Here is a 60,948-nt window from a genome sequence, read left to right as displayed (position 1 = left end):
TTACTCCAAAAAAGTGCTAAAAATCTGCAAATTTTGACATTGGTATTTTCTTTATGCTATAATTTTGATGAGACCTTGTCTGTCTTTTACAAGCATGTCCATACCTTATTCTTATTCCTACATTTTTGATGCGATTCTGTGAAATATGACAATTGTTATTGCAGAGAGCCTTCTATAGGCAAATCATGTTTTATGTGAAAATCAAGCAAAAATTCAAAAATTTAAACAATATTAGCAATAAACAACAGATTTTCGTTTGCAAAAACAGGTGGCGTCAAAGCACAAACATTACTTTTAGTAACAATCGAAGTAGCCTACATTTCGTAAATTGTTAAAGCACATTAATCAATCATAATTATAATGCAAAAAGATTAGTCGTTATTTACAAATTTTCTTTAGTAAGACTTTCTGGAATGTGATATGGCCAAGCAGTCACGTTGGAGACTCCAACAGTAGTCAGCCATCATGTGGGCATCCCACATGCCCTGGTACCGCTCTTCTATGACCTTAAAGTTCTGGTGGAACCTTTCTTTGTGCTCTTCTCTTAGGTCACCAAGGTTTGCAGAAAAACGGTCTAAGTGGCTGAGGAGATAGTGAACCTTGATAGGGTGCTCATTTTTACGCCTAAATCATTGAACTTGGAAAGCATATCTTCCACCAATTCTTGGTAATTTTCAGCTTTTTTGTTTCCAAGGAATTTCTGTGTGACTAAAACAAACGATTGCTGTGCAATAGACTACTTGTCTGTGATAGACTGCACAAAGCGTGCATCTTTTATGAGTTTGCGGATCTGAGGGCCATCAAAAATGCCTGCTTTCAGCTTTTCGATGGTCATAAGCAGGAAATGCTCTGCAAATATTACGTGCCCGGCTCAAGATCATGCGGCGCTGGTTCGACACTCGGGGTGTGCGCTTGAGCAACACATTGTAAGGACTGCTCTCCATTCAACGGCACCTAATGGATGGAATAATTCTCCGGCAACAAGACTTCAACAATCGGAAAACTTCACTCTGCCAATCACGGTAACCGACCCTGCGTCAAGAGCCTCTACAAGTATGCGAAACTACCAGAAATAACCTATTAATGCTTTGTCAGTCCGAAGATAAAGATTCAAAACCAACCAACCAAACCAAATATAATTGAAGCAGTCGCCAGTCGTAGGCAAGGCTTTCACAAACTGCTTCATCAAACCAAGTTTGATGTATTATAGTGGCGGAATGATGATTTTCTCTCTGGCAACTAAAGGTTCATTGATGCTGTTAGCTTCACCAACTCCCATGGAATCTGTAGGTGGCCACCCTTTTTTCCCCCAGTGATTATTACGAGCTCGGCTGTCCCACAAGCAGATGAAACATGGATATTTTGTATAGCCGCTTTGCTGGCCAAGCAAACAAATTACCATTTTCAAGTCTAGGCCTATACAAATTAAGCTTTGGTAAGAGTCGTAATCCAGTTTCTGTATAGCTAATACCATTTTAATGTTATTGTCCTCTTCTTTTAATTTTGTTGAATCGCCAATTGATAGAGATGCATATCTGATAGCCTACCGTTATGTAACAATGCACACTTTAAACGTGGTAGCCTACTCTCATTTACAGCAGAAGCCCTGCGATGTCTTTGCAGTAAACAAATTCATCTTGCTGGTAAAAATATGGAAGCAATATTCTTTTTCTCTCGTACAGTAAAATATTATGGAAGCTCCGGTTCCAAGATAGTTTTTGTCTTTGAGTCGGGATGCCAAAATTTCTGCTGCTTATTTGAATAGGTTGAGATCCCTGATGAGATCACTCAGCTCTTCCTGTTTGTATGTCTATGGAATAGCTGAACTACTTTCAAACACATTTCCACCGTTGTCACTTGCAAAGCTTTCTACCTTTTCATGAAGCTCATCATATTTCATAGCTATGTCAAGTAAATCACTAAATTCAGGCACAAGCACTTCCTCACAGTGAGGCACAGATCGCCGAGCAGATTCTAGATCTGGGTAATTCCAAGTGCTTTTCTTGTGGCGATTAAACCCCTGTATGTCTACCAAACAGAAGTAACAGTCATTGAAATGGCTAAGATTTTTAAGTGTAGCTACCTTTAGTTCACTTTCTCAGGCTTTCTACACATGCTTTGCAGACAGTATGAGGTGCCCATGGCTTATCTTGGTCATCTAGCCAAAATTTGAAAATATTGATATCTCAAATAGCCTACTGGAGCTAATTCAAAGAAACCGATGTTATTTTCGGATTTAGGGGTCCAAAATTCCCCAGAAACCCGTATCAAACTGTAAAATATCTTCGGCACCCAGAAAAAAGTTTTTTTTTTGGCCAGTGAATTATTATCTATCGATGAACGTGGGAACAAGGCGTAAGCTATAGTATAGCCTACATACGAAGAGGCAATCTGTAAAAATCCAAACAGAAAATATTCTTCAATTGCTGTAGGACAACTACAGTATTAGGGTCAATATTTAATTACGAGTGGATATTTTTCAGATAGGTATTTTTCGAGTGAATAAAGAAACAACAGTAAACCCTCAAGTAGGCCTACATGTAGCTTCACACAAAGTGAAATTTACATGACTTTTGACTTTTTTTTTATTTGTTTAAAAATAACGTCTAAAAAGACATTATTAAAAGTAACTACGGACAGTGGCCACTGGCCAGTGTTTAGATCTTCCGATCTCTTCAGCGTAGTAAAATGAAAGTGGAAGTTGTAAAGATCGGAAGATCGAAACACTGGTGGGATGGCGCTCGCTTTCCAATCATGCAACCCTGGTTCGACTCCCGGCTTAAGCTGGTTGTTGACAAACACCGCTCATCTCTACCTAGGGTGTAATAAATTGGGTGGGCGTAGTTGCTGAAGGAAAGACGGCCGAGAGAAAGAAACTGGCCACCCTACTCTCGTTAGTGCCGAAGGCTTAGGGGCCCTCATCTTCTCATAATGAGAACCTTATCTTCTCATTCCCCGATGTTTGGATTCAAGTATGGGACTTACCTTAACCAAATTGGTTCATGTCGACATCCAGTTATGCTTAGTTTTGCTGAATTTGGTTAAATTTTACATCAAATGCTTTTGTTGAATATTTTTATGGGGATTCGGATGCTTAATCCTGGCAGTTTCGCATAAAGGCTTTGAATCACTGACGCAGGCCCGGTCATATTCTAGGGGGTAAACGTTATTTGATTTTGAGTAAGATTTTTGGTGTTTATATATGTAATAATGTATCTTCATATTCTGAGGAGGTTAGAGCGAAACGTTTGGTCTAACCCCTCCCCTACTTTTAATGGGCTTAGGTTGTGCATTGTGCAAGCGATCTAACCATGCTGCCCTAATTCAAAGACCTATTGTGGGTAGTTTGATTCTGCAATCATATAAAAAAGCTTACAATGGCCTACTTTTTTTGAAAAGCTCTTGTGCACCGAAAAATTAATTTAAAGAAAAAAAATGACTTTGATGTTTAACCAACAGAAAATTTACCGCAGGCGGTAACCAAATGGCTACACTTACAGAAATAAGAAGGCTAAACGAGACAGAAAGTTTGTGAGAAAAAAAGTTCGCGCCCCGGTCACCGAGATCGACAGAGTTAAGTTTCCGATTGTTCAAGTGTTGTTGCCGAGGAATTATTCCATCCATTAGGTGCCACTGAATGGAGAGCAGTCCTTAACGTGCTTATAGCTTAAGCGCACACCCTAAGAGTCGAATCAGCGCCGCTTGATCTTGAAGCGCGCTAACCACTCGGCAGCAGTGGCCGAGTGGTTAGCGCGTTGGGCTCGCAGTCGAGAGCCTGCATGTTCGACTCCAGCCACCTGCAATTGCTGTTGTTTCTCTGGGCAAGAAACTTTACGATAATTGCCTCTACCCAGTGATCGATTTCGAGTAATGGGTAGTACCAAATTTAAGTCATAAGTAGAGTAGACAACCGGAAACAGACCTTGCAGTCGGCTGCAGCGTGGGTCAGGTGTACGTCGGAAGGCGTACACCGATGCATAGCGCTCAAGTCCGCTTTCCCGCAATGCAGGATAAAGATAATAAAACAAAAGCTTCTTCGTTCTAGAAGTCACGCGCCAACCAACTGAGCTATCGGGGCACTTAATTTTCCACTTAGGCTTATGCACAACATAAAATAATTATCGCAGCTCATTACACCCAAAGAATGTCTAGGCTTAAAGCCGAACGCTCTATTTTCATCATGGTACGAAAATGTTTTAGATCAACTTTGTTTGAAACAAAACTTATTCTCTCTTACGCGCACTTGCTATTTGGTGCCAACGTATTAATTATGCAGCCAAAAGTTAAATTACAGTAAAATTTTGCAAGAAAATAATTCCTGGTGTAAAGTCATAAAAGCTGAAACAAAGCACTTCTAAGCAGCTCAAGGCATGGTTCAACTATGACAGGAGGGACTGGCAGCCGGACTAATATTGGCCAATATAGAGCTCTCACCCGTAGAGGGCCTTCCTCTCGGAAAGCGTGAACCGTGGAAGTATTGGCGATGCCTCAACCGCTTAAGAACTGGCACTGGCAGGTGTAAAACTTTGATGAGACACTGGGGGTATTCCATGGGGAGCGCAAGTTGCAAATGCGGACAGGAGAAAACAATGCAACATCTACTCGAATGCCCTGACCTAAAAGCAAGATGCTCTGCACAGGATTTGGCCGAGTTCAACGATAGAGCAAGAGCTTGTGTGATGCTCTGGGCTACGGCCGTGTGACACACGATGAAGAAGTTCAAGGCAGAGAAAATATCGCCTTAAAGCAGTGTTACCAAAAACATAGTCATTTAAAACTACACACAAAAAGTTTATGATTTTTGTATTTTTTTCTGATTTATTGACCTGAAAATAAAACGACCTTCATCAATAAAATTTACGAGGATAGGCAGTGGCATAGCCCTTACGCCCCTGGTAGGAAATTAGTTCAAACACAGATCCACCGACTATTCATCAACAATAAAATATATAGGCCTACAAAGGGCAACGCTGTTTGAAAATTTACAGAAGCAATTTTAGACCATCTAACTCTGTGATGATGACAACTCACTTTCCTCAATACCGTAACCTCAAAGATCATCTTCACGTTAAAACCATAACAATTTTTAATACCGTCAAATACCAGGATAAATGGAAAGAGATATGCATAAACGTCTAAGCCTGGAACAGACATGGTACACAAAGAAGGTTGACAACAGAAAAACGAAATCGATGAATTGGTTTTGTAACACAGTATTTCTTAAATTTTACAAAAAAAAAAGTTAATAAAGTAGTGGGCCTGCGTTGAAAAAATCATGGTTCCGTCAAGTTGATAATGATTTCCACACTTAGTTCTCCTCATTTACTAACCGAAAAAGAATAAATTAAGACTTTTCAATACAATTGTGACACAACGCCTAAGCATGAACATTATAACAAGTTCAGTTTGCATCAAAGGAGAAGATTCTCCACATATCGTTGGGATGACGTAGTTAATCTTGCGTGGATTGTCAACGCTTCTTCCTCTTCTTGATCGCAGCAGTGAATGGATTATCATCCTCCTAATAGATGACATCAATTCCAATAATACTGCCAATGAAGCTAAAATCGACAGTTGAACTCATTTATGACACTCAGTAGCGGATCCAGGAGGGGCACTTGGTTACGTGTCCCCCAAACCGATAAAATACCGTAGATTATCTCATTTTTCGCTCGTTTCGTTTGGTCAATCACATTTCACAATTACAAAACGAGGTGAAAACTTTTAGGGCAAGCCAACAGACCCCCAATATCATTATTTTCTTCATTGATTTTTATATTTTGGTATTGTCCGTTTTTCTTAATTTTTTTTGCTTCGATAGAACTTTGGTGGTCCCTCCCCAATTAGATCCACTACTGATGACACTACAGCCTCGTTGAAGGTTCACTTAAATGCAAAAAACATCAGCCCAAACAACTTGCTTATCACTTCCTAATGTGCTACCTACCTCATCTGGTTCGTTATAAATCACACCCTGGCCACGACCTTTCCTGCGAACGTTTCGTGTCGAGCTCGGACGATTAAAACGTGGCGACGACTCGGCTTCCATGACTATGACGTCATCATCCGAAGCATTTCCGTAAGTGGCGACGTGGCGATTTGGTGACTTTGAACTGGAAAGTTGTGACTGCCTCAAAAAACCTGAAACAACAACGACATTGTAGCCAACCTTCACTCTTACTTTCATCAATTACCGATTATAGCATAACAATGCCTTTAAACAAATTACACTCTTGATACGCCCCTGTTTATGATCCAGTGTTACAAAAAATAAATACATATAAATTTGCCGCCGATTGAGCACTTTGCTGGAGACATCTTGCTGTTACATTGTGCATCGCTCACTGCTTTCAGTTTGAGCACTTTGGCAAGGTTGGCGAAAGTACCAATTTTGTGGCCTCTTTAGGGATCACAAACTGGAAAATCGCCACACCAGGTTTATAGCTCCGTGATCATACCCAGTGTACCTACTGCACTGATGAGGCTGGAAGGTCGAAACAGTGTGCTACTGTCTGCAGTTATGAATTTGGTATGTACGAGTACCGCTTGCAATTTTTCTGGTCAAATGCGAGTTTATTTTAAATCCGCTATTTCTTTCAGTACCCCTGACCACTCAGACCAGCAGCCTCGATACACAATGTGGAAACAATTAAAAGGACTGGAATTCTAAATTGAATTTTGAAAATAGCAAAAAATGCAAAACCCTTAATATCATCAGCTGTTCGTAGCAGAAAAGTTACAAAAAAACTTACTCTCCATAACTCCAGCTTCTCGTTCACTTGGAGCGCTCTTAATTCCCTTCCCGCGGCCTCTCCCACGACTTCGCGGTCTGGCGCTGCTTTTACAAAGGTTAACGTTACAATTCAGCGTTATAACAATAAAGCAAATAAATACCGATGAAAAATTTCACCATATGAAAATAACGTAATTATTGCCATGAACCCATAAGATAAATTATTATATTAATTTAGTATTCTTTTTAATCGGCGGTAATAGAAGCGTGGTCCAGTCAATATTTTTTCCTAAATTGTTTGGAGCAGAGTCACTTGAAGTGAACTGATCTGAATGGAACGGTTGTAGAATGTAGATACTCGGCTGGTACAGTGTTAATAAGAGGAATCGATAGTGCTAATTGTTGTGCCCCTGTATGATCTCTGCCAGTCAGATGGGTATATTTAGGGTCTCCCTAGCACCGAACGATCAGCGAGACTCGCCATATCAAGAAGATATTCGATAGGTATTGAATATTTTCTATAGTATGTCTGATACTGATGAGGTCGCCAAAAGACCAAATTACCGGTCTATCGCTGTAAAGTAACACACATTCGACTGCCAAAAAGATAACAATTTATCATTCACAATTCCATTACCTAGAATAGCTTCCAGAACTTCTTACCTCTTCCCACGTGTGTTTATAGGTTTCGTATTCGCGCTGTCGGTTACCCTTCCATCAGAATCAGAATCGAGCGATTCAACATCTCTGCTTTCCCGACCAATTCTGCGATGTATCATGGGCAAATAAAGCACCAAACTAATCCTGACAAAAATTTCATGCAAAATCATCGGTGATCGTCAAAGTCTGAAGAAAGCATATGGATTATGGATGGTCACGTCAACCAAGGGTCACATCAGAGAATATGCAGTGCATGTATAGTATGCTCAAACTAGTTCCCTTTCTCTCGGTATAGCGAGCCCACGATCGTGTACCAGAACTTTTAAAGGGGTGAACAGAGATGTTCAAGATTTATCAGATTATCTCCTGAATTTGCTAAAGACGTGTTTCAACTGAGGCTAAAATGAGGCCTATCTAATCTATGTATCAATATAAACAATGGACATATATAACTGAGTAACACAACCCAATTTACTATTATCTTATGTAGACAAAAAAAAAAATGATGCAATGAAACATTTTGTTAGTTTTCTTTGTTTGAAACAAAATTTCAAACAGGAAAGCATTAGCTAATCACATCGAGTTGTGTTACGCTTAACCATCGCCTTCTTGATAATGTGCCATGGTCGATCCACATATGGTCAACGTCTCTCATCAAGTACAAGTTTCATGATATCAAATTATTTTTCTTTTTTATAATTCGTTTCACAATTTTCAGTTCATTAATTTTTTCATCCTGATTGTGATTTTCTTGAAGCGTTGCAACCGAGCCACGTCTTACAGCATTTAAGTCTCAAGCATGTTTTAGCGTTTGCACTGTATTGCTTCATGTATTGCTGTCGCTGTGATAGTTAAACATAAAAACAAACTAAATTGATGGTTATTGCCTCGTTTTTTAAAACTAATAAAACGTCAGCAACAACTACGGTATGACATGATACAAGCTTTTATTTTCATATAAATCAGCGCGTGGAAAACATTGTCTCATCCAACCAGCTGAACAACTGAAGATCTATGACAATAATTTTGGTTATTGATTAATTGTTACTATCATTGTTGTTGGGTCATTCCATGGCTACTGGTACAGTCGTGGAACCATATGTCATAGATTTTTATGAAATTTCATATGTACAATCTCCCTGCAATTTTAAGAAGAGTGATACCAATTTTACCGAAATTGGCCCAGTACTTTTTGAGATACCGGCGATTGAAAATTGGCCCTTTTCATGCATTTTCGTGATCGCTCATGCGTAAAAATTAACTGCAAATTTTGATTGACCTATTATGAAGGTGTTTCAAATGGTAACTTGAAAATTCCAATGCATATGAGTTATCCAAAGTAAGGAGATTCTGAAAAGATATATTGTTTGTTTGTTTTATATCACTACAGGCCACCAAGTGGCTAGTTTCACACATGACTATTTGTGATCAGTCATGCATGACGAAACTTTGATCGCTTATAGCAAAAAACACTCTACTTCGATTTTTCTGCAACTTGGCTTAAATGAAAGGTAACTTTCTTGGCTTTCTAGCTTCCAAATATGAAGTGGGATATTTGAGTAGAAATGAGGTAGTTTGCTGTAGGTTCATTCCATGGCTACTGGTACAGTCGTGGAACCATATGTCGTAGATTTTTATGAAATTTCATATGTACAATCTCCCTGCAATTCTAAGAAAAGTGATACCAATTTTACCGAAATCAGCCCAGTACTTTTTGAGATAACGGCAATTGAAAATTGGCCCTTTTGTGATCGCTCATGCGTAAAAATTAACTGCAAATTTAGATTGACCTATTATGAAGCTGTTTCAAATGGTAACTTGAAAATTCCAATGCATATGAGTTATCCAAAGTAAGGAGATTCTGAAAAGATATATTGTTTGTTTGTTTTATATCACTACAGGCCACCAAGTGGCGAGTTTTACGGTACACTTTTTACAGCAAACTACCTCATTTCTACTCAAATATCCCACTTCATATTTGCAAGCTAGAAAGCCAAGAAAATTACCTTTCATTTAAGCCAAGTTGCAGAAAAATCGAAGTAGAGTGTTTTTTGCTATAAGCGATCAAAGTTTCGTCATGCATGACTGATCACAAATAGTCATGTGTGAAATTAGCCACTTGGTGGCCTGTAGTGATATAAAACAAACAAACAATATATCTTTTCAGAATCTCCTTACTTTGGATAACTCATATGCATTGGAATTTTCAAGTTACCATTTGAAACACCTTCATAATAGGTCAATCAAAATTTGCAGTTAATTTTTACGCATGAGCGATCACGAAAATGCATGAAAAGGGCCAATTTTCAATCGCCGATATCTCAAAAAGTACTGGGCCAATTTCGGTAAAATTGGTATCACTCTTCTTAAAATTGCAGGGAGATTGTACATATGAAATTTCATAAAAATCTATGACATATGGTTCCACGACTGTACCAGTAGCAATGGAATGACCCTGTTATTAGTTCAAATATACACCTTACTGCCGCAACCAGCAAACACTTTATAAAATGCACTTTACTCAGAGTAGCGCCGATTGGTATAGACGTGTGCGCGGCGATCAAAAGGACGTTGGTTCGACACCGCTCCAGAGCACGCAGCTGTGTCTCAGCACGACATTTAACGGCGTGCCAAATAATTGGAGCAACAGACTCGGTGACTATCATGTCCCTTCGCTGCTTCCAGTCGTCTGTTGTGTTGCATCTGTAATCGCAGGGCACTGCATATTGTTGCAATAGGCGCAAAATAAAACATGATTATCACAATCACCTGACATCACAGTGAGGGCATCTACCTAACATGCACCTAAAAGCCGTGCTGCATTTTATACGGACCGACTTAAAATGAGCACAGAAATATTCATGATTCTTCATGAGCATTGTTTTGTTTTTTACTCGCCTTCCGGCATCATCCCCGTGGTTTAGGTCGCCGCCGTCACTAAGTCGCTCTTGCGATTCTCTCTCAACGTGGAACCGGTTCACTTCGTTGACTATCTCACCACGCTCCATCACAATATCGTCCTGCATCGAAGCATTATTATATCATTAAGGTGGCACCCACCACTTTGGCATCATCAGTCGGTTGTCACCAGCCTCACAATTTGGCAATCAACCTGTTGCGATAGCAGAGCATGATCTCTTCAAATTTTTAAATGCAAGCAAATGTTAATTTGGTGAAACAGCATTGCCACGTGACGAAAAAGAAAGTGCCGGTTATTTATAGCAGGTTGCTTGGACCAGAAGCTTCCAGAGACTATGGTAATATTACATCACAAGAATTTAATCTTTTGGTCAACAAGTCAAAGAAGTTTCCAAAATCACACGTACACAAAATTTTCTAAAAGCAGATTTCAAAATAAGAGATTGCGTAACAATATATTGCTATCGGTAAGTAATCATCGAAACACCAAAACAGAATTATATAATAAAATAGTTCTCCCATTCTAGAACAAAAATGTAGCCTACGGCGGGACTACGCATAATGATTATGACATGGTAATTGAAGTATAGTTGTTTGGGTATAAAAGTATTCGTCTGCAGCTAGCGCAACCCCAAATCACATACCAGTATTATTAAGTCAATGCATGATTATTAGGGTGTTTCATATTTTCACAATTTTTGATTATCGAAATGCTTGGTGTTTGATGTGCTCGTTATCATGTGCGACATGGCCGTTGAAATCGAAAGTGCAAAAATTTTGACGCATTTTGGAAGCCAAAAGAGACGATTTCTTACCACCACAAGTAAAAAAAGTACTGCAAATTAAAAAGGAAAGATACATTTTGAAAACTATTTTTGGGTAACTTAATTTTGTTATTAAAGAAACCATTTTTGATGGATTTTTAAAACCTCTTTTTTTGCTGCAAATCTGCCTTCTATTAACTTGGAAGTGATCATAAGAAATCGTATTTTTTTGCGCATAAATTTAAAGGGCGAGAGCTGCCTTTCAATAACATTAATTCTTGAGAGAATGGAGTTGTAACAGGGTGAGCCAGAAAAACCTACCACATTTCAAATTGTTACTGTACCAAAGCTGTAGCAGTCTGACAGGAGGTTGAATTGAAATTTTGCAGCAAAGGACTTACCATTTGTGTTTCAGGTTTTAGTTTTTATAAGTAAATAATTTTTTGTGCAAATTTTTAAAATTTTGTATCGGTATGTCAAATGGCCTGGACTGACGAACACCGTGCATTTATTGTGGAAGATTTCATTAGAAATGGAAAAATTAAGAAATTTTATGACTCATTTCAAACTAAACCGTAACGATCCTGGTCCCAATCGAAAATCTGTAATGCTCTGGGTCAAAAATGTCAGAGCTAAGGGTTCAGCACTAAAGCGAAAGCCACCCGGAAGGCCTCGAAGTGTTCGAACTCCAACAAACATCTTTGCTGTAAAAGAGTCAATTTAGCAATCTCTTAGTCGTTCAGCTCGCAAGCACGCCTCGGCATTGAGGCTTTTGAGCGAAATACATCAAATGGTAACCTTTTCACTTTGAGATGAGACAATAATTGTTTTGATTGCTTATAAATTTTGTCTCTTTTTCCTAGTTTGAAATGTGGTAGGTTTTTCTGGCGCACCCTGTATAAATGTATAATTCTTGACCGATGACCACCTAGAGATAGAAGAAGCGGTTACTAATCATTGCTGCTAACATGAGGCATACCTTCTTTGTAAGTATATGTTCTTTAGTCTTATTGATCTGATGCTGACATAACTCGGATATGGCGTTATTCTCGTGCTTGTCAACGAACTCATTGACGGACTTGCTCAGACCTCGAGCTGTCAACAACGTCATTTGATCTTTCTGAAACAAAGCAGACCATGTCACACGTTGATTTAACAAATGTTTGATCAAGACCAAACTTGTAAGCTGTCCATGTGCGTGGTCTAGTGGTGGGAGCAGCAGCATGACGTTCAAAAGGACGTCGGTTCGACACTGCTCGAGAGCACCCGGCTCCTGGCAACACCAAAGGGCATGGCAAATTGAGAGCAACTGACTTAGTGACTGTCTAAATCAGTGGTTCTCCACCTTTTTGTCTTGGTGGACCGCTTTTGGCGCCTTCGAAGCGGTTGCGGAATAAGTTTTATCAGAAATTTTGGTATATCGTGTCTCCAAATGGTAACAAATGTTTCATAAGTTTTCAAGCGAAACATTTAGAAAAATTTGCTCAACTCGCGAGGCACTTATGACGATTGATGACATTGACAAAGTTATATTATTAGCAATATGTTGGCGTTCAGGATCAAAAATCAGTAATTTATATGCTGATTTAATGTTTTTCAACAAGTTTTAAGGAAACTTAATATCAATTTTGCAACCTTTACAAAGACTTTCTCTCTTTCTTCATTTGTAATCACAGTCATGGCAAAACTATGAGTACAAATAAACTGCTAAATGCTGACTAACGTTTATATTTCTAAGTTAAGCATTGATCAACAATCTGCTGTCTCAAAAAAATTTAGTTGAACATTCGTAGTCTTATAAATAGATTTAAAGGGCGGGGAAACCCAAATTAACTTTGCGAGTTTTTTGTTTCAGCGTGATGTCATTGTGTACAACATGAGTTTTAGCAAAAAAAATAATCCAAACTTTGTTGCCTTCGTCTCGCTAAGGCCGCTTTTGTTTTGATACCCGTTTGCGAGGTCTCGCGCGCATCCAGCCGTGACGCTGTACGCTGTGACGTCACAAGGTACATATAGTCGTGGCCAAAAGTTTAAGACCAGACTTGATTTATGACGATTTTTGCATTACTTCAAAATATTGCATCAGATATAAGATGATGCAACTGAAACAATATCTGATGCAGTATTTTGAAGTAATGCAAAATCGTTATAAATCAAATCTCGTCTTAAACTTTTGGCTACGGCTGTATGTACCTTGTGACGTCACAGCGTACAGCGTCACGGCTGGATGCGCGTGAGGCCTCGCAAACGGGTATCAAACAAAAGCGGCCTTAGCGAGACGAGGGCAACAAAATTTGGATTTTTTTTTTGGTAAAACGCATGTTGTACACAATGACATCACGCTGAAACAAAAAACTCGCAAAAAGTTACTTTGGGTTTCCCCGCCCTTCAACTTTTTTATATGCAAATGTTTCAGTCAGAAAACCAAATTTTTGTGCGACGTCCTTTGTAATTTCCAACGACGCACCAGGGCGTTGCAACGCACAGTTTGAGAATTACTGTAGTACACATACTGCATAAAGCACAACCAATTTTTAAATGCCGTAATTTATCAATCATCCTGCAAACTCAGAAACTTTTACGACCCCCTGCAAACGCTTCGCAGACCCCCGGTTGAGAACCGCTGATCTAGATTTTCGCTACATTCAGTTTTCTTTTGTGGTGCTTCTGTACTTCGAAATGCAATTATCTATGTTATTATTACAAATAGTGGAAAATTTATAATTGTTGTAAACATAACAAAAATTTCTCACCTTATCCATCTTGTCGAGGAATTCCTGGACTAGATCAGCAATTTTTACCTTTTCACCAACTTCAACGATCATATCATCAATGCCACCCACATCAATTCCTGTGCACATGACAAATTATGCTACGCTGTAAGTAAGCGCTAGGGATAAGTTTTCAACTTTTTTTTGTTATAGGATGAGCACAGGAACTCTAATAGGTTCATTCAAAATATGCTGGTAATAAACATTAACTATGAGGAGTAATCATTAATTCATTCACATTTGTAAATTTTAATACCTCAAGTTTCCTCAGTTTCCCCCAGGGTTTTACCCGGGTAAAACTAAAGTGGGGGAAACCTCCTTGGCCAACCCTGACCAGGAGTAAGTTTTCTTTGAACTGCGCGACCTGTTTAATCCATACAAATATCTTAAATAGCGAACCACGTTGCATATCGTGCTGCTACAAAGTTCAGCAGTCGGTCTGTTGTAACTGGGTCGAACTCTGGTTGGACATCAAACAAAATTAGGATAACTAGTTTCATACTATACAATGAAGCTTGATTGTTCATCTCTAAGAAAGAGTACTGTTGGCTACATGTAGTAATGTTTCAGAATAGCGTTTGAATAATTTTCTTCATTCCATGCCAGAAAATAAAATCGGGGACGTTACAAACAAAGTACAAAGTGACGACACTTTCAAACCTTGCCACCATGGTTAATCTAAAAATTCACATTTAGTATTTCTTGTCTACCCTCGCAATATTTGGGTTCTTGATGTTCACAAAGCCAAACTTTAATCTTCCTACTATCATGGCTACCTAAAGATACGGCCTGATTTGTCACATTTTGCAGAAATTTCCAGATTTTGCCAACTTTGGGCGAATGTTTAAATAAATTTTTATAAAAATTAGATTTTTACGCTTTCTTTACTGTTTTCCCCAGATGACACAATAGGTTTTAACATCCTCAGATGTTGAAAAACAAAGAAAATTTGATTTCGAAGATTTTAGTCAGACTGTTAATTTTTCAATAACAGTCTGATTGAGCGTTTTTCAACTTACTTTTTCTCATTTGCTACTGCTTCCCCAAGGCAACAAAAAGCTTTTATATCATTAGGAGACAGCATAAAGTAAAAGAATCTCAAAAAATGTCAGTTAAACACTAGCAATAGCTGTAATCAAAATCTGCAAAATGTGACAAATCAGGCCGCATCTCCATGTGGCCATGCTACTATTAATTAAAACAACAAAAACAAATTGTGTGTGAAAAACAAACCACTAAGAACGAACCAGAGGCTTGTCGTTTGACAGATTTCTTTAGAAAGTGAACGATATTTTCTTGATTGGCAACCTGGTCCGCAAACTCAGCACCAAATCTATATGCATTGAAAGTGTCGTAACCCCCACTGTAGTCTACCTGTAAATATGGATAGAATAAGGGTACTAGTGGTTATCAATGAAGGCCGTAACATTCCTTGCCGCACGCTCACACAAAATGGCGAGCAAAAGCTCATTAAAAAGGTAAAAGTGGTCCCATACTTGATTCAAGTGTTGGGTATGAGAAGATAAGGTCTCATTATACCAAGCAATCGGCACTAAGGAGAGTAGGATGGCCAGTTCCTTTCTCTCGGTCGCATTTTCCGCAGCAATTATGCCCATCCAAATTATTACATCCTAGGTAGAGGTGAGCGTGTTTTCAACAACCAGCTGAAGCCGGGAGTCGAACCAGGATGGCATAATTGGAAATCCAACGCCTTATCCGTTGGGCCATCCCAAAAACTTGAATTCCCTATATCGCAATCGGCAAAGAAACGGCCTAAATTTGAGGCTATACTTTGCATAATAAGCTAATAATGCAAGAAATACAACGAAAATAAATTGATTGGTTATCTTGAACTTGAAGGAAAAATAATCGTGACCCCAACATAATAAGGATTTACCATTTTCTTATAAAAAAAAGCAACAAACATGAGTGTTCACCCGCAGTCTGATCAATGGCTTGGTTGGTTGTTTGGGATGGCCGCTGCGTTCATCTTCGGCACGCACAATGAGATTCTGGACCCGTTCTTTGCAGTAGGCTCGTACCGCACGCTCGATATCCTCAGGGGACTTATTGCTTTTCAGGGAAACGTGATCAGCCAAAATAATATCTTCCACAAACATTTGTCGACTCGTTTGGAGAGGAATTTTTTCAGTTTTCATTTCGCAGCCACGTATTTTCAAGACTGCTACATGTCTGAAATCACAAAGATTCAAAATTAATTAAGTTGGAAAAACACAACTGACCGGTTATTAAACGCATTTCGTGTGCAAGCAAAAAAACAAGTATACGAAACCACTATACTTTGGCTTTGCTTCTCCAGCACAGAGTGACGTTGCAACCGGACTCCCAGGCTGCATCACAAAAAATTTCTTGATTGCATTCAATTCCAGGTCGATGCGGCATTCGTGCTCATGACCCCACACGACTAAGTTCATGAACTCGTCTATGAACTCTTCGGGAATATAATTTGTAGTTCCATGCTTGGCCCTGCACCAATACAAAGATACATTAATAAAATTCACCTGTTGTACTTTACAGAAATATAAAAAGTTTAGGCAGTGCTGACAGACGGACTGTCGATATGTTAAACACAGTATGACTAACAAAGTTTAACGTTCTGACCTTTATTTTACTTACTCACTTACTCAATTCAAAATATCAAAGCAACCTAATATACACAAAAACACATACAAAGAAACGCAGAGATACAGAACGTTGGTTGATTGCAACGCGCAAGTACGCATTGCAATCAATTGCAACGTCTGTACCAGAAAGGCAGAAGGTCTCGTTGCAGTGACGCTGGCAATGTGGCACATAAAATAAACGTAATGTCACCACAACAACTACAATAAAAATATTTCTTGGCAATAATACGAAAGCACCACAAATCATTTTGTTTACACTAACACAGCGCAAACAAGTGGATAATGCCAAGTGCCAACACAAAAAGGGTAAAATATCCATAAAGCTTATGGATAACACTAGATTGCATAACTTTTTTAAAGGAGCGTATTTTATTTTCTGGAATATCTTCATAACCCAACCCGTTTTACTGCTTCAATGAAAAGAATGCATCTTCACTAATGCTTCCCTTTCAATATTGTTTTATTATTATATATATCATATATTACTCAGGTACCACGAATCCAAGAATAAACACTCATCTCATGCAGTGGTCATATCATCGATGTGCAATGACTTACCTGTTTTGATGCAAAACGAAAATATTGAACCACTCCCCGAACTTTTCCTGAGGTCGGAAGAACGTGACATTCTTCTTTAAAAACAAATGATGAAGTCTTTCGTCTCGAATGGAACCTACGCCAACAAGTGGATAAATCAAAATGGTGTTACTATATAGAATTATAGATCATAGATTTCCAAACGTTTTCTTGGCACAACATCATTTCGCTATTCGTAAGTCTTCGCGAGCCGCATTGTACTTTCAATACTTTTGTCCTTCAATTTAGGCTTATATAAGCTTTAAAATTGTAATGTAGAAAAGAGTGTTCTTTCTGGCAGTCAGCGCATGGCTGAGTACTCACTAAAACAACGAGCAATTGCGATTCGGTAACTATAACGGCGTAGCCTCCCCGCTTGCCATTAAGACCATCCAATCAACTCTCGGTAGCCGATTGTAGCAAGAATCGGCAACGATAAACACGTGTTTCGTTCATTAGATTGGGCACATCAGTATCGCACCACTAAAAGATAATGATTAGACATCTTCAGAATTTTTTAGACAATTCTACTAACATTATACTAAAGTATGGCACCCACCTAAACCATAAAGAGCTACATTCGTTGTTCCTTTTTGCATGAGAACAGGTTGAATTTCAATCTCATTCAACTTGGTTTGTTTTCCGAAGTGATTTAGTAAACCAGCAACACTGAGAAAGTCTATGGCACTTAATTCTCCAGCCTAGATAACCAAAACAATAAGTGCTATTAAAAATTAAACTGCGTGGGAGTAGGTATCACTAGCCAACAAAACAAATTTGTGCCTGGTATATTAAAATCTATTTTAGGGTATACTGTATTTGGAGCGCTGATTCCAAAAATGTGATCAGTTGTTTCCAATCAGGTCCAGTTTGTGAGATATGATATACCCTGTGATGCTGGATTATGCTCAGTGCTCATGTGGGCTACCTCAACAAGACCAGAAGGCATTCATGGCATAATATCAACATAATTGTATTTTAATGATATCTTAAAAACTCAAAGGAGTCAAAGACATCATCAATGCAAGAAATGTGTAAAAATATCAGTTTTACAAGGTTATGCATAAAGAAATTCTTGAGGAGCTTTTTCGAGTGTGTAAATTCAGTGCAGTTTCACTGCAAGTATCAACGATAAACGGCTATCACTCTGGTCTAAACACCATTATCATGACCCAGTCAGATATGTACGATTAATGCAAAAGCAATCAACCGCATTAATTAACAAAAAAAGTGGGCGGACCATGATGTAGAAACAGGCAAAAGTCTCCTTTCGTTGAAGTTTCTGTTCTACTATTTAAACAACAATTTGCCAGAACTAATAAACCTATCTGATGAACCTACCATTTGTTTGGATTTAAAAACAGGGTGGGGTAACTAACTATAAATTTGGGGTCTGCTACTATTCGGTGGGTCCGATTCGGTGAGTCTGATTCGGTGAGTTCCTAACCTCTAACCCCTAACCCTAACTCCTAACCCCTAACCCTAAAACGGCAATGATAATTAGGCCACGGTACCCGATAATTAAAAAAAAAAATTGAAAAAATCCCCCGTTAAGGGATCGGACTCACCGAATCGGACTCACCGAATCGGGCCATTCCGATAAATTTGAGAGAGCAATAACAATTCAACGAGTATGAAAGAATATGAATTAGAAAAGTAAATCTGTAAAAAATACCATACCTTACAATGAGTACTCCTTTTTGAAAATCAATACAAATTAGCTATGCGTTTTTTAATTGTAAAACAGCAAACAATGAAGTGAGTACTGCACAACAAAACAGTGGTCGCTTAGATATAAAAGCAAGTGAGCAAAATTTCGCTCATTGCCAGTAAGAAAACCGTCAACCTTCCACTCCATATACAGTAACAGTACAGTAGCTTAGTATTCCCTTTCAATATTTGAATTTGAAAAACAAAGATGTTCATGCTTTCGACTCCTGTACAAAAAATTGTGATGAACACTGAATATCAGATGAACTTTTGAGGGCCACCAAATCAGGGAACTGATAAATATTCATGGTACGCACTACGCAGCCTCAGTCACACTTGGAAGGGTATTTGTGCTAGTTATATATTTAATGTTTTTGGGAAAATCACAGCAAAAGCAACTATTTTGAATTTGTAGGCCACATGGTGACTAACTTTAAAGGTCTTACTAGCAACATGACATTAAGTCTTCTTTATCTTTACATGCACGTAGACTAAATTACAAAAAATCTTGATACGTTAAAGATTGAGTGAAAAACAGAGTAAAGTTTTTTTCCAGGATATCAGTATAATCGAAGAAAAGTACCACAAGGATGACTAGTTACTGTTAGTGTTAAACCAGCAAAGAAACTGCCCTGATTCTATGCCCTTGAAAAAGTCCTTGTAAAAGACGATTTATGATGTTGCACAGACCTTAAAGAACTCATAGTTTTACATTTTTTTGCATTTATGTTGTCTTTGAGTGGTTTGCAATTTGCATTGTCCAAAGTACTTGTGGCACCACACTACTTTGATGTTTAAGAAAAAATTCAGATCTCCTAAAGGTATATAAGAACTAAGCAAAATCTGGCGTCACAGGGGGTGCCATACCCCAAAAACTAGACCTGGTGGCATTTTCGGAATCAGTACCACACAGATATACCCCTAAGTTTAACATTCCAGACACCAATTTTTGGGTCACTCAGTGTTATTATTGTTCATATCAACCATTTGCCGCATAACCACCTGTTTGCTTTTTTAATTGTATTATACCCAGGCAATGTTGACAAGAAAGCCTCGTGTCCAATTGTCCACACTCTTTATTTAATCATTACAAATCGTGATGTCACAAGACACACCAACCATAGGCGCCGACTTTTCAAAAAACCTTGGGGGGCGAGAAAGGTGATGACGTCATAACCATACCGCTACTTTACTTAATTAAAATAGCCTTTGGCTAAGCTTACTGTCTTGTTTATATTGACACCCAGGTCGCAAACCGAATTTATTAGAACCGCTGCTTGAAACGATTAGTTTTACGCATGCAATACGCCTAGTCGTAAAAATTTTGATATTGTTATTAGCTCATAATTGAAACAGTTGGAAAACAAGCCGATTCGTTTCCTTTTCGTGCGAGTGAACAACAACGATCAAAACAGTGAAGTTATCGAAATAAAACGCAAAAAATCATGATCTCAAGCAGATTGGAAATCGAAATCAGTTTTACTACCTTTGTTTCGCTTCTTCGCTAATTAGATACCTTTAAAATGTTAACAATGACGAAGTGTTTTCTTTTCTGGAAGTGGTGAAAATGTGAACATATACCGTACACATTACACATGTAGCCTATACAGTATACACATATCTTGGACTGAAAAGATGAGTAATGACGAAGTTATAAAATTGGCAAGAGCAGAAAGGAGATTAATAACAGTTAGTAGGCGCCAGATGCAATTTGTAGGTCATATTCACAGAAATGTAGATTTGGAAAAATTAGCACTACTGGGGATAATACAGGGAAAAAGAAGCAGAGGTCGACAAAGATGAACTTATTTAAATAGCTTGAATCAATGGGCCACAAACACAACAGTCAAAACGAACGATTTTATACGAATGGCAAATGACAGAGAAGTTTGGAAGACCATGATCGCCAACGTCTGTACCAGATCAGGCACATAATCATCATACACATTAACAGTTTTTTTTTAAGGTTTGGTTTGGGTGACCGCTAAGTAGTTGAGACCGCAAGTGTTTCGTTTCATTTAAATACCAAAAAATAGCCATATTTGCTTAAACGAATTATTTATTAGGCTACTGGCAGGCTTCTGCTTGTTATGTTTCCACACGTAAAAACTGATCATTATGCGCCATAAATCAGAAATAAACATCGACGAGTATCGAAGGTGCACTTCTTTTGTGAATAACTCTTTGATTCAGCTGTTAGCTGTAGGGGAAGGTCGGGTTAGTTGAGCCACTTTTTGCATTTTTGCAATTTTTTTTATATGAGTTGCTTTTATTTCTTCATTCACAGTGCTCTACGTTCTGCGTATATTAAACAATACTTGTAGGAAGTACAAGCCTTATCGAACGACGACAACCGGGTCCACAGGTGTTTAAAAACTAGTAGCCAAATGGCTCAACTAACACCACGGTAAGGGTAGGGATGCACAATAGAGAATATCGAATCTTAGAGATTCGAATCTCAATGTATTCGAATCGCATTTGCAGTTTTTTTTCGGATATCAGGATTCGAAAATAAATCTGTTAAATGAACAGTGTGCGACGTTAAACAAATGTAAAGTTGATATTTTCCGTCTTGCGCGCCGACTTTTTTCGTAGACTGTTTGTTCCAAGCGCATTTTTTCTTCCTTCATATGGTTCACACAGTTATCAGAACTGCAGACACGCAGTGCGTTCCCGTACAAGTGAATAATTCAGACCTCAAAATTCACGGCAGACATGTCTGCCGTCACAGCATGTGATTTCCGCGGGAAGTACCATCTAGATCGGTCATATTTGTCGGCCGAGAAATAACACAGGAACTAGCGATACAAATCGTCACTGCATGGCACGAACAATTGTTGCGAGAATATAATTTTTTGCGCATTCTAGCGCGCATCTTGAAAATGTAAATACTGTATCCCTTAACTTCTATTGAAAACTTTCGATTTTTACGTTGATTCAACGATTGATGACATTGAATCAGCGTAACAAAAAGCATTGTAACGCAAGAAGCCACACGACTTCGTTCGGTGGAAGTTAACTAGGTATGCGGCGTATTTAGCAGCTACACGGCGCTTTGGCTCTTCAGTCTTCAAGCGCATGTCGTTGGTCTGATGAAAGCCTTTTAGAGTGACTTCGCTGAAATTTTAAAACGCCTTCTAAACCGTAGCTATAGTTCTTAAATGGCAAAGAATTATCAAGATGAAGCAATTAAGCATGACAATTGACGCTAAAACTGGTGTGTCCGCCGATATAGCTGCTCAGACCAGACACGTTTGTCCACCGTCAACAAAAACGAATTTCGAGGCCTGATAATTTGTGTGTGCGGCCACGAATGATTCATTACATGTGCTGTACACTTGTACAGTACTGCAAATTGATTTACACCACGCGCTTGAGATTCGTGAACTGGTGAGCAGTAGACTGTAAAGGATTAAAGGGATACTAAAGGAAAAACCTGACTTGGCGATTGTACACGTTCTTTGTGTTTAAAATACTAACCATAAAACAATTTTCAATAAAATTTTGCCCCATTGCGGTCTGATCAGCATTCCGCGCCTGCTTTTGTCAGAGCTTTCAAAACGGGAATAGGCGTGAGCAGCGAAGCGTGCGACTGTACAGTCTACGTCACTATAGACTAGCAATCAGCTGATCGAGCAATAGTTGTTGCTGCGGGCGATTTAACTGTAGGCAATTATGTATGTACATCAAAACATCAGATTTCAACATCAGATGTGGTAACGTGGCTTTTGTTATTGCTGTCGATAGTGATGTATTCTCGAGCAGTGTTTCCACTTTTTGGTCATTTAAAAAAAATTAAAAATAAATGAAACATTGGACTTTGGGCCTTGCCAGTGCCATTGAAAACAACTTTTTTTCGGTAAATTTTTTTTTGAAATGTATTCTTGAATGTTCAGTTTACGCATTTTAATGCTTGATTCCCGTTTGAAATTTTTTGAAAAGTTTGATAAAAATCATAGATTCACAGTAACACAGGCATCAATTATTGCTTCGATATTATTTGGAAAAAATTGCCGCGTAATATCAGAATAGATTCGAAATTCTGGATTCGAAATTAAGTATTCTAGAATAGCCAGGTATTCTGTATTGTGCATCCCTAGGTAAGGGTTAGTTGAACTACAGACTGGGGTTAGTTGAGCCTCATTTATTATTTTTGAAAACACAAATTTAACCACGTTTCTTTTCCAAGCCTTAGTTTATATTTAAAGTAATAATATCAATTTATGAAAACAGGTTAACAATTGTTCCAAGAGTCGCTCGTAACTCAATGTGCATATAAAATAATGAAGGTATTGCTACGGCATCTAAATAACACCATTTCATTATAGCTTGACCACGTTTATGAGCTTTTGTTGAGTTTTATGTAGTTCAAAGATATTTATTGGACCGTAAACAGACTTATTCAAAGGCTGCAATCTATGTAAGGTGTGTGGAGGTATCGCAAGCATTATAACGCCCTTTATACACTGGCTCAACTAACACCGAAGGCAGTGGCTCAACTAACACCTTAACTATACTGCCATAAAAATGTTAAAACTACAGCAAAACTTCATGGCACACCATGCCGCTTTTTATTCAGAACGTAGCTTGTTTGGTAAGCTACACCAAACAAATTAAATGAAACTGTCTCAGTAACCAAGTATAAAAAAATATTATTGGACATACCTCTATTTTCAAAATCTATTTTCCAAGGTCAAAACACAACTTTTTAACTTCAGCACCACATATAATATCAATCGTCAACTCAAACCAGACGGGAGACCACGAGATGAGAAACTTTAAGATCACGTGATGATAAAATGTGGTTACCTCACCACATTTAAGAATCGACAAGACATAGCGAGAAACAACCATTACTTTTCTACTGTAGTTGCAAGTCCAAATTTTGGGAAACCGCTGGAGAAATTTGGGGGACCGTTTCGGTCCCCCAAAACATCTTAAAAAAAACACTGCACATTAATACAGTGGTTATTGAAGCTAAACACAGATGACAGTTTTAAAAAATGCATTTTTTCTTTAAGCTATATTCACGTAACTGTTCGTTATGTCGTAGTTTTAATTCGATAAAGTTTGCTAAAATCGATTTCATGTTTGAAGTCACAGAAAACCTAACGGACGTTTGGATAACTCGTAAAATGAGAATAAACATTCAACATCGCATTCGCTTTTTCGCTACCACGCGTTTTGACTTTGAAGTTGCGCCTCACGCGTGGGAAGAAAAGCAGTGTGTGACTGTGAGCGTGCAATTCACCTTCCCAGAGAAAGCCTTGCGATCAGCGGACAAGAACAACGTAGGCTGTTTTTCGCTTTCGGCATTCTTTTAGTCCGTTTAAATGATCTAAATCTATTTAGAAAAATATTTTATCTTTAAAACACCAATTGTAATAGCGATTTTTTGTTGCCCCTCAATCATAAATTTACGGGGGGCGCCGCCCCCCGGCCCCCCCGGAAGTCGGCGCGTGTCACCAACAGTCCCACATGTTCTCTATTGGTGTCAAATCGATATCTCATCTAGCGGACTTTCCTCACAAAATTACACAATTGGCGTCTATTTGTTGATTCTATGATTTGCATAAAAAGTACATCGACAAATACATAATTAATTTGTTGAAACTTACCCCAGTAGGGTCATCGTGATTGCCATGAATGGAAAATACGGGCATGCTGATGTTCATGTGAGGATTTTCATAGTTTACGCTGGTGATGCTACAATGGTAACAATAATAGAAGTGATACGGTTACAAAAATGAAGATGAATTCGAAAGACATCAAAACCACAAAAATTCCAAGCATTTTGGTGACCTTTGAAATCAAAACGCTCTGCTTACTCGTTCAGGTTGGTGCCACTGAAAACCTCCCCGATGAACACGTGACGCCGCAGACCAACTCGGCTGTTTCACGTTCAATAAACCTTCATGAAATTAATTTTCCCTTCCAACATGTACTGCTGAATAGAAACTACCAAATTTTTTTTCTTTTAAGCCGTTTGTAAGCTTAAGGTACCGTACCGTACATTAAAAAACATCCTCGGTGGTTGCTTGCAATGCAACGCTTTTTCAATGTTTCGTTCTACGCATGCATGCTAATACGAACAGTTTTCATTTAATTACAATCGCTCAAATAAATACAAAAATTTTCTTGCTTGGGAATTCCCCCGATTGAAAACATCTCACTTGCACAACAATTCGACATTGTTGCTGAGATGCAAAATACTGTTTCTTGGTTTCGCTACCATACATACAATAACAATTTTGTTTGACTACGAGCAAAAACTCAAACCCACAGATCTGCCAATTGCTCAGGGCCAAGAGTGTTCACTACAAAAATATTTCGTGATTTCATAACATTTCGTTCCCACATAATTTATTTTGTTTTGATATCACTTCTAAGAAAATATTCTTGCGACAAAGTTCGCTTCGGTCAACAAAACTTTTCTTATGCAAAAAAAATTTAACCTTCTCCTCAACATATAAACAGAGTATCTGACAAGATCGTACGGCAGTGAAATTCAAATTTTGTTTATTTTGTTGGTTACAAGTTCGAGAAAAGCTGACACTGAACAACAATTGTTTTAGTTTACACTTTTTGTAAACTTATATAGTTGACAACCTTATGACCTAAATTAAACAATCATGGTACAATAATAACCGAAAATTACAGCCAAACAACTTCCTGCGACTCAGTGGTGATAAAACGCTTGTTCTGTGAAAAACAAAACTAATTTTCCAAAACAATTTAATTGGAAACTAAGCGAGATCAAGACGAGAAGTTTCGTGTCGAAAACGAAACAAAATATATGTCGAAACAAATTGCGTTTTTAACAGCCAAAACCGAAACCGAAGAAAACAAAACTATTCTACAGCTTTTATGAATATTTTAGATTATCAAAAAAATAACTGTGAAGTTATCAATTGAAATAAATTAAGCAAGTTATAAAAATAACTCACGAGCTTGAAGTGTGGCCAAAATTCACCACCTGATCACTGACCACTTCGACTTGGCATGGACGATCGCCAAGGCAATACTTGCGGAATAACTCCATGGTCCAGTGCAGGGTTTTTCGTGATGGTTTATTTTCATGAAATAAATCGCCACCAAAAAGAATGAAGTCAACATTTCTAAAACAATAAAATGATATAAACTAAATGTGTTAGTGTTCTGTTCGAACTACTATACATCCACAAGGACTATAAAACGAGTTATAAACCGTAGGTCATTTTTTTAAGCCAACAACAGAAACTTAACAACTGGTAGAAAAACGATTAGATAAGAGGTAATTTAGGCCAATTGGTTGGTGCGAGTACTTTATTTGCGGTTCTATTTAATTATCATTTACTACTGCTGAAGTGACGACGTTTAAGTAACTTAGTTTCTTCATGTGATGAAATTCTAACACATTTAAAAAATTAATACAGAATCATCTGCAACGTAAATGCAATATCCGAGGCGTTTTTAGCTTAAATTGCAGTCACTAGGCAACTAGATGCAATTAATGCTACAAAACTGTACAGGTCTGTCAATTATAAAACAACTTGAAGGATAAGTTTTAATCGATTACCAAATCTGATTGTTTTTATTTACTGATTTTATTAGTTTGGCTACATCCTGCAAGACAAGGATCGTAATAAAATCGATGATCTGCAATTCTCCTAACAATGGAGAAGCCAGAGCGGAGGTCATGACAACAGAATCACTTTATCACTCATAAGTAGGGCCATAGGAGCCGACTTTTATTTTTGCACGGGGTGGCGGATAGCACAATATGGCAATCTAAAAACTTTCAAACTGCATGTTTTTGTTTGATTTTTACTAAGCGTGTTTCGTAGATGCAATTGTCTTTTCACACCTGATTTGTAGCTCGATAATTTACAAAGCAACTTTAAAACAAAGCACAGGAGGTATGTCGTGAATTTTATTGTTGCGTTGCTGCTCTGACAATTAACATTTGGCAAAAGTATTTTTGCGAACAGCAGCTCTGTCAATCTAACTCAGCGGTTCTCAACCAGTGTGCCATGGCTCATTGGTGGGCCATAGAAGCATTTTGAGGTGGGCCACGGACATATTTAAAAAATTGAAAGATTTATTGAAACATTTTGTTTCATTTTTGTCACTATAGTCAATTTTACACTTGTGTACTATGTTTAGTTACAATGAATGATGCTGCTGTTTTTAGCTACAAAGTGGCAATCATCATTCTAACTATTGCAACATACAGTTTTACTGTACATCAACTCAGTTTTTTATAACACTTATGATGTAATAGACTAGTTTGTGGTTACAATTAAGCCATCTTTATAAGCGGTATAGCCTTGTTGAACTTCTGCAGAACCGCTTTTTGGTACGCGCAGCATTTTATTTTGTGGATTATTTTGGCGAGGAATTGACAATAGTTGAAGCTTTAAGTTTGATGAAAATTACATTCAGTATGTGCATCAATTTTTGATAACAGAGAAGAAAAAGCACAATGTGTATTATGTTGTAAAGTTCTTAGTCATCATTCATTGAGGCCATCAAAACTGAAACTTCACTTGGAAAAAGTTCATCCAAATTACAAAGATGAAGATGTGAACTTTTTTTAACGAAAAGAAGATAGTGTGAAGCGTCAGCGCCTGGATTCAACGAGAGGATTCCAGCAACATTCTAAAGGCAATGTTCTGCTGCTTTTTGTTTATAAACCTTTTTGTAATTTTTTTTCTTACATAAAAACTGAATGGGCCACAGAACTTTTATGCAAACAAAAATGGGCCACGAAAGAAAAAAGGTTGAGAACCACTGATCTAACTGTTAATCAACTGGTCAAGTTGTCATGGTAGATCGCAAGTAGGTTTTTATGCGCCTGAGTGCACTAAACGATCGCTCCGCCTTGCAGGTGGTGGAAGGCAACGATAAGTATATTTTCACAATGCAGACTTGGAAGCATTAATGAAACTGTTTCATTGCTTGCAAATAGATCAAGCAGTTGCAAATCGGACAGAATGCTCTACCTTTGCATCTATCGTATTCTAGCCACGGGAATTGGCTCCCCACGATTTTTGATAGCTTCTCCCTTCAACAGCGATTATCCTGCTCGTGCTAACGCCTTTTAGGCGAGTAAGAATTGACATAAAAATAGCCGGACCCGGACATTTTTGATAACAACCATTTTTCTTCATAAAAAGATGGGTTACCTGTTTGACACCCCAAATCTAAAATTCGGCAAAATTCGGACATGGGGAAAGGCCTTTTTCACTGAGGCAATTATTGATCGGCGCGCCATCTAGCGGAAGAAAAATTTATGTATTTTCTGTGGTACTAATTCCCGAGTTTCAAGTGAAACAAGGATGATTAACATAGTGACTAGAATAATTCTTCAGCAAAATTTGCTATTTTACGTTGATTCAACGTCTGGCAACGTTGAATCGACGCAAAATAACATATTTTGTTTGCTGAGTGCCTCATGTAACAGAAATTAAGCTCCAATGATAGTGTAAAAAGGTGGTTCCACACTTGATTCAAGTGTTGGGTATGAGAAGATAAGGTCCTCAGTGTACTAAGCTTTCGGCACTAAAGAGAGTAGGGTGGCCAGTTCCTTTCTTTCGGCCGCCTTTTCTGCAGCAGTTATGCCCACCCAATTTATTACACCTTAGGTAGAGATGAGCAATGTTTTCAACAACCAGCTGAAGCCGGGAGTCGAACCAGGTTTGCATAATTGGAAAGCCAACGCCTTACCCGTTGTGCCATCCCACAGTGTAGTGGTTGTAAAATTCTAGAAAATGCTAATTAACTAAGATGGATTTCGGAAAATGTAATTTCGTCTGTTACAACGAATCTGACAAACATGAAAATTACGGACACATAAAATTTGGTAATGATTTATATCTTGAACTTTCACAAAGAAAAGATTTCAGAAAAAGCATAGTTAAGGAGTTGGATAACAACTATAACATCAGACCAGCCAAGTCATTAAATCCATTGCATCATCGCCAAAGCTGCACAAAAATACTTACCTGAAGAAATAGGTCGTTACATAGGTAGCCATTCTTACATCGATGCAATGTCGCGAGACTTTTATTGTCAATTGGCATTTTTATACATCAGGTCACAAGATCGAGTATTCTCTTGGATGTACTACCCCAGACAGCAAAATCTGTCATTTTTACATTGATTCTACGTCTGCAGACGTTGAATCAATGTAAAAATGACGGATTTTGTTGGCTGGGACCATCCCTTGGTCTTTGTGCAAGTTATGGTCAAGTAATAGCGTACGATCAGCTACTGTAAGCCAAGCGAATGGTGATAATACGGATGAGGTAATGGACTCTGCAAGTCATCCCGGCTCTTTCTGTCAGTGGGTAGCAGATAACTTCGATTTTAACGAAGATACTCTGACAGGTCATGAACTCATGATACAACGCATGTGATGGGCATTATAAATTGTCAAACACCAAGAATGGCAACTCGACCACTACTGTAGTTATTAAAAAAACAACACGTCAGTGCAACTGAACTACTGGAATCCGGCAAGTTTGGCAATTTAGTCAAGTCGTATACTGGTGCAAAGACAGGTACTTGGAAATACGTACGAATCAAGCAGCTGAACGTCTCTTCCGTGTTATTTACGCACCATGAATTGCTTGACACTCTATGGCTGTGTTCAAACATATTCAATTCTAAGCCAGTACAATGGCAAGGGCTCATGGCTAATGTAGTTCAAGGTGAGTTTCAGGTTTCGTCAGTATCACTTAATCCTATGATACCGCTTAATCTCGCAACAGATGAAGTTGTTTACAATACAATGATATTCGTTCAAGACCAAGCGAGAAAAATGAACATACGTTGTACATCGCTAACGTTTGACCAACCCCTCTACTTCAGAGCATTCAAAATTAAACAGGACAATTTTGGTATTTTCAAAAGTGTTCACTTACGACGTGGTGGTTTTCATCAACTGATGTCCTTTCTCGGAGCAGGGTGCAAACTGATGGAAAGAAGTGGTTTAGATGATTTATGGAAAACTGTGTATGCATCGAAATCTTTGCCAAAAACGATGGAGAAGATTTGTAGGCTACTACGTTTCAGCAGGGCATTATTGCTGATACTCGTGTAAATGTCGATAACGTCTTAATTATTGGTAACGATATTATTCTCAAACTATGTGGAAAGAAACTGAAAGAGATTTTGCTAAAAAGATCTTACCAAGCAAGTACATTTGCCGTTATGCGAAAAGCCTTTAAATATGAAGATAAAGAGATACACAATACACATGTCATCCACCGAAATCTTTCACAGATTGCTGTCCATAGCCTGTTTGCAGGGGTCACTGGAACCGGACAAATTTTCGTATGAACTTGCCAATGTTCCACCATCACTTTTCTCAGATGACGGAAGTATATGGAAATCTCAGACATCTGCATTGTTCAAATACATAATCTTGCAAAATGAGAATATTTTGTGCACTAATTCTCGATTATCTTGTATTTCGATTGTATTTGATGGCTGTGCTTTCATTCACTGACTTCCCAGGAATATGAAAAATTTGCTTGAAATGTTCATTCAATATCTTGTAGCCTGCGCGGGAAAAATACCAATATCAGAGTTGTTTTTGACAATTGTGATATTGAAACAACCAAAAGAGCAGAGCAAAAGCGCATAAAGCTGACCACATCTTGTCCCGACGTAGCAATTCGCTTGGACATACCCATCCCGGCAAATAAACCCGCATTTTTATCAAATAAACGTAACAATTTATAAACTTACTCTAGGATAATCTTAGTAGTAGGCTAATGGCATTACTGTGGACAAGGCCAAAGGAGAAAGAGACGCTGATGTGGCTATGATCCGTAAGGTTCTGGAAGAACATGAAACCTATGGTCAAGTACAGGCTAACTGTGATGGCTGACGATACTGATGTACTTATCCTTTTGCTTTATCACGCACCATGCGGAAACTGCATTTATATGAAAACATCTAACTCGAAAATTTTCATTCGTCGAGCTCAGCTTGCTCTCGGAGAAAATATGTGCCGATCTTTGCTATTTTGCCACGCGTTTTCTGGATGCGATACAACATTCTGCTTTTACGAAACGGGAAAAGTAAAAGTTTTTAAAATCTTGAAAAGTCTGGACAAAGTGCAACGTAAATGTGCCACCTTCGGAAACAAGGAAGCTTTAAAAGAAAAGACATTTCCAGAATTGGAGAAGAATTCTCCCAATTCTGTATAAGCAAGTGTTTTCCATGAATGCTTTGAATTTAGTGCGCTACCATTACGCTGTATCCTCAAAATATATATCAGTTGAAAGAATGCCTCCAACAAGTAGAGCATGCTACTTTTACAGCTTTCGTGCGCATCATCAAGTGTCAACATGGCGTCATTTCAAAACTGTGCTGAATCCTACTTTCTATGGATACAAGGAAACAGCTTCTGGTCGGGTCCTAATAATGAGAGATAATGAATGTGCACCCAAAACCTTTTTGAAAGAAATTAGGTGCAATTGCAGGAGCACTAAGCGTTTATGCACATCTTGTGGTTGCTCCAAGAAAGGCTGCAGTATTCACTGTGCTTGTGAAGCTCAGTGTGAAAATTCATCACTTTTAGAGTGTTAGATACCCAATAGCTGTGAGTGTAGAAGTATATTTACTTTAATAAAAATAGTTGCATCCCTAGAACGGGACCTCAAATTGTTACTGTGGTAGTTTTAGAAGTAAAATATTTTTGCAATGAATGATTAATAAATGAAAGTGAACGCATATATTAAATGTACGCTGCCTTTTCTGTTGAAGCAAAGCAATAGTACTGAATAAACGACATTAAATGGTCTCCAGATAAGCATTAATTGCTCAAATCGCTGATGTTTATCTTTCTATTATACGTTGGTTATTATATATATTTTATTTCGTTGTTTTACATTGTTATTTCGTTGTTGTTGTTCGTTATTTGTGCATTTGCAGTTTGTGTAGTATTTCGTTGTTTTGGATATGGACAGCTTTGTCTGATGCAAATAAATATTATTATTATTATTATTATAGATCTGCCAACGTTGTATCACCACTTGTTTCAGTTGCAAATGTTGTTGAAGTGTCATAAAGCCTACATTGAATTACACTTTAACGTAGGCAATATATAATTGCGTGATAATAATTAAACTGTAATAAATGGCCAAATACGTCACAAATATGGGCGTCGGCAGAAAAAATGCAGGGGTGGGGATAAGCGGGGGTTGGGAGGGCACAATTTTTGAAGCCAAATCCATCTTGTAAGCTGTAACATAGGTAAGAAAAGTTCTAAAGTTAAAGTAACATTTGAGTGGTGAGGTGCGAAAATTGTGAAAAAAATTACTATTAACGTATGATGTAAGTAGTTGTTGCGCTTACGGCGCAAAACTATTTAGAGAAATCAAAAAACTGAAGTAGAATTGGTTGAAAACCTGATGAGAAAGTGTTTGCGTGGAAGGCGAATACAATTTTTGAAAATTGCACTCTCGAGCAAATTACATGTAAATCATAATCTTGGGGAAGGGGGTAAGTGCTCCTTCCCTGCCGACACCCATGATCACAACCTTTTTAAAAAATATTATTACACTTATGTTTTTGTGAGTGTTAATTACGTGTATATGCTTACTAAGTTGCATTTTACTTAGAGCAAGTATTTACAACCGCTAGATGGCGCGATATGAAAATTTAAAATGCGGTTTTGGGGCAGTTCCCCAAGTCCGATTTTTGCCGAATTTTGGAATCGTCGGTCTGACTACCAGACAAGCCTCCTGCAACCAAAAAATGGTTGTTATCAAAAATGTCCGGGTCCAATGTCACTTCTTACTCGCCTATTTTGGCAGTGGCACACTTTCGTTTCGTTCAGGCGTTTGATCACTTTCATGCTGGCTGAAATCCTGACTAGACGCAACAAAAAATGACTCAATGGAGGGCTGCAATTTCAAACGCTTTTTCGGTGGCATCTTTAAGCTGAATAAAACTGGAATGTCGGCGAAAACTTTTACTGGACGACTTTTCGTATTTTTTTCTATGATGTAACAAGCAACTCCTATGTCAGACCAATAAATTCCCGCCTCAGACTTTTACAAGACGACTTTTCGTAATTTTTTCTATGATGTAACTAGCAACTCCTATGTCAGACCAATAAATTCCCGCCTCACAGTTTGTCACGCATTGACACGTAATATTACTGCATGAAGTAGATAACAAAGTAAAATTAAAGCATGAAGTAGATGACAGTACACTCCAATTGAAATTGGAAAATAATTCAAAATGCAAAATCTTGAGCAATTGAAAAAGGTTGCTTTTATTATTGGGAATTGGCAGGGGGTGTAGCTTTCCTCGAATAGAATCGTGTAAACGCGTAAATTTGCAGAACGTTAAAACTGCTACTTTACTAAGTGCACTTTTTAAATAAAACTCAAAAAGTTTCGAAAATTGCATTTTTTTTTATGAAACTTGAAAATAGATATTCATTTAGGGGGTGGAGCTATCAATCATCGAGATAATTTTATTTCCAAGTATTTTATAGCTGGCATAATTTATAGCGATATTATGAGCAGTTTAAAAATTTTCAAAAAATATTTTTGAAAGACGCAATGGAAAGATCTTATTTTATTGATTAATAAATCCCATTGTAAACCTAACAAATGTAACAATGACTTATGACAAGTAACAAATAAAACGATCGCAACAACAAGGAAAAAACTCGTAGCCACGTGTTGCGTAATCTTCACGTAGCTTGCTTGATGTTACGCGAGTATCATGCTTGTGACAAAAACAATCATTTTCTTCGCAATACTGTATTGGTTCACCTCTTGCTTTACGTTGACTTGAAGCGAAAACCAATGATCAAAAAAAGATTTAAACGTCCGTTCAAATTACATTTATTTGCAGCAAGTAATGTAACCTAAACGGGGTGGCTGCCACCCGCCACAGGGGTTACGGGGTGGCGTGGCCACCCCGTAACCCCGTAAGTCGGCGCCAGTGAGTAGGGCAACTAATGTCAAGTTTTTTTTAGTAACTTATGGCGGAGTGGTTTTAAGCAAGAGTTCTGAATGAAAAAAACGAATAGGCTATAGCTTTAACAACTTTTTGTTCATCAATCTCAATGTGTGCTTCGTTTACCTTCTTAATATCAAACACACTGCAAAACAATGACGCTTTTTCCAGAATAACGAGCATCGACAAAAACAAAATGTTGATTGAGCACCGGTTCGACACTGTTCAAGAGCACATGGCTGTGTGAATCGGAAGCCACTTTAACATAAAGAAATTCTGCCAGACCCCAATGACACCGCCAACCAATCAGAACATGTTATAAGAGGCTACCGTCCAATTGTGACCCTCTTCTAGCACTCAGGCAGAGAGTTCTTCTTTTGAACTTTATTTAGTATATATATAATTACAGAAGAAAAAAGAATAATGGTAGGGGTGAGAATCGAACCTACGTCCTCGAAATGACTAATTTCTAACCCTAACCCCTAAGCCAAGCAGCTGACGGAGAATCACTTAATTTGCTTTGTAATGAACATTACTTCACATTTCAATTGTTCTTGGTGAACGCGATGTTCATTATGGACTCCACAATGTGGAGTCAGTTACCTGTTTATAGGGTCTGCTACTATTCGGTGAGTCCGATTCGGTGAGAGCCTTTTTCGGTGAGAGCCCTATTCGGTGATTTTTTTGAAAATTATCGGATACCGTAGCCTAATTATCATTGCCGCTTTTACATCGTTTTAACGTTGCTAAACGTTGAAATGTAAAAGACCTAAACGTTGAAAAGACCCTAACCCCAACCTAAACCCCTAACCCTAAACTCCTAAACCTAAACTCCTAACCCTGAACCCCTAACCCATTACCCCCAACCCATTACCCCCAACCCCTAATCCTTCACCCCTAACCCTTAACTTCTAATCCTTAACCCTATAACGGCCTTTACTCCTAACCCTATAACGGCCTTAACTCCTAACCCCTAACCCTATAACGGCAATGATAATTAGGCTACGGTACCCAATAATTAAAAAAAAATCACCGAATAGGGCTCTCACCGAATCGGACTCACCGAAACGGGCCATTCCGCTGTTTATACAGCCTTCAGTCGTGCCTAACCTAATATATTCTGTTGGCTATTTCAATGTTTTTTCGTTGATTTACATTTTGTCTGTTCAAGCAGTCCTATCTTAAACATAAAATGCAAGAAACAATGGTTCATTTAGTCAAATTTTTGTTAGGTCAATAAATTCATTTTTTTAGGTCAATAAAAACTTGCCCTACTCATAAGTTTTAATGGATGAAATTTTACCAGGCTTAAAATTCTAACAATGTTCTGGTTATCTGAATAGACTCCTAAGACAAATTGTTAGATGTGTTTGACCAATGTTAAAGTGCTATAAAGCTAAACAAACCGGGTATCTGCGTGATGATCACTCGTTCAGTGGAAACAGTACTAGAGTGAGATGCTACATGGTAACTTTCCCCATGATTATATTGGACATTCCACGAGTAAAAATCATTCTTTTTTCTTTTTCATGTCGCCATGTGTTCTCACATAAAAAGAGATAAAAGGAGTTCTTCCGAGTGGAAAATCCACAGCATATAAGTTCATCCATAATTATTTTAGTAAAGCAAATGTAGTTGCTACTCTCCTAAAAACTTTAGCAGCTCGTTTCGCCCTTAGTGGGGTCTTCCAAAGATTTTTGAAATAAAACATCGTTTTTATTTTGTTACGTATATATTTAAACTGGAACACAAATACAATTACACAAATACTCTTTTACAAACCGTACAAGGAGTACAATTATTGAATCCAAACACATTGCAAAAACACATCAATGAAGATATATTGAGTAAATACCTCTTCTTTGCAATAGTAAAAATTTCTTCAAGAGTAACAAACGAATCTTTTCCTCTATCAGGATCTTTCTCTTTGTAACCAACATGGAGATCACTGGCTGAAATATTTTCTAACTTTAAGTTATTTATCAGTGATGACTTGAATAGTTCAGATCAATTCAATTATATCTATAAACCAGACATACTCTGCCTTCATATGATAAATTAACCATGATAAAAAAAACAGCGCCAACTATAATATATTCAATGAGGAATTACTTTTAGTTAATCGCATTATCGAGCAAAAGATTCATTTGATTAATCCAAATATTTATTTTTACAATTTACAGCAACTATACAGTACATTGTAAAATAACCCATAAACCCCTGAAAAGCTTAAATGCTTGAAGAGGAAATTAAAAGAAAACGTGGTGTAATTCTACTATAATGCAAAAGAATTTATTTTCACAGGAGTCAGTTCAAACATAAACAACTAAAAACGATTTTGATCAGCCAGTAGCTAGATCATCTTCAATTAAGCTTATGCAAATAGAATCTATTTTGACTACTCCTTCACAATACATATGTTTTAAATAGGCTTTGCCCCATGACTAAAAATTTATCAAAATGAGAACTGTGATCATTTTGATAAATTTTTAGTCATGGGGCAAAGCCTAGTGAGAACAAAATCTCAACTGTGATTGTACACGTGAAGTCATGAATATAACCACGAAAAAGCAGACCAACATTACCTAATATGTATGACCTCAACGTCAGTATGTATAGATACCGTGAAAGCTCATCCAAAACTATAAAACAATTTTTATAACAAAAACATGCATGCAACAATCATTAACTCACCAACTAAGATGCTCAGTACATTTTGATCGTTGTCATTCCTGCAAATACAAAAAAAAAGTACATGATGTGGTGACTTAGTACATTTCAATGTTTATTGATAAGCTATTTTACTCACTGGTAATTTGACACAAAACACGTACAGTAAATTATTCTCAAAGCAATTCAAAATTAAAGCAGACAGCAATTTTGCTTTCTAATAAATTAATTTAAAAATAAAAAAGTTTATTAAAATGTTTACCTTTCATGTTAGGTTATACACATCTTTAACATCAGTGATCCTACACTCAAAGATAAGCACAACCAAGCCAGAAAATCAGTTGTTTATTTAAACTACCTGTCGACGTTGAATTGATGCAAAAAAAGAACCAATTTTTGGTTGGAAAGCCAGCATTATTGTATAGCAGTGGTTCCCAAATTATGGGTCGTGAAGGGTCAAAAAAGGGGTTGTGCAATGACGATCTAAATCTTCCAAAATGGGACTGTTGCAAATCAATTTATTAATGAATTTCGTTGTTTCTATTAGGCTATCAAGTTGTTTTAATCCCAACACCGATTAGATTATTGTATCATAAGTATTTATTTGGCTCTTATCAAAATCATTTATTCTTCAATGAGCAGTTTCGCTGGCATTGAAACGAATCTGTATGTTCACAATGCAATACAGTACTTCTGATTTTTATATTTTTTCTTGAATTTGGAGTTTATTTTCGTTTCATCTGCGATCCTGGTGCTGTAAAGCCCTATTGTGGGATGTTCTATGAAATGTTGTCAATCGAATCCTTAAAGAAGAACAAGTGAAACATAAACCCCTAGATGAAGCACCTGTACTGTAGACGAAGCACCAACGCAAGCAAAAAACGAGCGTATTTTAAAGTACCAAAAAACGGCACAAAATTTTGACCAAGCAATGAATCCAGTCTTTTTACTAACTCTCAACTTGCCTCTCAGCAAGTTGAGCTACAGTAGACCACCCTGTTATCAGTATGAGTAATGAAGTGGATGCTGATGTCTCTTAACCTCTTTTTTGGTTCCTCAATGTTATCAAGGATGAAAAGTTATACTGTACAATGCAAGGATCCATCAAACGACTAAACATAATAGCCTAGGCTAAGTAAACAAAATCAGTCAAGTTGCCAATGTTTTGTCTACTCTACTGTATAGCAACCATAGATTGAAAAAATAGTGGAGTACTGAAATTGTCTGCCGGCTACATGTTGTCTGTGTTTTGGGTCACAAGATGTTCACCAAACTTAAATTTGGGTCATGCTCAAAAAAGTTTGGAAACCACTGACATAAAGGAAAGACTATCGCCATTGGTCTTTCATGCAACGGAAAAACACATCATGATAAAAAATTCATACGAAGAACATCGTTATTGCTCTGTCTGCAGTGACCTATTTTAAACACAATACAAACATCTGCAAACATTGAAGCAATGTAAAATGGGCAAGGCTGGGTTTAGCTGATGGGGGCTTTGGGTACTTTTTAGATCAGGGGCCCCTAGTGCAAAAAATTTTTTGCGCCGCAAGCGCGAAAAACTAGTACTGTGTCTACACTTCATAAACTACTATGCTTAGCAAAGTAGCAATAATCCAATGCCGTGAATTGAAATAAATTTGAAATCATACAGGACAAATTAAGTCATGTTATACAATAGATTGTGTTTTGCTTTTAACAGCATGATCGTTGCTTACTTCATAATGTAGATATTAACGATCTGTTTTAGCCTAGTGTTGCGAGTTTGCTGTGGTAATAGCGAATTGCACTAGCTTTCGGAACACAGTTCTCTAGTCCAGGGCCAGGGGTGTGCAACCTTTGTTACAGGAGGGCCAGATATAAATAATTGGGTGAAACCGCGGGCCGCACGTTTATTTAACATATGATTTCTAGTAGTTGCAGGCACAAAAGAGTAGTTTTTCTTGTTATTCATGTTATTCTTATATTAGGGGTTATCTCCTTCCAGAAATAATAAGTTAGGACGCATAAATTTCTGAAGAAAACTGCTATTCAAATTTATTGTCACACTGTCTTTAAACGAGCTCAGTGAGAAGTTTGCAGCTGGCTTCTTTTCCTGACGGCTTTTTCCAAATTTACTTTAATGGAAGTGATCGCAATTCGAAGTCAATTTTCCAAGTGTTGGTCGGTCAGAACCGATCAATAAGGAGATTTCATGACGCCCGTTTTAGAAAAAAATGTTCGCACAAATACGTTGAGCCAAAAAGTGCCATTTTTGAAGCCATGGATTTTTGAAATGTGGAAAGTCATCTTAGTTGAAATGTTTTCGGTAAAAATCGCCAACATTCATTTTTAAATACTTTGCTTTCAAATCCTTTTTCTCTTGAAGATCAATCAGTTCAAGTTGGATATCAGCTGGTGCTTTGTCAATGTCCGTGTTGAATGGCAAAGAGAATATATCAAACAAATGTTCATGAGATTTGAAGTTCTTGAAACGAGCCAAAAATTCATACAACAACTTTTCAAATTTAGTTTTCTTCTCTGGATGCATTCCATAATCTCTCAAAGTTGAAAAGTGGAAAAGATGTCCTGTCTGTATGTGAGCTTTCCAAAGTCGTACTTTGTTCATAATGCCTTTTATGTGACCATACATTTTTAGAAATAATTGATTAAACTACCATTCAACGTTTTATAGGCAGAAAACTTTTTCTCAAACCGTAGAAAATTTCATGATCAGATCACCGCTTCAATGCGTGATGGAAAGCTACAGATAAATCTGCATCTGGCATTACAGAGTGCAAAAAACAGTGTTGCAGAACGCGTTTTCAAATATTAAATTCTCATCAGTGCAACTACGTTTATGAACGCAATAACAACGGTTAACTTTAAACTCAATACAATACATTACAAACATTATAAGGACATATTCTCAGTGTTCAATTGAATATTAATAAATCCAGAGACATCAGAATAGAAAATTAAATACAATGGATTGGCGGTGGCCGGTGGGAGACTTCTAAAATGGTTAACAGAAGGTGCGAAATCTACAATATTCCACTCCACAATGAATTGTTCAAACGTACCAGACTAAACTAAATTACCGTATAAACATGTTTCGCGGGCCGCACACAACTTAAAATTGGCACATCTTCGCGGGCCACATAATTTTTCTTCGCGGGCCACACGTTGCACACCCCTGCTCTAGTCACATGACATTGTGAAGTCAGTCGTATTAATCATAAACAGTGGGCTACAATAACATGAATAAAACCATGAAATCAACAACAAAAAAGAATCTCTATGTAATCTAAATAGTAACACACAGCTGACGGGAACCCTACATCTATGTCCAATTGTCCATCTAATCAACAAAAAATACATCCATGGGTAAGAAAGCACACAGTCTGTTCAGAAACTTAGTAGATTATCTGAGATAGAATTGGTGTCAATTATACAAAAAAATAAGCTTTTTATAGCACTAAGTGATGTTGATCACAGTAAACAAAACAGTTAAACTAGATAAAAACTCTGTAAGACGTTTTGTCTTTGCAACAACTGCAGCATGTTTTTCACTTAATTCTTAAGAAATTTTTCTTTTCTGAGCTCTGAAAAGCTGAACGTTTCTTGGCAAACTCAAGGTTAAAATATATTCAAGAGCAGTAGGTAGGCCTATAATTACTCTCTAAACAAAAACAATATGACGCTTTAATAGTGAAAAAAACTACAAAGTGCTATCGTATTCATATCGCCATAAAAATAAAGTAACTTAGCAGACTACACAAGATAACTTGGAAGTCACCAACACTGCTGCTAATTCCTTTACACCAAGCTCAGTTGCCACCTTGGCATTAAAAATTAACCTTGAAAGAAAAAAGAGGCATTTTGCAGAAACTTTAAAGGCTGAAAGAGAAAAATAATAACACAATCACATTTTTTCCACCTCTGGGGGGGGGGGCCTTCAAAAGAGGGGCCCAGGGCAACTGCACTCTCTGCCCTCCCCCCTAAATCCTGGCCTAAAAATGGGCTGATTTTCAGAACATACCGGTATTGGCAAATTCAATAAGAGGGTAACCCAGCTTTATTGTAACAAAATTAACCTTTTGTAACTTACATCTAGTCCACTATCTAACAAAAGTAACTGATTAAAGAAAAGCGTAACAAACAGTTTGACTAGCTACCACAACTTGCAAATTTAATTTAAAATGGACCCGTCTAGACGCACCACTGCTAGGAATATAGTTTGCACTGAGGGTATGACAACGCATATCCTAGTTTATATTATTTTTTCACAATTTTACTTGTGTACTGTGTAGCCTACACAAAAACTATTAAGAAGCAAAGTTGACTGCAGAAAAGATTTGAACCTTAATAGACCCATATATTACACCAAACTTGATCATAAAAACAAATTGTGTTCATTCTTTTGGGTTGACATTTTTTTCTCCTCTTTGGTGTCAATATAGGCTAATTCTACTAATATAATTTAATTTACATACATCCAGGACAGTTTCTTAGTGTATTTTCATTTAACTCAAACTATGTTTACACCGCATCAAATGATACAGTAGTTTTCATAAGAAAAAATGCCATGCTGGTTTAAAATTGCTTGTGGAGCAAATGAAAAAAAAACAGAAGAAAAAGGCTATAGCATTCAAAAGATTAATAATCTATAATCTAGTGTAATCTGATTGATTGATTCTAATCTATATATGCGGCAACTTACATTTCAAAAATCCTTCAGCATGTGTTGATTTTGGAGCTGATGTACTCCAACTGCTTCGTACACCCTCAGAACCTTTCTGCAATGTTGAGAATAATGAGAATAGCATCTGGCAAGACCTTTCCCGCAACTCTGTGCAATGAAGCGTGACGTTGAAAACATCACCTTGATTAGAGGGATTCCATGTTACGCTTCAATGCGCATTGAGAGGTTGAAGCGTTGCATGGAAACCAGGTACTGTATTACGAAACCCTCCGTTACCAGTCAAGTCAAGTTAGTTGCTTCGATGCTAAATATCTATGATGGAAGTGAATGACTGGGCAAAATCTTTACAACATTTACCATCGTTTGATATAAGATCAATATCAGACTGGATTGGACCATCTGCAAGACCTCTCAAAGGAGGTTACCAGTTTTTCATTGAAGATTATTTGCATGAAATTTTTACTAAACGTGGAAAAACTTTCACATCTGCAAGGCAAAATCCAGTCCCGGGGCAAAGTGTTGACTGAGTCAGAAAAAAACTGATAAACCGCATAAACTCACACATCAGATGAATCCAGTAAATACAGAAAGCAAAGTGCTCTTGTAAGGCAGGGTAAGTAAATGGTTGTATAGGCAATCTATAAAGCTAAATATTTCTTTCTATGTCATGTGAAAGTTTGGATGGGTGATATTAAATTGTAATGTAGGTAGTTGCAAATTAGTCTTTTTACACTTTTGAGGATTATTGTTTTATTAACCATATTATTGTTACTGCTGTAGCATAAGCCATGTGATATTACAGCTAACCCTATATGCGGTTTATGTAGCCTACCTACTGTAATATGGAGCAGTTTATGCTACTATCAGCAGTAGTGTACTAACATGGATAACTAAAACTAGGCCTACCACGTTTGGTTACATGGTAGGCTATAGCCTATATACTTTGTTCTGTTACCGTGCATAAACTTTTGTTTGGTATTAATTTGCATTTCTTTGTGTTGCAGACTTGGTGGTAGATGCAGTCACATTACTGCATTGCTATACAAGATGCATCATTTTCACATTCGTGATGTAAAAATGATCCCAGGAGCTTTATTCTGCACCAGCACAGAGCAACAGTGGCACAAACTAAGAGGCGATGCCATTTTTGCAGAACCAGTCACAAATTACATCTTTACAAGAGCGGAGACCGCCCGGACCAAACGGAGGGTGAAAAGCACCATCACATCAGTGACATCACACAGATTCGATGTCAGATGCAATGACCTTAAACGTCCCTTCCCCATAAACATTGGCTCGTGAAAAACACGTGAAATTCTGGGGGAACTCGTGTAATACTGGGGTACGTTCTTTTTACACCACTTTAACACGTGATTAACACGAGTTTTTTACACATGTCATCAATTGCAATAATGCTTTATATCATATTTGAAGCAAGTTTTTCAACTCTAGAATATCAATTGATACGTTTCATGTTAATATCTTTAAAAAATCTCTGTAGTTACTGTACATATTCCCTTTTTTCTGTATACTCACGTGTTTTTAACGTGTTATACACGTGTTTTTTACACGCCAGTAGCAAGTTTGTTTCATGTTATTTTTCTCGTTTAAAATATTTTTTCAACTCTAGTAGGCTATTTGATGCGTTTTATGTTAATATCTTCAAAAAATCTCTGCAGTTGCATATGCACTTTTTTCTGTGTACTCACGTGTTTTTAACGTGTTATACACGTGTTTTTTTACATGCCTGTAGCAATTTTGTTTTATGTTATTCTTCTTGTTTAAAATATTTTTTCAACTCTAGTAGGCTATTTGATGCGTTTTATGTTAATATCTTTAAAAAATCTCTGTAGTTACATATTCACTTTTTTCTGTATACTCACGTGTTTTTAACGTGTTATACACGTGTTTTTTACACGCCAGTAGCAAGTTTGTTTCATGTTATTCTTCTCGTTTAAAATATTTTTTCAACTTTAGTACGGTAGGCTATTTATTGATGCGTTTTATGTTAATACCTTCAAAAAATCTCTGCAGTTGCATATTCACTTTTTTCTGTATACTTACGTGTTTTTAACGTGTTATACACGTGTTTTTTTACACGCCAGTAAGAATTTTGTTTTATGTTATTTTTTTCGTTTAAAATATTTTTTCAACTCTAGTAAGCTATTTGATGCGTTTTATGTTAGTATCTTCAAAAAATCTCTGTAGTTGCATATTCACTTTTTTCTGTATGGTATAGGCTACTCACGTGTTTCTAACGTGTTATACACGTGTTCTTTACACGCCTGTAGCAATTTTGTTTTAAGTTATTTTTCTCGTTTAAAATAATTTTTCAACTCTAGTAGGCTAGGCTATTTGATGCGTTTTATGTTAATATCTTCAAAAAATCTCTGCAGTTGCATATTCACTTTTTTCTGTATACTCACGTGTTTTTAACGTGTTATACACGTGTTTTTTTATACGCCAATAGCTAAAAATAAAAGATTTGTTTCATTTTGTTTTTCTCGTTTGAAATAATCGATAATCTTTGGGCTGATAGTCCTTGGCCCCACAACGTAAATTTTGTTTTGGGGAAGCACATGTACGATAACTGGTTTATATTTTTTCAGCACTGCCTATTCTCCGACAGTTGTTACGTTGAGAATTGGCATTAAATAATCGTTTTCGTTTGGTCATTGTCTACAGTAGGAATTGTGAAAGTTAGGAATATTATATCTAATTTTCATTGTTACGACCGAATTTTCCCCCTTTCTTTTTCGTAAATATTGAATCACGGTTACCAGCGGTCACCTGATTTAAATCTGCCTAAAAGCGCAGGAAAGCAAAATTTCTTTCATTTTACCAAAAGATTTTGCACAGTTTGCACGAATCACTGTGAACATACCGAAACGTGCAGTCCAAGGATGCCAGAGCTTGGTTTTTCCACATGATCTGGGTTTTTTTGACCACATCTGGGTTTTAAGTTTTTTTTTCAAATTTAGGTAAATCTAGGTTTTTTGGTTTTTAACTTTGTACAGAGCTTGCACGGTATTAAGGCACTGGGATCCTCAGTAACTGGTCCACACTGCAACACAAAAATGATTTTAACTTTAAGATAATGTTTTTTGCATCAGCTACCGTACTGTAGTCAGTGAGGTACAGCTGGTATACAGTAGTGTAGTGAGTTGTTGTGAGCAGGTTTTAATTGATACATATATTTGTCATTTATTACGCTTCTCAGGGGTATTGGTATTAGGCTGCGTACCGTAAGCTATAAGACTCAAATACGACTGTTAGTGTAGATCTAATGTTATAAACTTAACTGAACTCTTCTACAGTACCGGTATACAAAAACGAGTGATAAAAATGAAAAACCCAAAAAGAAGCAAAAATTGTGGTAAGGACAAAAAGGACTGGCTAAAAGTTTCTGAATTCAAAGATTGGTTGCAAATGTAAGAAGACGCTTCAAATAAAAACAAGGAAGTGGCTGCGTTTACGGCGCCGTAAATACAGACGTTCCATGCCTTTTTTCTAGTCTTTACGTCGCTTTTAGTGCGCATGCGCGCTGTTGCTGAAAAAAGATGGATATATAACTAAATTCAACTGTTTTCACCAAGTGATTCAGTGGCGCATGCGGTCTGCATCAGATTCGTACTCCCAAGGATATGAGTTCGATACTTCCAAGAGGCGTGTTTTTTTTAAGCTAAATTCTCACCTGAAGTGACTCAATCGTTAGGCTGCGCATCACAACAAAAAAACAGTATATGACAAACATAGCAGAGATCTAGAAAAAGGTAGAAGCGACAAAACGCGGACGTTATACCGTGCATGATACCAGATAGCCGAGTGGTGAGAACGTCTGCGCGGCGTTTGAAAGAACGCGGCTGTGTCTCGGTAAAGACACTTAATGGCAAGCCAAAATAAGGGGAACAGCTGACTCGAAGACTAAATATCACTTCGCTGCTTCCTGTTGCCTGTTGTATCGCATCTGTGATCGCAGTGTAGGCTACTGTATGTTATCGCGGGTGGCGACGATGTCGTCCCCTGCCGATGTCGTACCCCCGATGTCGTACCCTCATACATCGGGACGCGCAATAATTTACGCCGGCAAAAAAAAGCTTCAGATGCGGCGCGCTGTTGGATTTCAGCTCGAGCGTCAATGCCCATGTCGTCTCCAGTGAGTGATCATGAATCACGCTGCCGAACAGACTTCAAAATGCGGCGGGCTGTTGCATTTCAGCTCGAGCGTCAATGCTCACGTTATTCTTTCAGTTTGGTACAACTTGTGGGATTAGTTGATGAACAAACAATTTTTTTTTTGTTCAGATGAACAAACAATTTTTTTTTTGTTCAGATGAACAAACAAATTATTTTAATTTCAAAAATAAAAATTAATTTCTAGGGTAATTTTTTTTCAAATGTCCGCTAGCCAGGGTTAATTATTTTGTTGCTGACGAGTAAACAGTTTGTTTATTTATTATTATTTCTTTAAAATAACATAACCTACGGATACGGTAGCCCACTGCTACGAGAGGCGGATCTATGCAAAATGGCGCCCATGGCAAAGTTTAAATGTGCGCCCTTTTTAACAATTTAAGTTAAATATTGCATACAAGTCTTTTATGAACAAATCGTGAAGAAAATAAATCAATGTATTATTGCCGTTTTATAATGTTCAAAGGCAGTCACGAGAGATTGTTTCGTCATGCAAATTTTGTTCTCTCTGCAGAGCTAATCAATTTGATAGAATGCTGCGCTATTGCGCTTTTCCAAGTTATTTCTAACATAAAAACTAGCCAACGCGGCTTATTACTTTTTCATCTGACGCTGTGTGTGTATAGTCTACTGTAGCCTACTATACCAAGTAAATTATTGGACAAAATCAATCGGACATAAGCTTGTCTGCTTGACTTTTCAGCTTCTGCTGCTTGCAAGTCTCGTCTCTTTCGCCCTTCAGCCCCACTTTCCTTTTTCTTTGTATTGGTTTGTTTCAGAGTCTAAAAGGGCAAGTAAAAGTTAAATTTAAAAAATCCTTGGTCGATAATTACAATATATAGCCTAGGCATACGCAAAATGTTTTCGTAGTTCTTTACGTAGGCCTAGCCAACTTAATTAAAAATTCATCTCAATAGAGCACTGTGTTGATGCAACCGGCGGTGACCGACCTGTAGATAGGGGTATTTTTGTCTGATAACTGTGGATAAAAATAAAACGACCCAAGTCCGGCAGATTTTTTCAAAAACTAATATTAATTAATTTAATTTGTCGCTGACATTTGTTGGCATGTCGGCGGGTTTTGTAACCGTTGGGTTATAGCCTATGCTAACTTGAGATTGAAGAAACTGATAGCGAATCAATCCCAACATTGGTGTGGAGGCTACTAGCTACTAAGAATTGCGTTCATTTTATCCGTTTGACAACTTGAGGAAGTTAGGTAAAAGTACGGTACCGTATATTTATAAAGCACAGCTTGTGAAGTTGTCAATGAACCTCAAAACTTCAGACTGCTTAGTGCTAGGCAGTGCCAGCACAGCACGTAAAAGAAATCATACCTAGCATAATTCTTGGTCTCAAAATTTTACATAATGATGCTTATAGGCTCAATAATACTTCAATGCTAATTTCTTCCTAGAACAGACTGAGTGCTCTGGTCAGGACAAATTGAAGTCATACAACAGATTGGATTTATAAATTCTTATAAAAATGAATAAGTAAGTACTGGAGCTACTTCTAAGCTTCAACTAATCGCTGCTTAGCGACTTTACTAAACTTCCAATTTTTAAATGGCAAAATCGTCATTTCCGTAGGGTGGCAAATGACTAGGTCGTCTCGTTGTCTCCCTGTCGGTATGGAAACTTGTGTAACTTTTGCATTGTGTATATTACTTGCATATTTCCAACATGTAGGCCTACTGTACTATGTTCCTGTTACTGACAAATAAACCATTGATTGATTGATTCCAATTGTTGCTGACTGAATGTAAAGTGAGCCAGGAGAGGCACAATGTTGCTTTTTCAACGTCCATTGTTTGACAATGGCTACAGTAAAGAGTGACCCTTTTTGATGTTTGTTGGGCGCAAATTAGATTTTGAAGAAAGTATAACTCACAAATTTTATTTTTTACCAACCGATTTTTGCGCCCAAGGCTCGAGCCATGCCTGCCATACCCTAGGTAAGCTACACCACTGCAGTGCTACGGCCTCTAGGGGAACGAAGTCGTAAAAATGTGGCTTGTAATTCTGTTCACTTCCGTTTAATTGTGTGTCTGAAAATACGTTATCAATGGAAAATTACCATCACAGAAATGAAGAAGAGCAAATTCTAAAATTAGTTTGCAGTCATTATGTGTTTATATCTTGACCTAGCCTATAGCATAAATTTCAAGCTAATACCTGTCCGCTTACAACAGTTAGCTTTGTTTTCTAAGTAGGCTAGTCCTAGGCCTATGTTGACTTGCGAACAAGGCGGACTATATAGAAAGCAGTATAGACTATATAGAAAACAAATGCGAACCATCGATGCAGTGCAGTAACGTGGCACCTTTTTTTAACATTATTGTTAAGCAGAAGCGCTATGTTCTTTGCTTGGATTCGCTATCATGCAATAGGCCAAATGCAAAAAAGTAATGCTTTGAATGATAATCAAGACATAAAATAGCCCAGTCAAGCCTAACAGTAAGAATATAGCTAAAACAGATCGAAATCTATAGAAAATAATTTCAAAATCGCAACCTAGTTAAGCTTTTATTTAACAACGTTTCTACTTTCAACAACGCGTTATCATTTCTCACTATGCGGCCCGTGGAGTTTTTCTCAGACCCTAATGTGGCCCTTCATGTTTGCAGTCTTGGACCACCCTGGTTTACACAATTGTTTTTTTTAGTCACACGTTAACTGAGGTTTACTCTAGCCTAGCTTTTTTCTGTTTTTATGGTTTTAGCTTTCAAAGTAGCAGTTCAGATTTTCAAAGTAGGCTACTTATTAAAAAGTAACAGTTGAGCACATCTCTAATCTACATTACCAGATAACGTAGGACCACACTTGTTGCATGTCATAGTTAATGTTTTTGCTAGCTGTTTCTGTGTTTTTTGTCGTAGGTTAGATATGTTTACTTTCGCCATTTATTGCGTTTATTTATTGTCCGCCCCGTTAGCTCAGTTATGCGCCGGCTCAAGATCACGCGGCGCAAGCTCGACGCTCGGGATGTGCGCTTGAGCAACGCATTTCAGGACTGCTCTCCATTCAGCGGGCCCTAGTGAATGGAATAATTTCTCGGCAACAACACATCAACAATCGGAAAACTTCACTCTGCCAATCTCGGTGACCGGCCCTGCGTCAAGAGCCACTGCAAGTACGCGTAACTACGGTACCAGGAATAACCAATCAAGGCTTTGTCAGTCCGAGGATAAAGATTCAAAACCAAAGAACCAATTTGCAGTGGGCTACGTTAGCGATGTGAAAATAAATGCTCATGAAAAGAAATTGAGTGTTGACTCAGTGGCGTAGCTTGGAAATGTGCCGCCCGGGGCGGATTCAGATTTAGCGCGTTGGGCGTTGGGCTTAGCGCGTTGGGCTCGCAGTCGAGAGCCTGCATGTTCGACTCCAGCCACCCGCACTTGCTGTTGTTTCTCTGGGCAAGAAACTTTACGATAATTGCCTCTACCCAGTGATCGATTTCGAGTAATGGGTAGTACCAAATTTAAGTCATAAGTAGAGTAGACAACCGGAAACAGACATTGCCGTCGGCTGCAGCGTGGGTCAGGTGTGCGTCGGAAGGCGTACACCGATGCATAGCGCTCAAGTGCGCTTTCCCGCAATGCAGGATAAAGATAATAAAACAAACAAAACAAGTATGTGAAAATGAAATGCGTTTTTTTATCAGATTATAATCAAAATTAAAAATCGTAGTCTTAAAGTGCCACCCCCAGACGTGCCGCCCGGGGCGGTCTGTCCCCCCCCCCCCTTAGCTACGCCACAGTGTTGATTGCAAGAACATGAAATCCATGTTCTTCGGACAAGAAAGCAATGCGAAATTCATGAGGAATCAGAACAGGGCAAGAAAGATTTTTTTGTTTTCAATTCAGTTTTATTCTTCTTTGTATAAGTGATGATAAGTTGAACAATATTGTAACGAGTAAAACAGTAATGATAAATTTAACAATAGAGTACAGGAACAAAACCAACAAAAGAAAAAGGTAGCAAAAATTTCGTTTCGATTTGAATAAGTTCGTTTCGAAAAACCATAATTTTTACCTACATTTAAATGGACAAAAAAAGTTGAACATCTGGCAACAGGGACGACATCGACGTGGGACGACATCGGCAGGGGACGACATCGGGGGGACGACATGTCCAGGGGACGACATCGGTGGCATTCTGTTATCGCAATGGGCGCAAATGAAAACCCGATTATTATTATAAAGCAGGACAATCAGTTTAAAATATGGTGTCGTCGTCGTGTGAGCCTCTGGGGCCGAGGGTCTATCCTTTTACCACCCCAGATTCACGATGTTCCCGGACTACACTGGGTCATTATTTGTCAGCTGTCCCAGCCAGTTAACCCACCATCTCAGATTGTTTTGACATTTTATCAGCAGATTAAGCTCAAAACACTGAACTCAACAAAAAAAATTTTTTTGAAATCCATTATTGTTTGGTGAAGTTATGCGAGTTTGAAATTTTGCATTTATTGTGATCACTCAACCAGAACGCTTGCCTCCATTTACTAGTACGAACACTAAAAATTCAATTTCTTATAATCTGATTATGTTATTACCTTTAAATTTAGCAAGGGCTGTGTCTAGGTCCTACTTGATAAGCTTATAAATGTTTAAGCACTTTTTGCATGTGGCCTGCATAGTTAAGGGGTAAAGATGGAGGTGTATCCATAATGTGCACTCATGCGTAACAACAATTTTAAACTGCTATATCTACATGAGCACACCAGCTAGAACTGCAAGAGTGGGCTCAAATGAAAGCTATTAAATAGCAGTTTATTGCTTCCAAAAATCTTGATTGCTTATTGTGCCTTATTCGTTTTGGAGACAAAATAATAATGAGATTTTATTTCCAGATAACTTGCGCCAACAATAGGGTGCACACAACCCCCCTTTTGTTTACTTTTTGTACTATTGACTTGTAAATTTGTGAGAATGTGCCACTACCCAAGAAACTTTGCTGGACTAAAAATCAGTAAAATTGGGACACTTTTAAGTGGGCCACCATCCCATTCAAACTTTTAGGGTTGCCATTTGGTTAATATTGAATTATTTTCACATTTCTTAGCAGAATTAGTGTGTTTCAACAACATAATATGCATCAAACTCATAAAAGTATGCCTGTGCGACTATTTATTCTACAGGGAATTAAAAGAATATGCTTGTCTGTACGAGATCTCTGTGAATTGACATTTTTAAACGCTGCAATAGCTAAAAATACAACTCCAGTGAGTGGAAGTGGTCTAAAATACTAATTTCGCACTGGAAATAGATCAAATACATATAGAAAGCTAACAATAATGAGTTTGCTACAAAAAAGCCTGGTATTGAATCTGTAGCCTATAACAGTAACTGCAAACTTTTACTAACATATTTTGTAACAGAAAGCAATGTGATCGGCTAGCCTAATCTGTGCAAGAGAATATTAGTTTTTTCTCTTTCTCAAATTAGGTGCGTCTTTTCGGTTGGCTTCCACTATTTGTAAAGTGTTTTGATAGTATTTCTTGTTTCTGGCACTATGTAGGTAATCGGTGCTCAGCTTAACTCCACGTTCAGCCACATCTTTTGTGACATTGATGGAACCAACAGCTTTCTAGTGAGACTCTGATTCAGACCAATTCTCTACTGGTAAAAGAAGAAAATCATCATTTATCTCTAAAACAGAAAAAAAAACCGAGAGTCCTTTGTGATAAAATCTGTCAGTTTTGATTCCAGATTGATTTCTGATGGAAACGTGGTTTTCCGTAGCCAGTGCCAACCCGATCTGCTGGTGTAAAAACAGGATCTTTAGGTTTTACGCGTATAAGTTCATCAGCCATCTGATGTTTTTCCTCTTCCTGAAATTCAGAGCTGAACAGTGCGAGTGGTACCATCTCAGCAGAGAGATACCAAAAGTGATGTTTGAAGCTACATTCAACAGCATCTGATATTAACTTATGCACTGCTTCATATCTGAGAAAGTTCTTGTACATAGTCAAACAGTTCCAAGGAGCATCTACAGCAACTCATTTTACCTCATTACAAGGATAAGATTTTGCATTGCTTAAGTGTTACAATTCGAAAAGCACAGCCTTGGCTCTATAGAGTCTATACTAAATTATGGAAAACGACATTCAAATTTCATGCATCCTACATTCAGAAGACACCAAATAAGCATTGACGATATTTTGCGACTGAGATCTTCTCAGCCATTGCTTTCCAATGATGTATTACACATGCAAATACCACCTGTGCTCTTCGAGTAAATAGTATTCAAAAATTGGGTCACGCATGAGTGATTTTGAGGACCACTTTCTTTCTTTACCCCCAAATTGGGGTAAGCACATGAATTTTTTGCAATTTTTCTTCATAAGTAAAGAAACGATAAAAGAGGTAACCTTTTTTCAAGATTTCATTATAATAAAACAATTATATACTAAGAAAGTAATTTGGTTTTGAAGTTAGTTAATAACTTTTATATTAATTGTTCCGCTTCATTGACCACAAAAGTAGCCATTTTATATTGGCTTTAACTTCGTCAAACCTTAACCATTTTCCAAAAAAATTAGTTCTCTGGAATCAGCACGAAAAGTTCTTCCTGCATATTAAATTTGTGCAAAATCTGAGATGTTGGGTTAAAATTTCCATTTTTTTCCTTGGGACAGTTGACATGGAATGACCCCACTGGAAGGCTACTAGAGAGCAGGCAGTCTTTGGTTTCGTCATCCATGACACGCAGACCTTAGTTCAACTCTCCGTTAGGTGGCTTGAAGATGGAACAGTCATTGATGATGTGGTCTGCGGTCTGTTTCTCGTCACCACATTCACAGAAGGAGGAAGAGGCCATTCCCCATTGGTGCATGGTTGAGCGGAAAAGCCCGACGTCCTGTCCTGGTATAGTGTTAGGCCGATTGGGCGTGTGTCGGCGATGAACGAATAGAGTTTGGCGGCGCTTGACTTCCATGCAGAACTCCATTTAGGCCTATGGTCCGCCCAAGCAGCCGCAGAGACGTCTTGTTCTCAAACCTTTAGTTAGGCTACGTTACGATTCAATCGTTAGGCTACCGGTACGCATTTTTATGGCCGTTCAGTTTAGTTTGTTTTTAGTTCTGACCATCACAACGAAAAATCAGTTTAAAATATGGCACGGTCGTAAACACCTAAAAATTTTATCAATAAGTTATAGAATTTTAAAGAAAAATAAACTCACTAGCCTTTTTTTTCTTTCTAAATTTATAAAAAAAATTATTAAGGTGTTCGACCGTGCCATATTTTAAACTGATTTTTCGTTGTGATGGTCAGAACTAAAAACAAACTAAACTGTTTCTGTTTTTGTTTTATTTTTTTGCTATTTGTTTTTTGGGTTTTGTGGCCGTGCTAACTACTGATATAGCCTACTACATAATTTTTCATTCAGGCACGTTTTAAACCTTTCAAGGTTTTGCCACCTTTTCCCGTTCGTTAACGTGCTGGTAGGTTTATATCGATTTTTGTAGTTAGTATCTTTTTCGTCCCGGACGCGTTAATGACGAAAAATAAAATGATTGATTGATTGATTGAACGGCCACAAAAATGCGTAGCCTAACGATTGAATCGTAACGTAGCCTAACTAAAGGTTTGAGAACAAGACGTCTCTGCGGCTGCTTGGGCGGACCATAAATGGAGTTCTGAATGGAAGTCAAGCGCCACCAAACTCTATTCGTTCATCCCCGACGCCGACACACGCCCAATCGGCCTAACACTATACCAGGACAGGACGTCGGGCTTTTCCGCTCAACCATGCACCAATGGGGAATGGCCTCTTCCTCCTTCTGTGAATGTGGTGCCGAGGAACAGACCGCAGACCACATCATCAATGACTGTTCCATCTTCAAGCCACCTAACGGAGTGGAAGGTCTGTGTGTCATGGATGACGAAACCAAAGACTGGCTGCTCTCTAGCCTTCCAGTGTAGTCCGGGAACATCGTGAATCTGGGGTGGTAAAAGGATAGACACTCGGCCCCAGAGGCTCACACGACGACGACGTCATATTACTGATTGTCCTGCTTTATAATAATAATCGGGTTTTTATTTGCGCCCATTGCGATAACATACAGTAGCCTACACTGCGATCACAGATGCGATACAACAGACAACAGGAAGCAGCGAAGTGACATTTAGTCTTCGAGTCAGCTGTTCCCCTTATTTTGGCTTGCCATTAAGTGTCGTTACCGAGACACAGCCGCGTTCTTTCGAACGCCGCGCAGACGTTCTCGGCTATCTGGTATCATGCACGGTATAACGTCCGCGTTTTGTCGCTTCTACCTTTTTCTAGATCTCTGCTATGTTTGTCATATACTGTTTTTTCGTTGTGATGTTCAAAAAAACACGCCTCTTGGAAGTATCGAACTCATATCCTTGTGAATAAGAATCAGACGCAAACCGCATGCGCCACGGAATCACTTGGTGAAAACAGTTGAATTTAGTTATATATCCATCTTTTTTCAGCAACAGCGCGCATGCGCACTAAAAGCGACGTAAAGACTAGAAAAAAGGCATGGAACGGCTGTATTTACGGCGCCGTAAACGCAGCCACCAAACTCTATTGTAAAGTTGAAAAGCTAAACTGAAAAATGTTAATAAATCAATGTTGTTAGCTCACAGCAAGACTGAAAAACACAAACAAAACTACAGTGCTGCTAAGTCTCATGTGAAAATCAATACCTTTTTAACACAAAATTTAGCCACGCAGTCAGATCAAATTGCCAAAGCAGAAGCATTGCTTGCTGGTTATTTTTCTGAGCATCATGTACCATTCACTCACATTAATCATCTTGTTGATGTTTATAGGAAAGCATTTCCTGATAGTGCGATGTGAGCGAAAGTGAATTTTCCTTGGGTATTTTTTTTCTTACTGTAATACCAAAACTTAACAATTTTTGTTGCATCTTGCTGTAATAGCCTACTTGTATAATCTAATTTAGTAACCAACCTTGCCTCAATTAACTCAGTTAACTAACCAACCTCATTATTACTCGAAGATCAAAGCCAGACATTGTGACGTAAACTTGAACTAAATTGCGCGTGATTAGTGTAGAAGTACCTGTACTCTCATCGATTCTTAGCGAAGAATTCACCTTTGTTACGCTGATTCAATGTCATCAATCGTTAAAGCAACGTAAATATCGAAAGTTTTCCTTCTTGAATGGAAGCTAAGGGATACAGTATTCACATTTTCTAGATGTGCGCTAGAATGCGCTGGAAAATATATTATTGCAACAATTGTTCATTCGGATGCAACCTAGTTTGTACCTTGAAAAGATCGAGAGAAAAAATTAAAAAAAGCGAAAGTCGCTGATCGCAGCTTCCACAAACATTTTAAAATTTTCCCCCTGAAAAGATCGAGAGAAAGATAGCACAAAGCCGAAATCGCTGATTGCAGTTTCCGCAAACATTTTTCCGCAGTTTCCGCTAACCCTAACCATAGACTAATATGCTCTAACCTTAACTGATCGCAGTTTCCGCAAACATTTTCCCGTAGTTTTCGCTAACCCTTACCCTAACTCTAGTCTCTTACCATAGAGTAATCTATGCTCTAACCCTAACTCTCGCTGATCGCAGTTTCTGCTTACCCTAACAATCGAGTAATCTATGCTCTCTAACCCTCGCTGATCGCAGTTTCTGCAAACATTTTTCCGCAGTTTCCGCTAACCTTTACCCTAAGCATAGAGTAATCTATGCTCTAACCCTAACCCTATTTTTCGCAGCAGACAAAATAAAAAGTTTCTCTCTCTCTCTCTCTCTCGCTGATCGCAGTTCCCGCAAATATTTTTCCGCAGTTTCCACTAACCCTAACCCTCGAGTTTGTTTGCGGAAACTCCAATCAGCGAGTTCGGCTTTGTGCTATTAAACTGCGATCAGCGACTTCGGCTTTTTTTAATTTTTTCTCTCGATCTTTTCAGGGTACGAACTGATGGTACGAACTGTTCAGGGTACGCACTAGGTTGCACCTGTTTGTGCTATGCAATTGACGATTCGTATCGCTAGTTCCTGTGTTATTTCTCGGCGGACAAATATGACTGATCTAGATGGTACTTTCCGAATTTCGAGGCCTGAGTCTACATTATAAAGCTTGGCGATATACAATGGCAGATAGACGCAAACAAACATCAACGCTGACAAACAAACATCAGCATTTTGAATGTAAGCAATCGGTCGGCTAGAAAGTTTGCCCCCCCCGGCAATTTTCAAACCCGGCACCTATGTAAATCATACTTATAAACCATAACATTGACCCAGTGCTACATAGCACACTTTAAACCTTTGAGTTTTATCACCTTTTCCTGCTCATTGACATGTTTATGTACCGTACTGTACCATTTATTGCAACTTGGCATTACTTCTTTTTGTCCCGGTACTTTTTGTAATTACAAAAAACAAAATGAATGCATTAAGGGAAGGTGTCTTACAAAATTTGTGGTGCTTTTATGCTTGCTGTAGACAGTGCATTTATTTCAATTGTACGAATAGTTTTACTGAATTAGCCTATCATTTAATGTGCACCGTGCAGTCTTGAGTAATAACACTAATTGAAAATACTTTAGGTGTCTATGTTAAGTAATAAGTAAGTCCAGTCTATTTTGTGCTAGTGTAAATTAAAAATATGAACACTACGAGAGCATTTGCGGTCGTTGACTTCATATCAAGAGGTGAAGTTGATCTTGTCCTAGAAAAATGGATATATATTTCATGAGAATGAAGTTTTGAAATGTTATTGGCCTGAGCTTCCCGGCCACAAGGTTTGCCAGTTATGTCTACAAAATTCAGATATTAATCGAAATTGGAAAAAGTATCATGTACGAATTATGTACAAAACAGGTAAACATTAATAATACCGTACTCAATTTATAATATCCATTAAGTTACACATAAATAAAAGTTGAAAACAATCACAGGTAGGACCTTGCCAGTAGAAGTACCCAATGGCTGACAGTATATCATATATATATATATAATTATGGTGACATAACTTTGTATTAGTTGGATTAGATAGTTGGAATTTACTTGCCTTATGATTTTCTCTTACCAATTTATGTTGCTAAGTGTTAAGTTTCATTCAATATGTAATATGTTTTCCAATATATAGAGTTTTGTGCAACAAAGTTTATGCTTGCTCTGTTGTTTCTGTTGCAGCACGACTGCTTGTGTTAGTTAGCTGTCAATTTTTTGGTGTGTAATTTCCATTTAACCGCTTTAGCAGATTGTTATTATTCCATAGAGAAATAAAACAAAGTAACCTCAGCGGGTTTAACATGATGTATTACATACACAAATATAACATAATTAAAAATAAACTCTAACGTTTTCGACACGTACGTGTGTCATCAGGAATTACATATCTGCAATATACATGACATCTTATTCTCCAGGGTATTGTTTTTACTAAGCTTGATCGCTGTTATGGGAAGATGACCTGTTAATATTTTGCAACAGACGATTTGGCCAAAGCACTGTTAAAGTTACAACTTGCTGAAAATACTTCTGATTTGACTTCAACAGCAGCTAGTGAAGAAGTAAATGATAGTAGACAACCTAAATCGAAAAGAAGAAAGCGGTATAACAATGCATTCATTTTTCCCTGATATTTGTTCATTTCATTTTGATTTTAACTGTTCAAAACCAATTTTACCCTTAACTTATTTATAATACATGGGTGCATGCCAGTACTTCGTATTATAGTAACTTATTGCATTGAAGTCACGGTTACACTAATGTGGCAGTTGTATATATAACGTTTTTGTAACATTGTTGTATAAATTGTATGTAATGTAAGTACATTTTGGCTTGTTACATTAGGGTGTACGGTTTTTTACAACCTATAGTGAAACCATTGTTTTTTGTCGGGAAATAAGTAGTTATGACCACATGTGAAATATTTTTTCTCAACTCCATGGTTTCGAGGTCCCAACTGCCACTTTTCTACATTTAAACAAACCTTATCTACAGTGTGTAACAAAAAAATAAACGCATCTCTTGATTTTCATTAACTGATATTTTTTTTGCTTCAGCTTCAAAGGCACCAAACCCAATATGTTAGCAAGTGCAACAATAACTTCTGTCCATTTTTTATTATTACAAGGACATGAGTACTGAGCACACAAAAAGGTAGATACATTTTTGGTACACACTGTATGAAACCATCAACACTACTACAATGTCCAATGTACTCCTTTGATGCTTGTCTACACCAAAATTTTGAAATATCAGTCAGAAAACAAACATTTTAAACACTACCATAACACAAAAAGCACATAATCACATCAAAAACGAACAACAAGATTGAAATTTATTGCAGCAACATTCAGGGCTGTGGAGCCAAGCATTTTCTCTGGAGCCTTTTTTTAAATGTCTGTGGAGCCGGAGCTACAAAAATCTTATCTGCTCCAGCTTCAGGGTTGGGTAGCCTAATCTTGATTAGCTTAAAATCAAGTAGTAATACTGATAAACTGATGACATGAAGCTGCAAAATTACTACTTTAGTGTGCTTGCCCCTTTAAACAGAATTTTATATACAGGGTGTCTCACAAAACTTTTAACCCGTATAACCTTGCATAACTTTGTCAATTTTAATGCTTTTTTCATTCTTTTTCAGATTTAACTAAATTAGCCCATAACAAATTTAGATCTGCAAGGATGAAGTACACCAAGGAAGAGAAAATTTTCTGTGTGACTTTGTATTTGGAGTCAAAATCGTACAAAAAAGTGCAGTCAAAATTCAGGCAAAAGTATGACTTCAACAAATTTCCATCAAAACCACTCGTTTTTTATTGGGTCAAAAGTTTCAAGCTACTGGATCACTTCACAACAACCAGACAATGCCTACAACACCAAAAAATGGGAGAAAAAAGACAGCTAGGACTCCAGAGAACATTGCTACAGTTAGGGACTCCGTTGGGAGAAGTCCAAAGAAATCGATCCGTAAACGAGCCCAAATGCTTGGTCTGACCTGGTCCTCTGTACAGAGGATTCTGAAGGAAGATTTGAAACTCTATCCATACAGGATCCAGATAAAGCATAAACTTACTGATGCAGACAAGGCTAAGCGAGTTACCATGTGCCAGTGGTTCATGGACATCGTCGAAGAGGACCCTGACTTCCTTGACAACCTCTGGTTCTCTGACGAGGCTCATTTCACCCTGTATGGGTATGTCAACAGTAAAAACAATGTGTTCTGGGGCACCTCTCCTCCTGATGAAGTGCTACAGAGGCCCCTGCACTCAGTCAGATGCACTGCCTGGGTTGCAATTTCAAAACATGGCATCATTGGCCCAATCTGGTTCGAAGATGAAAATGAGAACGCAGTCACCGTCAACAAGGAGCGTTACCTTGTGGTCCTCCAGCAGTTCTGGACCGCTCTGGGGCGTAGAAACAGAGCCAGAGGAAGAAGCCCGTTCCTAAGAGCAGAGCAATGGTTCCAGCAAGATGGTGCCACCCCCCACACTGCTAATGTCACCCTGGCGTGGTTGGATGAGAAGTTCCCAGACCGCCTAATCAGCCGCCGCAGAGACCCTGAGTGGTCCCCCATTCCCCGGACCTCAACCCCCCTGACTTCTATCTGAAGGACAATGTGTACCAGGATAATCCTCAGACCATCCCTGAACTAAAACAAGCCATCACCCAAAAGATCAGGGCCATCCCAAAGGAAGAATGTGTTCGGGTCATTGACAACTTCGCTCGCCGTGCTCAAATATGCCTCCAGCGCAACGGTGACCATCTGGAGCATGTTTTATGAACTGCTGTATTACTACTGTGGATGTAGTATTACATTGTAGGCATGTTGTTTTTCAGAATTGTTAACATCTCAGCTTTCCATTTCAGTTTAGTTTTTGTAACTGTGTTGATTGGTTCATGAAATAAAGCTATTTGAATGGGTTACTAAACCGTTGTGTCCTACTGTGGTAAATGCCATAAACAATAAACATACTTAATGGAGCCGGCGCTGAAGCAATTTTTTAAAAATTTGCAGCTCCCGAGCTATTGCATGAATGCTTGATGGCTTAAAATGTTTGTTTTCTGACTGATATTTCAAAGTTTTGGTGTAGACAAGCATCAAAGGAGTACATTGGACATTGTAGTAGTGTTGATGGTTTCATACAGTGTGTACCAAAAATGTATCTACCTTTTTGTGTGCTCAGTATTATACTCATGTCCTTGTAATAATAAAAAAATGGACAGAAGTTATTGTTGCACTTGCTAACATATTGGGTTTGGTGCCTTTGAAGCTGAAGCAAAAAAAAATATCAGTTAATGAAAATCAAGAGATGCGTTTATTTTTTTGTTACACACTGTAGATAAGGTTTGTTTAAATGTAGAAAAGTGGCAGTTGGGACCTCGAAACCATGGAGTTGAGAAAAAATATTTCACATGTGGTCATAACTACTTATTTCCCGACAAAAAAAAAATTGGTTTCGTTGGAAAATTTGAAAAAAAGTTTAGAAACCGTACACCCTATTGTTACATTGTACCTGACAGCACCGCGATGCAAATAATAAGCTAATCTTTAAAGATACCGTACACCCATGCATTAGTATGCAAAATATGTTGATGTTGACAAGATATCAATATGTAATGTACTAATAAGCAAGGACAAGCATGACATCTAGCTGAAGTAACCGTTTTTAAATTACGAATGCAGGAATAGCTGGTTGCCTTTGAGGATTGCATCTACAGATGAAAGCGACTCACTGGAGTCAGAAAATACCATTACTGTAAGTAAACAAATACTTTAATCACTTATTATTTATGATAATCCCAAACTTTGACGATTTTAAGTGTTGTTTTATGGGAAATTGAGCGGTTTCTAAAAGTGGTATGATTTTAAAAAAGATTTTGCAATCTCATTTTTATGGTTAAAAGCACAGATTAAGGTGTTCAATCAGAACTTTTCGAACGTTGCCTAAATATGCTGTCATCATCCAGGATTTTGTCATCATCCAGGATCCATCATCCATATCACTAAATATATTTTGTTAATGTTCACTTTGACAGTAACTAAATCTTCCACAGGTTTCTACTCATGTACGAGCAGCTGAGGTTGCTACAACCTTGCAGCAACTGCCGCAAGTTCCGAATTTTCCACAAGCTTCCTCTGTGGGGGCACCACAGCATTCAAGTCCACAGCGCGAACAATCAATCCTTGATTTTCACTTGGATGACAATCTGTTAAATGTTGCAATCGACACTATGCCTGAAGTAACCAAGAACATATCTCGTGACGAATTTGTTACGCTGCAGAGTGAAGGTTTGCACATGGTTAAATTAAAATCTTGAAACTTGTTCGATTAACTTTGCTCAACAATTGTTCAGCTGCATCGGTTTGGTGATATAGTTTTAGTTATAATTCTTCACTTCGTCTATTTATGTTTAGGGAACGTTCAAATATTACGTAACGCTTTTTTTCCGAATTTTTGACCCCCCCCCTCCCCCATGTAACGCCAACGTAACGCATTTTTTAATCCCCCCCTCCCCCATGTAACGCTTTTTCACTACGAATTCAGCACAAAAAACTACCATTCCGTACTCGAAAGCGTTACGTAACGTTTTGCTTGAACCCCCTCCCCCCCGATGTGACGCTAACGTAACGCTTTGCATAAACCCCCCCCTCCCCCTCGAAGGCGTTACGTAATATTTGAA

The 60,948-nt window shown here is 37.9% G+C and overlaps 2 protein-coding genes and 1 pseudogene across 5 annotated transcripts in view; 1 reads left to right on the top strand and 2 right to left on the bottom strand.

The window, feature by feature from the left end:
- Positions 1-1,592: 1,592 nt before the first annotated feature.
- On the bottom strand, positions 1,593-5,154 carry LOC145788266 (uncharacterized; annotated as a pseudogene).
- LOC145770856 (double-strand break repair protein MRE11-like) lies at positions 4,200-41,203 on the bottom strand. 3 transcript variants are annotated; one of them, XM_082582607.1, is made up of 18 exons: positions 41,121-41,203; positions 36,443-36,480; positions 35,604-35,700; positions 25,726-25,896; positions 24,397-24,484; positions 17,628-17,769; positions 17,051-17,165; positions 16,149-16,334; positions 15,785-16,040; positions 15,095-15,221; positions 13,830-13,927; positions 12,056-12,196; positions 10,292-10,413; positions 7,397-7,498; positions 6,753-6,838; positions 5,948-6,141; positions 5,439-5,521; positions 4,200-4,739 (listed from the first exon to the last, which is right to left on the bottom strand). In XM_082582607.1, coding segments are annotated over exons 1-17 (2,016 nt in total). In that variant the 5' UTR covers positions 41,123-41,203; the 3' UTR covers positions 4,200-4,739; positions 5,439-5,470. The 3 variants fall into 3 exon arrangements, with proteins under 3 accessions (XP_082438733.1, XP_082438725.1, XP_082438741.1); XM_082582599.1 differs by lacking the exon at positions 4,200-4,739 and having other exon boundaries at positions 4,801-5,521; XM_082582615.1 differs by lacking the exon at positions 4,200-4,739 and having other exon boundaries at positions 4,801-5,521; positions 6,753-6,835.
- A 14,774-nt stretch (positions 41,204-55,977) lies between these two features.
- The window catches only part of LOC145780687 (uncharacterized), a 6,507-nt gene continuing 1,536 nt past the window's right edge, over positions 55,978-60,948 (top strand). For both annotated transcript variants that reach the window (XM_082592313.1, XM_082592319.1), the window contains exons 1-4: positions 55,978-56,133; positions 56,749-56,869; positions 59,951-60,023; positions 60,322-60,556. In XM_082592313.1, coding sequence (XP_082448439.1) covers positions 56,121-56,133; positions 56,749-56,869; positions 59,951-60,023; positions 60,322-60,556 — 442 coding nt within the window. In that variant the 5' untranslated portion in view covers positions 55,978-56,120. The remainder of the gene's footprint in view (positions 56,134-56,748; positions 56,870-59,950; positions 60,024-60,321; positions 60,557-60,948) is intronic.

This window comes from Aplidium turbinatum, chromosome 1 (genome assembly GCF_918807975.1).
Source record: "Aplidium turbinatum chromosome 1, kaAplTurb1.1, whole genome shotgun sequence".
Taxonomy (NCBI): Eukaryota; Metazoa; Chordata; class Ascidiacea; order Aplousobranchia; family Polyclinidae; genus Aplidium; species Aplidium turbinatum.
This window is presented reverse-complemented; position numbering and strand designations above follow the sequence as displayed.

What these genes read in the sequence shown, in the direction of transcription:
- LOC145770856 (XM_082582607.1), bottom strand. An exon ending in TTTACTATTGCAAAGAAGAG is followed by an intron (nt 25,897 to 35,603) that starts GTATTTACTCAA and finishes TTATTGTTTTAG; the next exon opens with AAATGTTGACTTCATTCTTT. An exon ending in TTCGTTTTGCATCAAAACAG is followed by an intron (nt 16,335 to 17,050) that starts GTAAGTCATTGC and finishes GTATTGGTGCAG; the next exon opens with GGCCAAGCATGGAACTACAA.